Source organism: Caretta caretta, chromosome 3 (genome assembly GCF_965140235.1).
Source record: "Caretta caretta isolate rCarCar2 chromosome 3, rCarCar1.hap1, whole genome shotgun sequence".
Taxonomy (NCBI): Eukaryota; Metazoa; Chordata; order Testudines; family Cheloniidae; genus Caretta; species Caretta caretta.
Genome location: NC_134208.1, coordinates 1,026,042 through 1,094,625, shown reverse-complemented (window position 1 = coordinate 1,094,625; position 68,584 = coordinate 1,026,042). Strand labels below are relative to the sequence as shown.

At 61.1% G+C, this 68,584-nt stretch overlaps 2 protein-coding genes and 1 long non-coding RNA gene across 4 annotated transcripts; all 3 read right to left on the bottom strand.

Annotated features, from left to right (window-relative positions):
- Positions 1-36,685: 36,685 nt before the first annotated feature.
- DNAJC5G (DnaJ heat shock protein family (Hsp40) member C5 gamma) lies at positions 36,686-46,342 on the bottom strand. Of its 2 annotated transcripts, none has more exons than XM_075126252.1 (5): positions 46,157-46,342; positions 42,270-42,388; positions 41,709-41,922; positions 39,501-39,654; positions 36,686-37,697 (listed from the first exon to the last, which is right to left on the bottom strand). In XM_075126252.1, exons 2-5 carry the CDS (start codon positions 42,380-42,382, stop codon positions 37,609-37,611), a joined length of 570 nt encoding a protein of 189 aa, XP_074982353.1. In that variant the 5' UTR covers positions 42,383-42,388; positions 46,157-46,342; the 3' UTR covers positions 36,686-37,608. The 2 variants fall into 2 exon arrangements, with proteins under 2 accessions (XP_074982353.1, XP_074982354.1); XM_075126253.1 differs by lacking the exon at positions 46,157-46,342 and adding an exon at positions 43,385-43,758.
- Positions 46,343-49,475: 3,133 nt separating this feature from the next.
- On the bottom strand, positions 49,476-68,016 carry LOC142071488 (uridine-cytidine kinase-like 1). The gene is made up of 15 exons (XM_075126247.1): positions 67,875-68,016; positions 66,994-67,193; positions 64,890-64,996; positions 64,268-64,438; positions 63,918-63,989; positions 63,410-63,599; positions 62,991-63,052; positions 62,337-62,353; positions 58,116-58,214; positions 55,733-55,826; positions 53,792-53,854; positions 53,187-53,309; positions 51,812-51,919; positions 51,058-51,214; positions 49,476-50,667 (listed from the first exon to the last, which is right to left on the bottom strand). Exons 1-15 carry the CDS (start codon positions 67,925-67,927, stop codon positions 50,594-50,596), a joined length of 1,590 nt encoding a protein of 529 aa, XP_074982348.1. The 5' UTR covers positions 67,928-68,016; the 3' UTR covers positions 49,476-50,593.
- On the bottom strand, positions 59,276-60,738 carry LOC142071490 (uncharacterized). Its single transcript, XR_012667511.1, has 2 exons — positions 60,666-60,738; positions 59,276-59,809 (listed from the first exon to the last, which is right to left on the bottom strand). It is a non-coding gene; the product is annotated as an uncharacterized LOC142071490 (long non-coding RNA).
- Positions 68,017-68,584: the final 568 nt, after the last annotated feature.

Sequence of the window (68,584 nt, the reverse complement as noted above, 5' to 3'; positions counted from 1 at the left end):
CCCAGCTGTTCCACCCCTTCCCCGCCTCGACTGCCAGCGCAGCGTGCCCGCCCACCCAGGGGCATTAGCTCCTCCAGGGTGAGGGCAGAGCCTCTCACGCTGCTGGGCTGATTCCAGCCCGGCCTCAGCCCCGTCCGGGGGAGAAAGAAATCCCTTCACGCCGGGGCAGCAAAACACAGAGAATGGGGAAACTAAGTCATGCAACTTGTTCATTAAACTAGTACAAACATTCCCACAGCCTGCCCCCGGCAGCCCCTCCACCCCCAGCTGGCCCCGCTCCCTAGCAGGAAGCTCACCCTGATACCAGGCTATATTTAGACTGCCAGGCAGAGCCTGGGTCCTGCAGCGGGTACAGTGTGTGCTCCACACAGAGAACCCTCCGGCTCCCACCCAGGCACCCTGGAGCTGCTGTGTCGCCCACACCCCCAGTGCTGAGCAGAGCTGTCCTGGTCTAGCCCCCTACTCCCCCGCTGGCCTGTGGTGCCCAGCCTGTGCCCTGCAGACATGCTCCTGCCCCATGCTGAGTGCCAGGAGGGCGCCCAGGGCACAGTCCCAGCTGGCCTGTGGGGCAGGCTGCAGTCGGGGGCTGGCTGCCCTGTACTGTGCATGGCCCCCACTCACTGAGAGCAGCCCCCGCCCATGGAGCCTGGGAGCAGCAGGGGACACACCGGGTAGGGGGCACCCCTAGAGCATGGCGCCATGGTCCAGAGAGGCTGAGCGGGGGACCCCAGCAAAAAGTGACAGAGCTCAGTCCCAGCCATGCGCTAGGGCCAACAGCCAGCCGGACCGGTGAGCCAGGGCGCTGGCCTCCTGCCCCCAGACTCCTGCCCCCCAGGGAGAACAGCCTGCCAGGGTGCCTGTTCCCTGCCCCCAGCCCCGAAGGGGGCAGTGACATGCCAGGGCATCTGTCCCCTGCCCCCAGACTCACCACCACCACCGCAGGGGAGAATGGCCTGCCAGTCCCTGCTGTATTAATTGAGGTGGAATAAAGGGGCCAGACGTGTTAACAAAGTGCAAGCTGGTCTCCATATTGGAAGAGAAGGTTCAAGGTCTGGAGCAACAGGTGTCAACCCTGCGTTGCATAAGAGAAACTGAAGATTTCCTGGACAGACGTCAGGATATGCTTCTACGGGCACAATGTTCTGAAGATTCAGAGCAGGCTGCGCCATGGGGACAGGAAGATGGTGAAGGAATTTGGCAGCATCTGACCTCCAGAAGAAGAAAGGGGAGCGTCCATGTACCAGCAGGGCAGATACAGGTAAGCAACCGTTTTCATGTTCTCTCCACAGGTACTAATGTGGAGAGTGGACTAGATGATACATCTGAGGGAAGGGAACAGAAGGAGACTCCGCCGATTGGAAGGCATGAGATGCACTGTCCTAGGGTTGGGGGTTCCACAACCACCGCTCCCAAGAGGAGGAGGCGGGTGGTGGTGGTCGGGGACTCTCTCCTCAGGGGGACTGAGTCATCTATCTGCCGCCCCGACCGGGAAAACCGAGAAGTCTGCTGCTTGCCAGGAGCTAGGATTCACAATGTGACGGTGTCACGGAGTCCCCGGGCGATGCTCTGGATCTGCTCCCCATGAAGCCAGGCAGGACTCTGGGGAAGTCTCCTTTCTGTGAGCAGCCTGTCTGCAGGACACACAGCTCACCTGGCTTCCACCTTCCTGGGTCTGACCCTGGAGCATTCAGCCTCCTCTGCCCCTCTGTGCGCTTCCCACAGTGAGTCCGCCCAGGCGGGGTCCTGGGGAAGCCAGAGGGTCCTGCCCCCCAACTCTGCAGTCAGACGTGACTCTCAGCCAGCCAGTAAAACAGAAGGTTTATTAGACGACAGGAACATGGTCTAACACAGAGCTTGTAGGTGCAGAGAACAGGACCCCTCAACTGGGTCCATTTTGGGGGCAGTGAGCCAGACCACCACGTCTGCACTTCACTCCATGTCCCCAGCCAGCCTGTCGCGGAGTGTGGGGGAGTCCAGGCCCTGCACCCCTCTTCCTGGGATCCACTGAGACTCTCAGCCAGCCAGTAAAACAGAAGGTTTATTGGACAACAGGAACACAGTCCACAACAGAGCTTGTGGGTACAACCAGGACCCCTCGATCACGTCCTTCTGGGGGAGCAGGGAGCTTAGACCCCAGCCCTGGGGTTCCCTGTGTTCCTCTCCCCAGCCTCCCAAACTGCCAACTAACCCCACCCAGCAGGTTCCCTGCTGCAGCCTCTGTTCACATTCCCGGGCAGAGGTGTTACCTCCCCCTCCCCCTCCTGGCTCAGGTGACAGGCTCTCAGGTCTCCCATCCCCAGGGCACATTCCCAGGTCAACACTCCCCCCTCCCTGCTGAGTCACTTCGTCACATCTCTCCCCCCTTCGAGACTGAACTGAGCGGGGTCACTGTGACCAGTGACCTGGGGAAGTTCGGGGCCCCCTCTCCGGGACAGCGCATCCGCTATCAGGTTGGCACTTCCCTTCACGTGGACCACGTCCATGTCGTAATCCTGCAGGAGCAGGCTCCATCTCAGGAGCTTGGCGTTGGCTCCTTTCATCTGGTGCAGCCAGGTCAGGGGAGAGTGGTCGGTGTACACGGTGAAGTGCCGCCCGAAGAGATAGGGCTCTAGTTTCTTGAGGGCCCACACCATGGCCAGGCACTCCTTCTCGATGGCCGCGTAGTGTTGCTCCCGGGGTAGCAACTTCTTGCTCAGGTACACGATGGGGTGTCTCTCCCCCTTTTCATCCTCCTGCATTAACACCGCCCCCAGTCCCGTGTCGGAGGCGTCGGTGAACACCACAAAGGGCTTGTCAAAGTCTGGGTTCGCCAGAACTGGGCCACTGACCAGAGCCTCCTTCAGCGCCCGGAAAGCCACCTGGCACTGCTCGGTCCAGACCACCTTGTCTGGCTTCCCCTTCTTGCATAGCTCAGTGATGGGGGTGGCTATGGCGCTAAAGTGGGGCACAAATCTTCGGTAGTATCCTGTGTCACGGAGTGTGGGGGAGTCCAGGCCCTGCACCCCTCTTCCTGGGATCCACTGAGACTCTCAGCCAGCCAGTAAAACAGAAGGTTTATTGGACAACAGGAACACAGTCCACAACAGAGCTTGTGGGTACAACCAGGACCCCTCAATCACGTCCTTCTGGGGGAGCAGGGAGCTTAGACCCCAGCCCTGGGGTTCCCTGTGTTCCTCCCCCCAGCCTCCAAACTGCCAACTCAACTCACCCCGCAGGTTCCCTGCTGCAGCCTCTGTTCACATTCCTGGGCAGAGGTGTCACCTCCCCCTCCCCCTCCTGGCTCAGGTGACAGGCTCTCAGGTCTCCCATCCCCAGGGCACATTCCCAGGTCAACACTCCCCCCTCCCTGCTGAGTCACATCGTCACATCTCTCCCCCCTTCGAGACTGAACTGAGCGGGGTCACTGTGACCAGTGACCTGGGGAAGTTCGGGGCCCCCTCTCCGGGACAGCGCATCCGCTATCAGGTTGGCACTTCCCTTCACGTGGACCACGTCCATGTCGTAATCCTGCAGGAGCAGGCTCCATCTCAGGAGCTTGGCGTTGGCTCCTTTCATCTGGTGCAGCCAGGTCAGGGGCGAGTGGTCGGTGTACACGGTGAAGTGCCGCCCGAAGAGATAGGGCTCTAGTTTCTTGAGGGCCCACACCATGGCCAGGCACTCCTTCTCGATGGCCGCGTAGTGTTGCTCCCGGGGTAGCAACTTCTTGCTCAGGTACACGATGGGGTGTCTCTCCCCCTTTTCATCCTCCTGCATTAACACCGCCCCCAGTCCCGTGTCGGAGGCGTCGGTGAACACCACAAAGGGCTTGTCAAAGTCTGGGTTTGCCAGAACTGGGCCACTGACCAGAGCCTCCTTCAGCGCCCGGAAAGCCTCCTGGCACTGCTCGGTCCAGACCACCTTGTCTGGCTTCCCCTTCTTGCATAGCTCAGTGATGGGGGTGGCTATGGCGCTAAAGTGAGGCACAAATCTTCGGTAGTATTCTGCCATCCCAATAAAGGCTTGGACCTGCTTTTTGGTGTGGGGAGCGGGCCAGTCTCTGATCACCTCCACCTTGGCTGGTTCCGGCTTTAGGCGGCCGCTCCCCACCCGATGGCCCAGGTAAGACACTTCCGCCATCCCCACCTTGCACTTCTCCGCTTTTACAGTCAGCCCAGCCCCCTGGAGTCGGTCCAGCACTTGTCTAACCTGGGACACGTGGTCCTCCCAGGTCTGGCTAAAGACACAGATGTCATCAATATACGCCACGGCAAAACTCTCCATCCCCCTCAGGAGCTGGTCCACCAGGCGCTGGAAGGTGGCCGGCGCTCCCTTGAGGCCGAAAGGCAGGGTCAGGAACTCATAGAGCCCCAGAGGGGTGATAAAGGCCGATTTCAGCCGGGCATCTGCATCCAGCGGCACTTGCCAGTAGCCCTTTGTAAGGTCCATGGTGGTAAGGTACCGAGCTCCTCCCAGCTTGTCTAGGAGCTCGTCCGGCCTGGGCATGGGGTAGGCATCAGATACCGTGATGGCATTGAGCTTCCGATAGTCCACGCAGAACCGGACCGACCCGTCCTTTTTGGGGACCAGCACCACCGGCGAGGCCCAAGGGCTGGCAGATGGCTGGATCACCCCCAAAGCCAGCATGTCCCGGACCTGAGCAGTTTTCTCTGTGACTCGGAAGGGGGAGCATCTTATCGGCGGGTGCGACCCTGTCTGCACCCAGTGGACAGTCAGATTAGTGCGTCCAGGCTGGTTGGAAAACAGCTGTCGGTACGGATGCAGCACCTCCCTGACCTCATCTTGCTGGGCAGGGGTTAGCTGATCCGAGAGGGGAATTGTTTCCAGGGGGGAACCAGCTCTAGTCCCAGGGAATAGATCCACTAAAGGGTCATCTCCCTGCTCTTCCCACTGTCCACACACGGCCAACACCACATTCCCCCTGGCATAATATGGCTTCATCATATTCACATGGTGTGACGAAGTGGGACTGTTCTTAATGTTTCCTCTGAATAGTGTGGGGGTGCCTCAGTTTCCCCTAGGCAGTTCTTAAGTATCTAGGTGGTGGGGTAAGGGTGTATGATCATTGCAGTGCCCTAGAGGGCATGTGTGTGCAGGAGTCTGGACACAGAGAATGGCCGACACCCTGTTTCCTGGCAACTGATGGCCTGGGCCCTTCCCCCCCTGCAAGGTGAGAGCTGAAGGGTTGGAGAACAAAGGAATCAGGTGACCTACTGGCCCGGGAAAGGAACAAAGCCCAGAGGAGGAGGGGCTGGAGGGTTTTTCAGTTTGGGGCTGGCTGGGACATGGAGTGAAGTGCAGACGTGGTTGTCTGGCTCACTGCCCCCCAAAATGGACCCAGCTGAGGGGTCCCGTTCTCTGCGCCTGCAAGCTCTGTTTTAGACCATGTTCCTGTCGTCTAATAAACCTTCTGTTTTACTGGCTGGCTGAGAGTCACGTCTGACTGCGGAGTTGGGGTGCAGGACCCTCTGGCTTCCCCAGGAGCCCCGCCTGAGCGGACTCGCTGTGGGAAGCGCACGGAGGGGCAGAGGATGCTGAATGCTCCGAGGTCAGACCCAGGAAGGTGGAAGCTGTGTGAGCTGTGTGTCCTGCAGACAGGCTGCTCACAGAAAGGCGACTGCCCCAGAGTCCTGACTGGCTTCATGGGGAGCAGTTCCAGAGCATCGCCCAGGGACTCCGTGACAACTGGTGGCAGCGGTGGGATGTACTGCACCCCGTGGATGGTGCTTCCTGCAGTAAGTGACTGGGGAGCAGTAACACGAAGGGGGATTGCCGAGGACCAGGCCTGCTGAAGGCTCAGAGAGGAGCGGTTTCGGGGGGCGGTTAACCCCTGGGAGTGTGTGACCAGCGAGAAGTACTGTGCAGTAATGGGGTCCCCCTGGGGACTGCAGTGAGCAGTCTCAGGGGCGGAGGAGTCGGCAGCTCGACCCTGGCAAAGAGGTGGTGACCTTGAGAAGGGCTGGCACACTAGGGGTTCTCCCTGGAAACCGTGGGGAGCTGAGAACACACGGGCCTGTGAGTCCACAACAACTTGGGAGGAGCGGAGTGATGGCCTGTCACCGTCTCCTTAAGAAGGACATTGTAACCCTGTGCAGAAAGAGAGGGTTGAGCATTGGAAAGTTCACCAAAGCAGAGTTAATCGTGCAGCTGGAGGAGGATGACCGCTCTAAGGAACAGATTCCTGACCCCAACTGGGGCTATAGCAGGATCTGGGAGCAGCTGAAGTGGGAGCCAGGCATCGCCAAGACTCCTGTCCCCGACCAGACGAGGGTCTTCATGATCGGGTTCCCCATCGGGGGATCAAGACGGACGGGATTGCAGCTGAGTCTGAGAGAGCAAGAGGACCGTGGGAGACAGCGAGAGCCCGAGAAAGAGCTGCAGAAGCAGCAGCAGCATGAACTGGCGGTGGTGGGGCGGAGAGGCCTAGGGGACCTCCCCGGGGTGAGTGGGGATAGATCCCGGGGGGCCAGTTCCGCAGGGAACCTCGAGACTAAATTGCTGCCCCTGGTTAAGGAGGGGGGGGGGTGTGGATGCCCACCTCACTGCCTTTGAGCAGGCTGGCGATTTGAACCAAGGGGACCCTGCGGAAAAGCCCCGGTGTCTAGCTCCCTTGCTGGGTCCCAAGGCCATAGACTCCGTCAGCCAGGTGGTTGGGGATGTGGACAGGCTCCCACTCCTGACCCCAACCTATATGTCTGTGTGGAGTTTCCTGGGGCCAGGCCCCCCGGACCTCCAGTGGGAGTAGAAGGTGATGGTCAATGGGGAGACATTCTTGGGGTGGCCAAAGGGCATGGGCTGCATAAACCTTCCCACATGCGGCCTGCGAGTGCTATCGACCACCCCTGATCTAAGGGAGGGCGTGAAACTGGAAGGGCCTGGTGTAACTCCTACCAAGGAATGGGAGAGATGCTGGGGCATCCATGGGAACGTTGGTGGCTTCGAACTTCCCCAGGTCACCGGCTAAAGTGACCCCGCTCAGTTCGATCTCGAAGGGGGGAGAGATGTGACGAAGTGGGACTGTTCTTAATGTTTCCTCTGAATAGTGTGGGGGTGCCTCAGTTTCCCCTAGGCAGTTCTTAAGTATCTAGGTGGTGGGGTAAGGGTGTATGATCATTGCAGTGCCCTAGAGGGCATGTGTGTGCAGGAGTCTGGACACAGAGAATGGCCGACACCCTGTTTCCTGGCAACTGATGGCCTGGGCCCTTCCCCCCCTGCAAGGTGAGAGCTGAAGGGTTGGAGAACAAAGGAATCAGGTGACCTACTGGCCCGGGAAAGGAACAAAGCCCAGAGGAGGAGGGGCTGGAGGGTTTTTCAGTTTGGGGCTGGCTGGGACATGGAGTGAAGTGCAGACGTGGTTGTCTGGCTCACTGCCCCCCAAAATGGACCCAGCTGAGGGGTCCCGTTCTCTGCGCCTGCAAGCTCTGTTTTAGACCATGTTCCTGTCGTCTAATAAACCTTCTGTTTTACTGGCTGGCTGAGAGTCACGTCTGACTGCGGAGTTGGGGTGCAGGACCCTCTGGCTTCCCCAGGAGCCCCGCCTGAGCGGACTCGCTGTGGGAAGCGCACGGAGGGGCAGAGGATGCTGAATGCTCCGAGGTCAGACCCAGGAAGGTGGAAGCTGTGTGAGCTGTGTGTCCTGCAGACAGGCTGCTCACAGAAAGGCGACTGCCCCAGAGTCCTGACTGGCTTCATGGGGAGCAGTTCCAGAGCATCGCCCAGGGACTCCGTGACACATGGTACACCCGGCGGTGGTGCGCCCGGTTCGACAGCTCCACCACATAGTTTACCTCATTGAGCTGCTTGACGACCTTGAAAGGGCCCTCCCAGGCGGCCTGTAGTTTGTTCTTTCTCACTGGGATGAGAACCATCACCGGATCCCCGGTGGCGTAGGCACGGGCCCTTGCCGTGCGGTCATACCAGACCTTCTGCTTCTTCTGGGCTCTGGCCAGATTCTCCCTGGCCAGGCCCATGAGTTCAGCAAGTCTCTCTCGGAAGATCAGGACATACTCCACCACTGACTCTCCATCGGGAGTGGCCTTCCCCTCCCACTCCAGCCGCCTCCGCTCCAGGGATGGGGAGCTCCGCCGGGAGGATCCCCTGCTGGGTGCTGGGGTCAGGGTGCCCTCGGTATTCGCTGGGCTTCCCCCAACCCCTCCCCCAGACATAGGTAGGAAGGGTCTCGGGATGTCCTCGGCAGCAGTCTGACCCCTCCCAGCCCGGTCAGGCCCCAGGGCCCACGCTGCGTCTGCCGGGCGGCTCCCCTCAGGGACAGGGATCGGGTCATCCAAGCGATCCCTCTCCTCCAACTGGGCAATCAGTTGTTCCTTGGTGGACCTCCCGATGCGCAGCCCCCTCTGCCTGCACAGCTCCACCAGGTCACTCTTAAGGCGTTTAGCGTACATCTCCCTGCTGGCCACTCGCAGGCCGGGCAGCTTCCCACGGTTTCCAGGAAAAGCCCTTAGTGTGCCAGTCCTTCTTGAGGTCACCACCTCTTTGCCAGGGTCGAGCTGCAGACTCCTCCGCCCCTGGGACTGCTCGCTGCAATCCCCCGGGGGACCCTGTTACTGCAAAAGTCTTTCTCTCTGGTCACACATTCCCAGGGGTTAACTGCCCCCCCGAAACCGTCTCTGAATCTTCAGCACGCCTGGTCCCCGTCAATTCCCCTTCGTTTTACTGTTCCCCAGTCACTTACTGCAGGAAGCGCCGTTCACGGGGTGCAGTAGATCCCACCGCTGCCACCAGTTGTCACGGAGTCCCTGGGCGATGCTCTGGAACTGCTCCCCATGAAGCCAGTCAGGACTCTGGGGTAGTCGCCTTTCTGTGAGCAGCCTGTCTTCAGGACACACAGCTCACACAGCTTCCACCTTCCTGGGTCTGACCTCGGAGCATTCAGCATCCTCTGCCCCTCCGTGCGCTTCCCCCCAGCGAGTCCGCTCAGGCGGGGCTCCTAGGGAAGCCAGAGGGTGTGACGATGTGACTCAGCAGGGAGGGGGGAGTGTTGACCTGGGAATGTGCCCTGGGGATGGGAGACCTGAGAGCCTGTCACCTGAGCCAGGAGGGGGAGGGGGAGGTGACACCTCTGCCCAGGAATGTGAACAGAGGCTGCAGCAGGGAACCTGCGGGGTGAGTTTAGTTGGCAGTTTGGAGGCTGGGGGGAGGAACACAGGGAACCCCAGGGCTGGGGTCTAAGCTCCCTGCTCCCCCAGAAGGACGTGATTGAGGGGTCCTGGTTGTACCCACAAGCTCTGTTGTGGACTGTGTTCCTGTTGTCCAATAAACCTTCTGTTTTACTGGCTGGCTGAGAGTCTCAGTGGATCCCAGGAAGAGGGGTGCAGGGCCTGGACTCCCCCACACTATTCAGAGGAAACATTAAGAACAGTCCCACTTCGTCACATCCTGCCATCCCAATAAAGGCTTGGACCTGCTTTTTGGTGTGGGGAGCGGGCCAGTCTCTGATCACCTCCACCTTGGCTGGTTCCGGCTTTAGGCGGCCGCTCCCCACCCGATGGCCCAGGTAAGACACTTCCGCCATCCCCACCTTGCACTTCTCCGCTTTTACAGTCAGCCCAGCCCCCTGGAGTCGGTCCAGCACTTGTCTAACCTGGGACACGTGGTCCTCCCAGGTCTGGCTAAAGACACAGATGTCATCAATATACGCCACGGCAAAACTCTCCATCCCCCTCAGGAGCTGGTCCACCAGGCGTTGGAAGGTGGCCGGCGCTCCCTTGAGGCCGAAAGGCAGGGTCAGGAACTCATAGAGCCCCAGAGGGGTGATAAAGGCCGATTTCAGTCGGGCATCTGCATCCAGCGGCACTTGCCAGTAGCCCTTTGTAAGGTCCATGGTGGTAAGGTACCGAGCTCCTCCCAGTTTGTCTAGGAGCTCGTCCGGCCTGGGCATGGGGTAGGCATCAGATACAGTGATGGCATTGAGCTTCCGATAGTCCACGCAGAACCGGACCGACCCGTCCTTTTTGGGGACCAGCACCACCGGCGAGGCCCAAGGGCTGGCAGATGGCTGGATCACCCCCAAAGCCAGCATGTCCCGGACCTCTCTTTCCAGGTCCTGAGCAGTTTTCCCTGTGACTCGGAAGGGGGAGCATCTTATCGGCGGGTGCGACCCTGTCTGCACCCGGTGGACAGTCAGATTAGTGCGTCCAGGCTGGTTGGAAAACAGCTGTCGGTACGGATGCAGCACCCCCCTGACCTCAGCTTGCTGGGCAGGGGTTAGCTGATCCGAGAGGGGGATTGTTTCCAGGGGGGAACCAGCTCTGGTCCCAGGGAATAGATCTACTAAAGGGTCATCTCCCTGCTCTTCCCACTGTCCACACACGGCCAACACCACATTCCCCCTGGCATAATATGGCTTCATCATATTCACATGGTACACCCGGCGGTGGTGCGCCCGGTTCGACAGCTCCACCACATAGTTTACCTCATTGAGCTGCTTGACGACCTTGAAAGGGCCCTCCCAGGCGGCCTGTAGTTTGTTCTTTCTCACAGGGATGAGAACCATCACCGGATCCCCGGTGGCGTAGGCACGGGCCCGCGCCGTGCGGTCATACCAGACCTTCTGCCTCTTCTGGGCTCTGGCCAGATTCTCCCTGGCCAGGCCCATGAGTTCAGCCAGTCTCTCTCGGAAGATCAGGACATACTCCACCACTGACTCTCCATCGGGAGTGGCCTTCCCCTCCCACTCGTCTCTCATCAGGTCCAGGGGGCCCCTCACCCTCCTGCCATATAACAGTTCGAAAGGCGAAAATCCGGTAGACTCCTGGGGCACCTCCCTGTACGCGAACAGCAGGTGAGGTAAGTACTTGTCCCAATCCTGCGGGTGCTGGTTCATAAAGGTTTTCAGCATCATCTTTAGCGTCCCGTTAAACCTCTCCACCAGCCCGTTGGACTGGGGGTGATAAGCTGAGGCCCAGTCGTGCCGGACCCCACATTTCTCCCACAAGCACCGGAGCAGGGCCGACATGAAGTTGGAGCCTTGGTCTGTCAAGACTTCCTTGGGGAACCCCACTCGGCTGAAAATGGTCAGGAGCGCATCGGCCACGGTGTCTGCTTCAATGGAAGCTAAGGGCACTGCCTCGGGGTAGCGGGTGGCAAAATCTACCACCACCAGAATGTATTTCTTCCCCGACCGGGTCGTCCTGCTGAGAGGCCCCACGATGTCCATGGCCACCTTCTGGAAAGGCTCCTCTATGATGGGCAAAGGTCTCAAAGCCGCTTTCCCCTTGTCCCGGGCCTTCCCCACCCTCTGACAGGGGTCACAGGATCGGCAATACTGCCGGACCGTGGTAAAGACCCCGGGCCAGTAAAAGTTCTGTAGCAACCTCTGCCGGGTGCGCCGGATTCCCTGGTGCCCTGCGAGGGGGATGTCATGGGCCAGGTACAGGAGCTTGCGGCGATACTTCTGGGGGACCACCAGCTGCCTCCTGACCCCACAGGACTCTACTTCCCTTGTGGGAGCCCATTCTCGGTATAGGAACCCCTTCTCCCACAGGAACCTCTCCTGGCAGCCTCTCCTCATGGTCCGTACCACCCTGAGGTCGGCCAGGTCCCTGAGCTTCCGCAAGGAGGGATCTTTCCTCAACTCGGCCTGGAACTCAGCGGCTGGGGAAGGGATGGGGACCGGTTCCCCCTCAGTGGCCAGGTCTGAGGCCTCAGCCTCTCTGAGCCGTGCCCCTCGGCCCTCCCTTCCCACCAGGGTAGGGTCCTGCGCCTCCGGTGCGGTACCCTCCCCGAGGTCAGGGAGCAGTGGCCCTCGCCGGCTCTGGCTACGGGTCACAACCAGGGCGGTCTGGGGCTTGCTTGGCCAGTCCTCTAGGTCTCCCCCCATCAAAACTTCAGTGGGCAAATGGTGGTGTACCCCCACATCCTTGGGGCCCTCCTTGGCCCCCCATTTCAGGTGTACCCTTGCCACGGGCACCTTAAATGGGGTCCCGCCCACCCCTGTCAGGGTCAGGTAGGTGTTGGGCACCACCCGATCTGGGGCCACCACCTCGGGCCGGGCCAGCGTCACCTCCGCGCCCGTATCCCAGTATCCATTGACCTTCCTCCCATCCACCTCCAGGGGAACAAGGCACTCTCTCCGGAGGGACAGCCCCGCGCCCACCCTGTAAACTGAGCGCCCTGAGTCCAGAGCCTCCAGCCCTCTGGTGGAGCTGGCCTGGGGTACTCTTCCCTCCTGAGCAGGTGGTAAACTGGTAGGCCCCCTTTCCTGGGTCGTCTGCCCCTCGTCCAGCTGGGTCCCTACCCAATTAACCCTGGGTAGGTTGGGTCTGCTCAGTTTGTCCCTGAGCCCAGGGCACTGGGACCGTATGTGGCCTCTCTGGCCACAGTGATAGCAGCTCAGGTCACGTTGGTCCCCTCGAGCGGGTCGGAGGGGCCCGACGCCAGGCGTTCCCCTTGGGAGGGGGTTCTCCCTATTTCCCCGCTGGGAGGCCCCCTGGTGACTCTCTCTCTGCATCGGGGGGGGCCTGTTCTTTTGGGACTCCTCCCGGCTACCCCCTGACCGACTGTTCACAAACTCGTCGGCCAGCTGCCCTGCGTGCTGGGGGTTCTCGAGCTTTTTGTCCACCAACCACAGCCTCAGGTCGGAAGGGCACTGTTCATACAGCTGCTCCAGTACAATTAGGTCAAGCAGGTCCTCTTTAGCTCGGGCCCCAGCTGTCCACTTGCGGGCATATCCCTGCATCCGGTTGGCCAGTTGTAGGTAGGTGACCTCAGGCGTTTTACGCTGACTCCGGAACCTTCTCCGGTACATCTCGGGGGTCAGCCCAAACTCACGGAGCAGGGCCTGTTTGAACAGTTCATAGTCCCCTGCCTCCGGCCCTGTCATCCGGCTGTACACCTCCACGGCTTTGGGGTCCAGTAAGGGGGTGAGAAACTGGAGCCTGTCTGCAGGGTCAACCCTGTGCAGCTCACAGGCATTCTCAAAGGCCGTCAGGAAGCTATCTATGTCCTCCCCCTCCTTCCGCTGGGCCAGGAAGCACTTATCAAAGTTCCTTGCAGTCTTGGGTCCCCCCTCATTCACCACAGCCGGGGCCCCACTGCTCTTCAGCCTGGCCAGCTCCAGTTCATGCTGTCTTTGTTTCTCCTTCTCCTGACGTTCCCTCTCCTTCTCCTGACGCTCCCTCTCCTTCTCCTGACGCTCCCTCTCCTTCTCCTCCTGCTCATGTTGACGCTGTTTCTCCTTCTCCTCCTGCTCATGTTGACGTTGTTTCTCCTCATGTTGACGTTGTTTTTCATGATCCTCCAGCTCCCTCATTTTCATCTCCCTCTCCTTTTTCAGCCGCCTCCGCTCCAGGGATGGGGAGCTCCGCCGGGAGGATCCCCTGCTGGGTGCTGGGGTCAGGGTGCCCTCGGTATTCGCTGGGCTTCCCCCAACCCCTCCCCCAGGCATAGGTAGGAAGGGTCTCGGGATGTCCTCGGCAGCAGTCTGACCCCTCCCAGCCCGGTCAGGCCCCGGGGCCCACGCTGCGTCTGCCGGGCGGCTCCCCTCAGGGACAGGGATCGGGTCATCCAAGCGATCCCTCTCCTCCAACTGGGCAATCAGTTGTTCCTTGGTGGACCTCCCGATGCGCAGCCCCCTCTGCCTGCACAGCTCCACCAGGTCACTCTTAAGGCGTTTAGCGTACATCTCCCTGCTGGCCACTCGCAGGCCGGGCAGCTTCCCACGGTTTCCAGGAAAAGCCCTTAGTGTGCCAGTCCTTCTTGAGGTCACCACCTCTTTGCCAGGGTCGAGCTGCAGACTCCTCCGCCCCTGGGACCGCTCGCTGCAATCCCCCGGGGGACCCTGTTACTGCAAAAGTCTTTCTCTCTGGTCACACATTCCCAGGGGTTAGCCGCCCCCCGAAACCGTCTCTCTCTGAATCTTCAGCACGCCTGGTCCCCGTCAATTCCCCTTCGTTTTACTGTTCCCCAGTCACTTACTGCAGGAAGCGCCGTTCACGGGGTGCAGTAGATCCCACCGCTGCCACCAGTTGTCGCGGAGTGTGGGGGAGTCCAGGCCCTGCACCCCTCTTCCTGGGATCCACTGAGACTCTCAGCCAGCCAGTAAAACAGAAGGTTTATTGGACAACAGGAACACAGTCCACAACAGAGCTTGTGGGTACAACCAGGACCCCTCGATCACGTCCTTCTGGGGGAGCAGGGAGCTTAGACCCCAGCCCTGGGGTTCCCTGCGTTCCTCCCCCCAGCCTCCAAACTGCCAACTAAACTCACCCCGCAGGTTCCCTGCTGCAGCCTCTGTTCACATTCCCGGGCAGAGGTGTTACCTCCCCCTCCCCCTCCTGGCTCAGGTGACAGGCTCTCAGGTCTCCCATCCCCAGGGCACATTCCCAGGTCAACACTCCCCCCTCCCTGCTGAGTCACTTTGTCACACAGCCCCAAACTTAAACCATCTCCAGCCCCTCCTCCTCAGGGCTTTGTCCCTTTCCCGGCCAGGAGGGCACCTGATTCCTTTGTTCTCCAACCCCTTTAGCTCTCACCTTGCAGGGGGGAAGGGCCCAGGCCATCAGTGGCCAGGAAACAGGGTGTCGGCCATTCTCTGTGTCCAGACCCCTGCACACACCTGCCCTCTAGGGCTCTGCAATGATCATACACCCTTACCCCACCCCCTAGATACTTTAGAACTGCATAGGGGAAACTGAGGCACCCCCACATTATTCAGAGGAAACATTAAGAACAGTCCCACTTCGTCACAGACGGAGAGACTGCCGAGACTCATCAAGCCCTCGGATCGCTGCCCCTTCCTGCTTCTCCACGTGGGCACCAATGACACTGCCAAGAATGACCTTGAGCGGATCACTGCGGACTACGTGGCTCTGGGAAGAAGGATAAAGGAGTTTGAGGCGCAAGTGGTGTTCTCGTCCATCCTCCCTGTGGAAGGAAAAGGCCGGGGTAGAGACCGTCGAATGGTGGTAGTCAACAAATTGCTACGCAGGTGGTGTCGGAGAGAAGGCTTTGGGTTCTTTGACCATGGGATGGTGTTCCAAGAAGGAGTGCTAGGCAGAGACGGGCTCCACCTAACGAAGAGAGGGAAGAGCATCTTCGCGAGCAGGCTGGCTAACCTAGTGAGGAGGGCTTTAAACTAGGTTCACCGGGGGAAGGAGACCAAAGCCCTGAGGTAAGTGGGATACCGGAAGGAAACACGAGCAGGAGCGCGCGAGAGGGCAGGGCTCCTGCCTCATACTGAGAAAGAGGGGCGATCAGCAAGTTATCTCAAGTGCCTATACACAAATGCAAGAAGCCTGGGAAACAAGCAGGGAGAACTGGAAGTCCTGGCAAAGTCAAGGAATTATGATGTGATTGGAATAACAGAGACTTGGTGGGAGAACTCACATGACTGGAGTACTGTCATGGATGGATATAAATGGTCAGGAAGGACAGGCAGGGCAGAAAAGGTGGGGGAGTTGCACTGTATGTAAGGGAGCAGTATGACTGCTCACAGCTCCGGTATGAAACTGCAGAAAAACCTGAGAGTCTCTGGATTAAGTTTAGAAGCGTGAGCAACAAGGGCGATGTCATGGTGGGAGTCTGCTATAGAGCACCGGACCAGGGGGATGAGGTGGACGAGGCTTTCTTACGGCAACTCGCAGAAGCTACTAGATCGCAGGCCCTGGTTCTCATGGGAGACTTCAATCACCCTGATATCTGCTGGGAGAGCAATACAGAGGTGCACAGACAATCCAGGAAGTTTTTGGAAAGTGTAGGGGACAATTTCCTGTTGCAAGAACTAGGGGCAAGCTCTTCTTGACCTGCTGCTCACAAACCGGGAAGAATTAGTAGGGGAAGCAAAAGTGGATGGGAACCTGGGAAGCAGTGACCATGAGATGGTCGAGTTCAGGATCCTGACACAGGGAAGAAAGGAGAGCAGCAGAATACGGACCCTGGACTTCAGAAAAGCAGACTTTGACTCCCTCAGGGAACTGATGGGCAGGATCCCTTGGGAGAATAACATGAGGGGGAAAGGAGTCCAGGAGAGCTGGCTGTATTTTATAGAATCCTTATTATCGTTACAGGGACAAACCATCCCGATGTGTAGAAAGAATAGTAAATATGGCAGGCGACCAGCTCGGCTTCACAGTGAAATCCTTGCTGATCTTGAACACAAAAAAGAAGCTTACAAGAAGTGGAAGATTGGACAAATGACCAGGGAAGAGTATAAAAATATTGCACAGGCATGCAGGAGTGAAATCAGGAAGCCCAAATCCCACCTGGAGTTGCAGCTAGCAAGAGATGTTAAGAGTAACAAGAAGGGTTTCTTCAGGTATGTTAGCAACAAGAAGAAAGTCAAGGAAAGTGTGGGCCCCTTACTGAATAAGGGAGGCAAGCTAGTGACAGAGGATGTGGAAAAAGCTAATGTACTCAATGCTTTTTTTGCCTCTCTTCACGAACAAGGTCAGCTCCCAGACTGCTGCACTGGGCATCACAGCATGGGGAGGAGGTGCCCAGCCCTCTGTGAAGGAAGAAGTGGTTCGGGACTATTTAGAAAAGCTGGACGAGCACAAGTCCATGGGGCTGGATGCGCTGCATCCGAGAGTGCTAAAGGAGTTGGCAGATGCGATTGCAGAGCCATTGGCCATTATCTTTGAAAACTCATGGCGATCGGGGGAAGTCCCGGACGACTGGAAAAAGGCTAATGTAGTGCCCATCTTTAAAAAAGGGAAGGAGGATCCGGGGAACTACAGGCCAGACAGCCTCACCTCAGTCCCTGGAAAAATCATGGAGCAGGTCCTCAAGGAATCAATTCTGAAGTGCTTAGAGGAGAGGAAAGTGATCAGGAACAGTCAGCATGGATTCACCAAGGGCAAGTCATGCCTGACTAACCTGATTGCCTTCTATGACAGGATAACTGGCTCTGTGGATGAGGAGAAAGCTGTGGATGTGTTATTCCTTGACTTTAGCAAAGCTTTTGACACAGTCTCCCACAGTATTCTTGCCAGCAAGTTAAAGAAGTATGGGCTGGATGAATGGACTATAAGGTGGAGAGAAAGCTGGCTAGATTGTCGGGCTCAACGGCTAGTGATCAATGGCTCCATGTCTAGTTGGCAGCCAGTATCAAGTGGAGTGCCCCAAGGGTCGGTCCTGGGGCCAGTTTTGTTCAATATCTTCATTAATGATCTGGAAGATGGGGTGGATTGCACCCTCAGCAAGTTTGCAGATGACACTAAACTGGGAGGAGAGGTAGATACGCTGGAGGGTAGGGATAGGATACAGAGGGCCCTAGACAAATTAGAGGATTGGGCCAAAAGAAATCTGATGAGGTTCAACAAGGACAAGTGCAGAGTCCTGCACTTAGGATGGAAGAACCCAATGCACAGCTACAGATTAAATGGCTAGGCAGCAGTTCTGCGGAAAAGGACCTAGGGGTGACAGTGCACGAGAAGCTGGATATGAGTCAACAGTGTGCCCTTGTTGCCAAGAAGGCCAATGGCATTTTGGGATGTATAAGTAGGGGCATTGCCAGCAGATCGAGGGACGTGATTGTTCCCCTCTATTCGACATTGGTGAGGCCTCATCTGGAGTACTGTGTCCAGTTTTGGGCTCCACACTACAAGAAGGGCGTGGAAAAATTGGAAAGAGTCCAGCGGAGGCCAACAAAAATGATGAGGGGGCTGGAACACATGAGTTATGAGGAGAGGCTGAGGGAACTGGCATTATTCAGTCTGCGGAAGAGAAGAATGAGGGGGGATTTGATAGCTGCTTTCAACTACCTGAAAGGGGGTTCCAGAGAGGATGGATCTAGATAGCTCAGTGGTTTGAGCATTGGCCTGCTAAACCCAGGGTTGTGAGCTCAATCCTTGAGGGGGCCATTTAGGGATTGGGGGCAAAAATTGGGGATTGGTCCTGCTTTGAGCAGGGGGTTGGACTAGATGACCTCCTGAGGTCCCTTCCAACCCTGATATTCTATGATTCTATGATATTGCAGAGACTGTTCTCAGTGGTAGCAGATGACAGAACGAGGAGTAGTGGTCTCAAGTTGCAGTGGGGGAGGTTTAGGTTGGATATTAGGAAAAACTTTTTCACTAGGAGGGTGGTGAAACACTGGAATGCGTTACCTAGGGAGGTGGTGGAATCTCCTTCCTTAGAAGTTTTTAAGGTCAGGCTTGACAAAGCCCTGGCTGGGATGATTTAGTTGGGGATTGGTCCTGCTTTGAGCAGGGGGTTGGATTAGATAACCTCCTGAGGTCCCTTCTGTCACGGAGTGTGGGGGAGTCCAGGCCCTGCACCCCCCTTCCTGGGATTCACTGAGACTCTCAGCCAGCCAGTAAAACGGAAGGTTTATTGGACAACAGGAACACAGCCCAAAACAGAGCTTGTGGGTACACCCAGGACCCCTCAGTCAAGTCCTTCTGGGGGAGCAGGGAGCTTAGACCCCAGCCCTGGGGTTCCCTGCGTTCCTCCACCCAGCCCCAAACTGAAACTAACCCCCCTCCCCACAGCAGGCTCTCTCCTGCAGCCTCTGTCCACATTCTCGGGCAGAGGTGTTACCTCCCCCTCCCCATCCTGGCTCAGGTGACAGGCTCTCAGGTCTCCCATCCCCAGGGCACATTCCCAGGTCAACACTCCCCCCTCCCTGCTGCGTCACATCGCCACACCTTCCAACCCTGATAGTCTATGATTCTATGACAGGTTTCAGAGGAACAGCCGTGTTAGTCTGTATTCGCAAAAAGAAAAGGAGGACTCGTGGCACCTTAGAGACTAACCAATTTATTTGAGCATGAGCTTTCGTGAGCTCACGAAAGCTCATGCTCAAATAAATTGGTTAGTCTCTAAGGTGCCACAAGTACTCCTTTTCTTTTTATGATTCTATGATTCAGTCCTTCAAGATTGCCCTGGCTGGGATGATTTAGTTGGGGTTGGTCCTGCTTTGAGCAGGGGGTTGGACTAGATGACCTCCAGAGGTCCCTCCAACCCTGATATTCTATGATTCTATGACCCGGCCCCCATCCAGGCCTGACCTCGGGGGAACAAGGCCCAGGGCTCGGTAGCTAGAGGGGTCTGTGACCCCGCCCGTAACGACCTCTGATTAACGAACAGCCGGTGGGCCCCAGCGACAGGCTTTGCACTGTCTGAAGTGAGCCTTTCAGTGCCCCCTTGGCCCTGCCCTTGGCCAGGGGCAGTTGTACAAGGCCCCCGATGGTCTGGGAGCCGCTCATGCCCACTCCTGGGCACAGAGAAGGCGGCAGCCACGCTGGGCTCGAGCCGGCTGGGGCTGGGGTTACAGCCCTGACCCCGTCTCCTCGCACACACAGGCCAAAGCTGCCCGGGCCGAGCAGAGCCCAGCGACGGGGGATGCGGCGTCTGGCTCTGCCAGGGACTCGCCCTGGCAGCCTTGCTGCAGGACAAACCCTGGCCCAGCCGAGAGCCGCAACTCACCCAGTGCCAGGCTGGCCAGAGCCCCGCCTGAACCTGCCTCCCGCTGCCCAGGGGCTCCAGCCCTGCGGCAGGCAACGGCCGGCTACGCCCCACGCCCAGTAGCCGGGGAAACGCCAGAGCTGGGCCAGTGAGACGAGAGGCGGGGCAGGACAGGACACCCGCGGCGGGGCAGGAGACGAGGCCTCAAGGCCCCGGAGCTGGGGCTGACGCCAGGGGAGGTGGTGATGGTGCCGGGGACAGGACGAGGACCCAGCAGGCCCAGGAGCGGTTTTGCTGGTCCCAGGGGCGATGGCAAAGCCCCGGGGGCCGGTTCTTCCGGTCGGGACGTGGCTCAGGAGCGGGACGTGTCCCGGGGGCGCCAGCCGCGGTGGGAACTTTGCTTCCTTCGGTCAGACGCCGTCGCCAGCCTCCTCCTGATTCTGCCCCAAAGCCTTTTCCTGCTCGGCCCCATGGGGCAGCCCATCCCCCCTTGCTGTGCTCCCCACCCCCCCTTTCTGACACACCGACTGGGGCCCATTGGTTCCCGCGCCACCCCCCGGCTCGTCACTCTGGTCCGCAGCCAAGCTCCCCGCCGGGGGGCGTCTGTCAGCCCAGTTACCACAGCACGCGGGGGGCGGGGGGCCCAGCCCCGCCCCAGTGACTGCACTGGGAGCTGCCTGTCCTCACGGGTGCTGCAGCGCCCCTGGTGGCCAGGACGAGTCACTGCAGGGGCCTGGCGGGGGCTGGCGGGAGGTTTGTGGGGTGGGGGTCCTTGGCCCAGCGCAGGGCGCGGGCACAAGGCAATGAGTTAACACCGCAGCTGGGTGTGGGGCCGACAGAGCCTGGGGGCCGGATTTGGGGTGTCAGCACAAGGGGCTCAGGGGTGGCGTGGTGCTGCCATGGGGGGGTCACAGGTCCACAGGGTTGGTGCTACCAACTGGCTTTTAAACAGTCCCAAGGGTCCCACTCTTCTGCAAGAATCAGCCACACAGCCTCCATGGCTGCACCCCTGGGCTCCAGCCTCAGCCCGTAGCTCTGCCCCGCCGAGCCAGACGCCCGGGAGAGACGCGGCCGCTCTGCAGGGCCCCCTGCGCCCGCCAGTGCTGCAGAGACGCCAGGCAGCCTTTCCCCCAGAGCAGGTCTCGGCCCCCTGGGCGCGGCGTGGGGGGCCCTCGGCTTGCCCAGAGAAGTCGGGGTTCAGACACAGTCTGGCCAGTCCCAGGGCTCCCGGGACCCTGGCTGTGTGGAACCATCTCAGTTTCCTTTCTCTGTCCCTTTGTCCATGCATCCTGGGTAAGCCCCGAGTCTCTCCAAAGACCTCTCGGCCAAGCCTCCTGCCACCTCTGGGCCATTGTCCTCCGGCCGCCCCACGCCGACTTCCACGTTCTGCCTGCCGGAGCTTCCCATCCTCAGATGTCATTTGTTCAGTCCTGTCCTGTCCTTCTGGCTCCTCCATTGGCATGGATCATGTCCGCTTGTCCTTTAACACCTGTCCCCCCGCCAATACGGCTTCACTCCCGCTCTGCCCAGGAGCCTTTAATCCTCCTGCAGCCACGGGGAAGCAAGCGCCAGCCCGGTAAGTCTCTGCCATGCATCTCATTCATAAAAATATTGCAGGTTTCAGAGTAACAGCCGTGTTAGTCTGTCTTTGCAAAAAGAACAGGAGGACTTGTGGCACCTTAGAGACTAACCAATTTATTTGAGCATAAGCTTTCATGAGCTACAGCTCACTTCATCGCGAAAGCTCATGCTCAAATAAATTGGTTAGTCTCTACGGTGCCACAAGTCCTCCTTTTCTTTTTGCAAAAATATTGCAGAAATTCCCACTTGGTCACACTCCTTCCCCTTGAAGACAGACCTGAGCAGGGTCACCTTAACCAGTGATCTGAGGGAGTTAGAACCCACAAGTGTTCCCCATTGATCCCTGTGACACAGGCAGACCAGCCAACCTGTGCACGTCCCATAACAACCTAAAAGGGGCATTGCAACCGTAAGCAAGACAATCTACTTATGAGTCAGCAGTGTGCCCTTGTTGGCAAGAAGGCCAATGGCATTTTGGGATGTATAAGTAGGGGCATAGCGAGCAGATCGAGGGATGTGATCGTCCCCCTCTATTCGACATTGGTGAGGCCTCATCTGGAGTATTGTGTCCAGTTTTGGGCCCCACACTACAAGAAGGATGTGGAAAAATTGGAAAGAGTCCAGCGGAGGGCAACAAAAATGATTAGGGGTCTGGAGCACATGACTTGCGGGGAGGGAAAGCTCAGTGGTTTGAGCATTGGCCTGCTAAACCCAGGGTTGTGAGTTCAATCCTTGAGGGGGCCATTTAGGGATCGGGGCAAAAATAGGGGATTAGTCCTGCTTTGAGCAGGGGGTTGGACTAGATGACCTCCTGAGGTGCCTTCCAACCCTGATATTCTATAACATGTGAACTTTGAAGAGATGTACCAGACTAGCAATCATCAACTCCTTCATTTGTAGCGACAGAAACCAAGGGGAGATGCTAAGTGCATTTGGCTGTGTTTACCTGCACCCTCAGACATCTAACAATGGGATCTAATGAGCTTGTAGATGCTAAATCCTGTTCCTGTCCCATAATGCTTCATTTCTGTGCTGTATTGACTCAGAGACCAAAGGGGATATTGTCATTTAGACGGGACCTGTGGTGTAATAATATTATGTGTCCTCAACTCTCTTTGAAGCCCGGAATTCTACAGAGCAGCAACCTGGGAATGGTCTTGCTCGTTTGAATGGCTGCTGCCGAAGGTATTGTCTGAGCAAGGACCCACTGAATAGCGAGTGCAGCCCATGGACTTGCTGCCATCAAAGCCCACGTGGGGAGCTGCCTGTCAGCGCCTAGAAAGGAAGCTTCAGGCCTGATCCGGCCGTCTCAGGTCTGCTCAGACTTTGAACAGGGAAAGGGTAAGTCGTAGGCCGGAGTCTTCCAAGACTGATTTGGAACGGAGGGACTCGCAGACTCTGCCCCCAGATGGCCTATAGGACTATAACCCTTTACATGGATTCCAGAGAGACTTTTACAAGTCAGCAGCCTCGTCATCTCTGCCACGAACCTGACCTAGGACTCCACACACTGTGTGTGTGTCTTGATTGTTTAACCACAGCAACACTCTTCTTTCTTTTCCCCATTTAGTTTTAGTGACTAAAGGACTGACAACAGCCTGCTTATTGGGTAAGATCTGAGACGCACACTGACCTGGGGATCAGTGTTCAGGCCTTTGGGATTGGTGAACCCAGAGGCAGATTACAGCTTTGTGGGGCCCTGGGCCAGAGCTGCCCCTTCCTGGGAGGAGTGGTAGATACGCTGTACTCCTGGGAGGAGTGGTAGATACGCTGGAGGGGAGGGATAGGATACAGAAAGACCTAGACAAATTGGAGGATTGGGCCAAAAGAAATCTGATGAGGTTCAATAAGGATAAGTGCAGGGTCCTGCACTTAGGACGGAAGAACCCAATGCACAGCTACAGACTAGGGACCGAATGGCTAGGCAGCAGTTCTGCGGAAAAGGACCTAGGGGTGACACTGGACGAGAAGCTGGATATGAGTCAGCAGTGTGCCCTTGTTGCCAAGAAGGCCAATGGCATTTTGGGATGTATAAGTAGGGGCATAGCGAGCAGATCGAGGGACGTGATCGTTCCCCTCTATTCGACATTGGTGAGGCCTCATCTGGAGTACTGTGTCCAGTTTTGGGCCCCACACTTCAAGAAGGATGTGGATAAATTGGAGAGAGTCCAGCGAAGGGCAACAAAAATGATTAGGGGTCTAGAACACATGAGTTATGAGGAGAGGCTGAGGGAGCTGGGATTGTTTAGCCTGCAGAAGAGAAGAATGAGGGGGGATTTGATAGCTGCTTTCAACTACCTGAAAGGGGGTTCCAAAGAGGATGGCTCTAGACTGTTCTCAATGGTAGCAGATGACAGAACGAGGAGTAATGGTCTCAAGTTGCAGTGGGGGAGGTTTAGATTGGATATTAGGAAAAACTTTTTCACTAAGAGGGTGGTGAAGCACTGGAATGCGTTACCTAGGGAGGTGGTAGAATCTCCTTCCTTAGAGGTTTTTAAGGTCAGGCTTGACAAAACCCTGGCTGGGATGATTTAACTGGGATTTGGTCCTGCTTCGAGCAGGGGGTTGGACTAGATGACCTTCTGGGGTCCCTTCCAACCCTGATATTCTATGATTCTATGATTCTTCCACCTGCAGTATGGAGTCAGGGCACGGGGGCTTCCCCCACTCCTTGGCAGGAGCACCAGGCAGGCAGGTGGAGTGAGTCAGGGATACCCATTTTTCTGGGCCCCCCAGTTGGCCATGGCCCTTGGGCACAGTCCCTGTTGGCCCACAGCTAATCCACCACTGGGGGAACCTCACATATGGTGAACCAGGTTTCCAGTAACCCCCCAATATATTACACTTGGCTGTCAGCCTGGGAGCCAGGGGCTGGAATGCCTCCAGGGGATGGAGCTTGGCTGCTGGTTCACCAGGGGGGTGCTGCAGAAGCTGTTTTGTTACTGGCCTGGTGACTCTAGTTATAGACTAAACCACCAGCTTTGGGGACTGCGTGCAGTCTGCTCTGCGTGTGGCATCCCCAGTGTGACCCACCCAGGCACCCGGTCACAATCTCAAACCCGATTTCCCACGCCTACCAGGCACCTGCAGGACCCTTACAGTTCACTGTTCATAACACCGCCTCAGGTCCTCCCAGAGGACCCGTCTGTTAGAGGGCCCTAGCAGGGGGTTTTCAGGCAGCCCCATGCCCCTTTGCCACCCAAAACCTTTGGGCTTGAAACTGGGCTGGGGTACTGCCATTCCCTTCGCCCCTTGTCTGCCAGACAGTGACCCACCTGCCTCCATGTGCTGGTGTGACATTGTGAGTGTAATATAATATCTCATGGAAAGGTGACAGGACCAGAAAGAGTTAATGAACTCCCAGACTGACCTGACCCAGGGCCGGACTGTAAAGACTGGTTAGGAGGATCTGTAGATGAACAGAGCTGTGAAATGCAGCTGGCATTGTGAGAGAGAGAAGGGGAGCTGTGTGCTCAGGTCTTGTGATGTCAGCAAACAAGTCTTGTCTATGGCTCTGGCTTTGATTCAAAGATCAAAAGGGGAATATTAACATTTAGGAAGACACTGGAGTGACATAGTATTATTGTCTATATGGCTCTTTGAAGGTTGTGGTAACCGGTATCTGAACTGTTAATGGATAAATGACCCTGGGCTAATTGCCAGGATGTTTGGGAGAAGGAAAGTGAAGCCGATTGTTTTCTCAGGCCAAGAGGCTGCTGGAAATGTATAAATACCCTGGGACATGATCCTTCTTCATCTCAGATCTGCTTTGAATTTCAAGAAGGGGAAACCCTGAGCCTTAAGGATTGAGATCCCCAGTCACTGACTGGAGTCACCCTGAACATGGACATTGGACTGTAACCCGTGGACTATTTCTAAAAGGACTTTTGGCAACTACAGACTCACCATCTCTGCTCTGTATCTGAACCTCAAGAACTGAACTCAAGCCTGTCTGTATATTGATCTTTTAACCAGCACGCTCTCTCTTTTTTCTTTAATACATTTTAGTTTAGTTAATAAGAATTGACTGTAAGCATGTATTTGGGGTAAGATCTAAGTTTTATATTGACCTGGGTCTGGGGCTTGGTCCTTTGGGGTCAGGAGAACCTTTTCTTTTCTGTGATGAAATAAGATTTTCAGAATTTAGCATCCTATGTTTGACGTGTGTGTCTGGATGGAGGCCTGCGGCTGGGCACTTTAAGGGCACTGCGTTGTTTGGATGTCTAAGTACCCAGGGAGGTGCTGGAGAAGCTGGTTTGGGCTGGCTGGGTAACTCTAAGGAGTGGAATATCCACCAGTGGTTGGGGTTTGTGAACTCAGCTGGCTCCTATGGGCAGAATCGTCACTGTTGGCTGTCATGGCTGCAGCCTGGGGGGGGGGGTCCTAACCCCTAGGTGGGGGTAGGAAGCATTTGGGGTGGGATCTGGGTAGATTTGTCCCACTGCACAGTGGAGCCCAAACCCAGCCCTGTCTCTTAGGGCTCTGGTGTCACAGGGGCTTGTGAGGCTGGGACTGAGGGTGCTCCCCAGCATGGGTAGGGCCCCTGGAGTCATGACTCCACCCCAGAGCCATGTGCCTGCACAGCCCCCATTTTCCATTTGGGGGTAACCTGTTCCCCCCCAGGGCACAGGCCTCTCTTGGCACCCCATCCTGATGGGCTGTGATTCTGGGTCTCTTGCTGAGAACCTGCCATGGCCAGGGCCACCCTCTGACCAGGGGTCTCTGTTACCAGCATCAGCCCCCCCAGCTGCTTTACCTTTCATAGGGGCCTCTCTTACCCCTGGACAGGGCAAACCCGTCTGGCCCTCGCCCTGCCCAGGGCTCCCCACACTCAGCCGGGGTCTCAGTCCCCACAGGGCTCAGCTCTGCAGGGCGGGAGCTGGCTCTGTGGGGCACAGCATCCAGCTGAGGTTACACCTGAACCCATGGGACCCACAGCTCCCCTGTGGATCTGGGTGGGGCTGTTCCTCTGCCCCTCAGGCCCAGGGGCTGGTTACAGACAGGAAGGTGCCCTGAGCCTAGCAGCCCTTCCTTTGCGTCACAAGCCGGGGGAAGGACTCTCCCGCTCCCTGCCAGACAGCTACCTGCGTGTGCCTTGGCACCTCCACGCCCAGCCTTCTGGCTCGGGGGTTCAACCCCATGGCTGGTGCAGGAACCGGGCTGGAGTTTTGTCCTCAGGTGACCCAGGCATTCCCCACAAGGACGTCAGAGCTGGTGACCTGGAGAACCCCGATTACCAGCCCCCCGCCCTGCCTGTGGCTGCCCAGGGCTCTGAGCCATAGGTGGGGCGAATGGCTCCCCACCTGGGCCCATCGCCCCGGTCACAGCCCTGCAGCGTTCGATGGGGTGGCACCACACAGGGTGTGACAAGGGGCCTCTGCCCCAGAATCTCCCCACCCCAGGAGGGTCTCCCCATTGGCCACCTCCCTTCGTTCCCCTGGGGGTCCGATGAGTCCGAGCCCTGGAGAGTCCAATGCGACACGGGCCTGGGGCGGGAGCTCATCCACCAGCATTGTGACAAAGTGGGAATTTTCTGTAATATTTTTAAAACCCTATCTGTGCCTCAGTTTCCCCTATATTTTGCATAGCTACCCAGTGGGGAGGAAAAGGTCTGTTTGCTCTCAGGGAGGCTAAGAGGCCTAGGTGTGAATGGTGCCCATTTGTCTCAGCCGGGACGGGTTGTTGAAGAGAACTGGCGGAGGCCAACCCCGTATCAGTGGAGAACCTGAGAAGATGATGGGAAATTGAAGCACCAGGACACGGACACCTGCCAGCCAGCAGCCCAGAGGGATACAGCTTTCCCCACCTCCCAGCAGTAAAGCTGAGCAGAGACCCAAGTTCCCTCTAAGCTGCACAGCCATGCAGCAGCCTATTAAGGGCCACACAGGTGGCTCTCCTGCAGCCCCAGAGCTGCTGCAGCTGTGGAGAGGTGCTCCCCCCAGCCCCGCCTAGGGCAGCCTGCACCCCAAACCCCTCATCCCTGGCCCCACCCCAGAGTCCACATCCCCAGTGGGAGCCTGCACCCCAACGCTCTGCCCCAGCCCCTCTGACACACCAAACCCCTCGGCCCCACTCCTGCCACGCATCCCCTCCATATTGGCGCACATAACTGTCACGGAGTCCCTGGGCGATGCTCTGGAACTGCTCCCCATGAAGTCAGTCAGGACTCTGGGGCAGTCGCCTTTCTGTGAGCAGCCTGTTTGCAGGACACACAGCTCACACCTTCCTGGGTCTGACCTCGGAGCATTCAGCATCCTCTGCTCCTCCCTGCGCTTCCCACAGCGAGTCCGCTCAGGCGGGGCTCCTGGGGAAGCCAGAGGGTCCTGCCCCCCAACCCCACAGTCAGACGTGACTCTCAGCCAGCCAGTAAAACAGAAGGTTTATTAGACGACAGGAACATGGTCTAAAACAGAGCTTGCAGGTGCAGAGAACGGGACCCCTCAGCTGGGTCCATTTTGGGGGGCAGTGAGCCAGACAACCACGTCTGCACTTCACTCCATGTCCCAGGCAGCCCCAAACTGAAAACCCCCTCCAGCCCCCCCTCCTCTGGGCTTTGTTCCTTTCCCGGGCCAGGTGGTCACCTGATTCCTTTGTTCTCCAACCCTTTAGCTCTCACCTTGCAGGGGGGGAAGGGCCCAGGCCATCAGTTGTCAGGAAACAGGGTGTCGGCCATTCTCTGTGTCCAGACTCCTGCACACACCTGCCCTCTAGGGCTCTGCAATGATCATACACCCTTACCCCACCCCCTAGATACTTAAGAACTGCCTAGGGGAAACTGAGGCACCCCCACACTATTCAGAGGAAACATTAAGAACAGTCCCACTTCGTCACAATAACACAACTCATTCCGCACACGGATGGGAAGAGTTAGAGGGAACATTGGCAGAGACCCCAGCTGAGAACAATGGACTGGGAGGTGCGGGGGGAGAAGATAAGAGCTGGCGGTTGGAAAGAGTCGGGCTCTCAATGCCCTGTCTGACCTCCTTGGTCAGACTCCAGACAGAGCATGAACCAAGTGGGGGTCACTGCAGCTGGGCTGGGCTGTAACCCTCAGTTCTCTGGGCCAGTCGAGGGGCTGCCTGGTCCATGTGCCAGGTGACTAAAACCCGCCTGGTTTCACAGCACTAGGTGAGTTTCCCTGAAGATGCTAGGTGAGGGTCACGGATCCCTGAGGAGAGGACACGTCAGGAGGTGGTGAGAGCGTTTGGCCGACCCTCAAGGAAGAGTGGGATCCGCTGGGGGTCTGGGTCACTGAAGGGCTCCTCCCAGAGACTGTTCCCAAGCTGGGGGCTTAGCACTGGCCCTGTGGGTCCATGACCCTCACACCCTGTGCCAGCAGAACTGGCTGTGTGACTACTTCCCAGTGAAAGGTCAGACACATACTTCACTCCACGAGGGCAGCCTGTAGCTGAACATCTTAGCTTGGCAGAGGATGGTGAACCCCTCGGTCCCAGATTAACCTCATGTTCTCAAGCCTCAGGCACTTCACCCACTTACGCCTTGTCCTCATCTCTTACTCCTGGGGGGAATTCTACACCACTGCATGTGTGCATAATTCATGAGCCATGCATATTTTTAATTTTTTGCACAGAAAAAAGCTTCTGCTGGAAAGTTGCTGCGATTCCACCTTTTGCCCACGAGAGGGCATGGTGGTGACAGAACAGAGCAGCAGCTCCCAGCCAGCTACAGAAGAGAAAGAGCCTGTAGTGCCTTCTTCACAGTGCCTGTCAGGCCAGGCAAGGAGACAGGGACTGTGGGGAGACAGACAGTGTGGGGCAGAGGCTGAATGGGAGTGGAGGTACAAGGCCACAGTGGGGAGGGAGTGCAGGGCCACAGACGGACAGGGAGTGGCTGAATGGGGGCACAGACACATGGACAAGATGCAGGGCCACATGAGGATGAGGGAGGCTGAGTGGGGGTGGGGGCACACATGTGGACAGGGGGTGCAAGGACACATGGGGACAGGGGCAGATGTGCCTGACTGAATGGGAGAGGCTAGGGGTCAGCCAGGGTCTGCATGGGGGAAGCTCCCTAACAATCCTTCCCTGCCCACCCCCAAAATTCAGTTCTATTCTTCCACCCACACCCAACAACCCTCCAGGTTTGCTCCTGTCACAAAGTTTACAGGAGTAAGGGCCCTACACCCCCAACTTCCTGCGATTCACCATGACTCTCAGCCAGCAAAACAGAAGGTTTAACAGATGACAGGAACACAGTCCCAATCAGCTTGTAGGTACAGACAACAGGACCCCCCCTCAGTCAGGTCCATCTGGGGGGCAGGGAGCTTAGACCCCAGCCCTGGGGCTCCCTCTGTTTCCCCATGGGGAGCAGGGAGGCCAGAGCCCATCTGGGCATCTCTCCATTTCCCCAGCCAGCTCAAAACTACCTTTCTCCAGCCCCTCCTCTCACCTTTGTCTCTTTCCTGGGCCAGGAGGCCACTTTGTTCTCCAACACCTTCAGTTGGCACCTTGCAGAGGAGGAAGGGCCCAGGCCATCAGATGCCAGGAGACAGGGTGTTGGCCATTTTCTGTGTAGACAGCATCACACAGGCCCTCTAGGGTGCTGCAAAAATCACACCCCCCAACCCATCACCTAGATACTTAAAAAAGGCATTGGGGTGCCTCAGTTTCCCCCTCAGTATTTGGAGAAAACCTTAACATTCCCACTTCGTCACAGCTCCCAGGCTTATTTCCAGCAGTTACTTCCCTCTCCCTCAGCTCCTCCGTTACTCCTGACTCGCCCCAGCCTTTGCACTGCTTTTGAGGGGGTGTGGAAAATACAGAAGTCTGAGTAATAATTTACACTACAATACAGAACTGTATTAATATGCCTAGTAATAAATCTATTTGACAAAAATCATTTCCTGAATCTTTTTGTTATCTGTATTGTTACAGGCAGACTTGCTGACAGGTTATTTTGAAATAAATACCAAAAATAATTTAAACTGGTGTGATTATATTGTGTTATTTTGACAAAATATGTAGAATTTAAATATATGATGTACAAAATTCTCAATTTTTTTGGCATAGAATTCCCTCAGGACTAATAGACTCATTGATTCCCAGGCCAGAAGGGACCACTGCAACCATCTCGTCTGACCTCCTGCATAACACAGGCCAGAGCCTTTCCCCACTAGAATTCCCAGAGCAGAGCTTTGAGGAAACATCCCATTGTGACTGAAAAATGGCCAGCAATGGAAAATCCACAACTCCTGGTAAATTGTCCCAATGGCTAATTAATTACTCACCATTAAAAATGTACATGTTATTTCCAGTCTGAATTCATCTAGCTTCAACTTCCAGCCTCAGGCATTAGATCTTCCTCTGCTAGACTGAAGCACCTATTATAAAATATTTGTTCCCCATTTAGGTACTTACAGACTGGGCTCAAGTCACCAGAACACCAAGATGCTCCCGCTTGGTGGCCAACAACCCCTTAATGTTCAGCTGGAGGACCATAAGTGCCAGACCTACGACTAGAAAAATCATCATCCAAAACCTGTTTGACCGAGGTTCGTGGTAATCCTCAAATTCAGTCTGCTTGTTGGATCATCTGTTTCTTCAGACTGCAGACAAGCTGCCGGTGGATACTTACAGGGGACACATCGTGAACACTAATCCATTGCCCCTGTAACAGGACTGGCACCCACCTCTCATGAGCACCCCCTTTCTCTGGCTGACATGCCTGCAAACAGTTCTTTTCACAGCACCCACCTCTCGTGGACAGCCCCCTTTCTCTCGGTTGGGTGTGAGCCTGCTTTACTTTCCGTTCTTACACTGGGGCGGCACCCACCCCTCACGATCACCCTCTGGTCAATGGTTCTCTCAGCAGGTCTTCAGCCGCTCAGCCCTCCAGCCAAGCCGCATATGCTGCTCCCCTTCCAGGGTATACAGTCCAGAGTTCTTATCTCAGCCCTGGTATGGGGCCGTAGGTCTAAGGCTTCTGCCAGAGGCACAGCCTTCTTCAACCACCCAGCCGGGCCCCATCTCAGTACCCCCAGCTGGTGGTGTTTCAGCAGGCCCCCCTAGGCTCAGTCTGCAACCAGACCAGCAGGCCACATCTCAGTATCCTCACTGGCCTGGCCAGGTTCTGTGCTCAGCCCCCCGGGCTCAGGCTGCCTGCACTGACCTCCTGCAGCTCTTCCTGCCAGCCAGGCACCCGGTCTTCAGCAGCCTTCCCTAGGCTTCAGTCCTGGCTGCAGGGAGCTGCTCATGCTGGTCTAGCCAGCCAGGCACCTAGACCTCTCTTCTCAAGCTCCACCCAGAAATGAAGGCTCTGCTCTGCTGATAGCCTTTTATCCGACTCTTCTGGCCCCTTATTGGTCGGTCCAGCAGCTCCTCTGATTGGCCCCGCCTGTGCAGCCGCTCTAGGCTGCCTGGAGGACTCCTCGCTGCTCTATTCTGGGACACAGGGCCTCCAGCAGGGGGCCCCAGACCAAAGTCCACCCTGCCACAGTCCCCCTCTCACATATTGTGACCATCTTACAAACAAACACACAACCACCTGCTCAGAAACCTGGCGAGACGCCATGGGGTGCTGGTGCCCCAACATTACACACGTTAGCCTTGGCACTCATTGGCGGAGCCCTGCGCTCCAGTCGGGGCTCGCTCGGCTCACACAAGGATCATCAACGTACAACTTAATTCCACCATGCGTATTATTTTGGGGACACCCAAATCTACTCCTCAGTCATGGTTACCGGTTCTCGGCAATATTGCTCCACCCAGTGTTCGCAGAGAGAAAAGCACAGCAGAGCTTGTGATAAAAAGTGCGATATGCCACATCTACCGTTAACTAAAAACTTGTTTAATCCACCACATGGTTGTCTGCTCTCACAGCACCTGCTGTGGGTAAGTTTACCGGGCGAGGGATTTACGGTATAGGACACGTGGAAAGCTTCATGGTTCGCAGAGAAAGTGACAAATAATTAGCTTGTCTCTGACCCCACTCAACGTCAGCCTGGGTTTGATTTACCACAAAGGCAATGGAGCCGTCTCAACTGCTTTCGTACCAGATGTGGAATTTGTGCTGCAATGGAATTTCGGTGGTATTTTAGAGACAGTCACTATGTCAGTGAGGGCAGCCACAAACCCTGACACACATTGTTGAGGACTTCAAAATGACTCAACTTCCTGGAGTCTTCATGCTTCTAACATTGTCGATAAGGACACTGGTTTAGCTTGACCAGATTGCATATGCCAAATAAATAAATAAGTAAATAAATCAAGCTACTCCTTAGCTTTCCCTTAAGGTAAACAGATTGAGCTCTTGGAGTCTATTGCTATAAGTTTTGTAATCCTTTAATCATTCTTGTGACTCTTCTCGGACTCCTCTCCAATTTATCAACATCCTTCCTGAACTGTGGGCACCAGACCTGGACACAGGATCCCAGCAGCAGTCGCCCCAGTGCCAAACAGAAGTACAATAACCTCTCTGCTCCGACTCGAGATTCCCGTTTACGCTCCCAGGTTGGTATTAGCCCTTTTGGACACAGTGTTACACTGGGAGTTCATGTCCTGCTGATCATCCACCATGACACCCATGGTAGAGTCCCTCAGCCTGTAAGTCTGGCCTGCAGCCTTTGTTCCTAGTTGTACATTTACATTTAGCCATACTAAAATGTACACTGCTTGCTTGTGCCCCGTGTCCCCAGGGATCCAGATTGCTCTGTGTCACTAACTTGTCCTCTTCATTATTCTCCACTCCCCCAATCTTTGGGTCATCTGAAAACTTTATCAGTGTTTGGGTTTGTTTTCTTCCAGGTCATTGATAAAACTGTTAAATAGCATAGGGCCAAGACCCCATCCCTATAGGACCCCACTGTAAACAAACCCACTTGATAACGAGAACCCCCATTTACAATTACCTTTTGAGACCTACCAGTTAACCAGTTTTTAATCCATTTTATGTGGGACAGGTTCATTTTATATCATTCTAGCTTTTTAATCAAAATGTCGGGTGTACCAAGTCAAATGTAGACACTAAGTGAGGTGTCTACACTGATGCCGCTCTAACTACGGTGACAAAAGTTCTATGCCTCTCGTCACGGTGGTTTTATGATGTCAGCCTAGCAGGGGAGTTCCATGGGCGGGAGATGCAGTACAGCGTATACTCCTCCAGTGTTTTGTCTATGAAACTGTGTAGCGTAGACAAGGCCTTAGAGAAGTCTGAGTATGTTATGTCAACACTATTACCTTGCCATCTCATCAAGAAACAGATCCTGTCAAACTAACTTGATATGTTTCCCATAAACCTGTGAGGATTGTCATTAATTATACCAACTTCCTTTAATTCTTTATTAACCAAGTTCCGTATCAGCTGCTCTATTTGTCACGCCTCCCCCGGCTTCGTGCTACACCCCCAGCTTTGGAACAGTCTCTTGGAGGAACTCTTCAGTGGGCCAGACCCCCCAGCAGGTCCCACTCTTCCTTCAGGGCAGGCCATGCAGCCTCACCGCCTGCTGCGACTGGACTTCCCTAGCTCGTCCTACTTTTGGGTCCAAAGGCACTGGCCAGTAGCCTTTGGTGAGATTCGTGGTAGTGAGGTACTAGGTCCCCCCCGCAACTTGTCTAGGGTCTCATCGGTCCTAGGAATGGGGTAGGCATCAGACACCGTGATGGCACTAAGAAAAGGAGGACTTGTGGCACCTTCGAGACTAACCAATTTATTTGAGCATGAGCTTTCGTGAGCTACAGCTCACTTCATCGGATGCATACCGTGGAAACTGCAGCAGACTTTATATATGGCACTGAACTTCCGATAGTCCACACAGAACCGGATCGACCCATCCTTCTTGGGGAGCAGCACCACGGGCGAGGCCCAGGGGCTGGAGGATGGCTGGGTCACCCCTAAAGCCAGCCTGTCCTTGCCCTCTCTCTGCAGGCCTGGGCCGGTTTCCTGTCTGCAGCAGACACCAAGTAATGCCCAGCATGTGCTGTATCTGTTCACCCTTGGCGCCCAAGGCATTCAAGAGACCTTTCCTTTGCATTGTCAGTGACTCACAAACAGGCAACAGAGTGCCCCTCCCCCTCCTCTTTCGCCCACTCTTCTCACAAATGTTACACGGCCCCGACATTTTGCCTTTCCCCAAGTCCCACGTCTGGGACACCCCCGCTGGTTCATTTCCCAGGACCCAGGCTTAGCCTCGTCCCCTTTGGGTTTCTTTTCATACCCAGACTCACTGGCCACAAACTCATCTGCAAACCAGCCTGCATGGCGCAGCTCCTTCGGCTTCCCATTAGCCCCGGGCTCAGCTCACAGGACAGATCCTGGCATTGCTCAAACCCAAGCAGCTTGTAAAAACGTGTGTGGAGAGATTCTCCCATCGGGATGGTAGCTTCCATGTACATCAATCCCTTGGGCATTGCACATGCCAAAACCTTGTCCTGTGAGCATCCAGACCATCCATCTGGCAGTGCACCTCTATCACCCAGGGATTGGGCGAGGGGGTGAGAGGGTTGGACCGGTCCACAGGGTGGACCAGGCTCAAAGCGCAGCCTTCTCAAAGGCCAAGGTCTGTACCACCCTCCCTTAAAACTGGGCACTTTGTACACTGTAGGTTCCCGTGGACTCTCCCCACTCGCCCCGCAAGGGGACCTCAGGCTCCTCCACATCCTGGGGCTGCTTTTCCTGGTACATCCAGTGTCTCAGTCAGCTCCCTGCCCTGTGTGCTCCCTCCCTCCCTCCCTCCGCTGCAGCTCCAGAGACGGGAATTGGGCATGAGCTGCCTGCCTTCATTGCCCTTGGGTCTGACCAGCCTTCTCCAGCCGCACAACCAGCTGCATCTTGCTTCACTTCCCCTGCTCCCTGCACAGCTCCACCATGCTCTTCCTAGGGAGGGGGTGTCACAGACCCACAGGGTTGGGGCTCAGGCCCCAACCCAGGAACAGTCTCAGAGAGGAACCCTTCAATGGGCCAGACCCCCCGGGGTCTCACTGTTCCCCGCGGGTGAGCCTCAGTCTGTAGCTCTGCCCAGCGAGTCCCACCAAGCCAGACACCTGGGAGAGACTCAGCCACGCTACAGGGACCCCTGCGCCCGCCAGTGCCTGCAGAGACACCAGGCAGTCTTTCCCCCAGAGCAGGTCTCGGTCCCCTGGGCGCGGCATGGGGAGCCCTCGGGTTACGACACAATCCAGACGGCCAAGCCATCACAATCAGCCAGCCAAGCTGCTGTGGGCTCCACTTTCGCTCCCTCCCTCCCTCGTCTGTCTGTCCATCCCAGGCAGCCCAGGTCTCACCAAAGGCCAGCTCCTGTCCCAGCCTCAGGTTCCCTCCCACCGTCCCCAGCCCCACCTGCTGGAGCTTGTTCAGTCCTGGAGGCTCCCACTGTCTGGCTGGATCCTCCCTTGAGCTGAGGCAGGGTCAGCCTGGCCTTAACACCCCAACAGGCCTGTGACACCCCTCCTGCTCTGCCCTAGGAGCATTTAACCCCTCGGCCCCTGCGGGGCAGCAGCCCCCCCCCCCCCGCCTCACCCGGGAAGTCTCGCCAGGCTTGGCCTTCAGGAAAGCATTGCAAGAAATTCCCACTTTGTTGCAGGGGGCTGGCCTGGTGCCGTTGAGGGAGTGGGGACCCGAGGCTGGCGTGGCACTGCTGGGGGCTGGCCTGACGGGAGAGCACCGGGGCTGATGCGGTACCATTGAATGGGGCCCAGCTGCGTGGGGGGAGGATGGCTGTAGGGGGAGGTTGAGCCACCTGGCAGAGAGAAAGGCCAACCAGCCTGCCCTATGGGTCAGGGGAGGGGCTCCCTCCTGTGTGACACAGAGCCGCCCTGGTTAAAGGGCTGGGCCACCACCTGGCCCCAGACCTGGGTAGTCCCTGCCTGGTCTCTGCTACCAGCATGTGAAACAGGCTGGCCCCTCCCCCAGAGCACAGCCCCATAGCCTCTCTGCCCCATGCGATGGGAGGCGTAGCAGCAGCCGTGGCACTGGAGAACAGGCGGGATGCGATGCCCCTGCCAGCCGCGACCTGGCACCCCCACCCACCCAGCTGACTCCAGCCCACAGGACAGGGCAGCCTACACAGACAATTAACCCTTGACACACCAAGCGGGCTCTGTTTACACTGCAGCCCCTGAAGCTTTCTGTGGTCTGTGGCCCAGCAGCCTAGACCCACTGCCCCTCCCCCCGCAGCACCCCCGAGGGAGGGCAGCTGGGAGGCAAGCATTGGTGGCTCCAGCTCACAGAGACTCCCTTGGGAGCAGAGGCCTCCATGCAGGGGAGGAAGCTGGACATGGGGGCGGGGGTGCACCAACCTCCAGGGCAGGTGCAGTGCAGGGAGCAGCTGCCGGCTGCCAGGCTAGAGGGGGGAGGTGTTATTCCAATGGCCTGTTACCCTCCCCTGGGCACATTCAGCCTCTAGGCCAAGGCACAGGACCCTGCCCCTACTCCGCCTGGCTCCCAGGGAAGTGGCTTCAGGCAACAGGTGCTGAGGCCCAGCCGTGTCCCTTCCCCGCTATGGTCCCTCACTGTCTAGCTGACAGCCCCTGTAGGGAAGCAGGAAAGGCCCCCGCCCAGCTGTGCAGACCCAGCTGTGGCCACGCACCCTTTGCTGGCGCTGGGCACACAGCAACGCGACAGCGCTAGGCCCACTGGGGTCCCCCGGGGGCTGGGGCCAGTCCTGCAGCACAGGCGAGAGGAGCCGCGCACAGCCTGGCTCTGGACACGCTTCTGAGAAGAGAACCTGGAGCAAGGCTGGGCAGGGAGCTGGCTGCGCGGGTACAAGTCACGGACTCAGAGCAGTGCCGGCAGGGCAAAGACCACGGCGAGAGACAAGCCCGCAGCCGCCTTTAATGGTGCCATCAAAGCCAGACAACAGGTTCCTTTACTCCCCTGACACACCGCCCCGGTGGGCCCCAGGGTGCCAGCAGGGACACCAGTGAGGCTCAGACACAGTGACTGAGGCTCTGCCTGGAGGCCAGGACAGGAGCACTGAGGGAGGGGGTCCTACCCCCAGAGGGGCAGCAGGCCACAGAGCAAGCAGGCAGAGAGTGTGCTACCTGCCAGGACCACGGCCTGCCTAGAGAGCTGTGTTTGGCACCCGACACAGGGAAGGGACAGGTCCCTGGAAGCAGCAGGGTGCCCGGCAGGCTCAGCCTGCAGCTGCTCCATCTCCATGGGCTAGTTACAGTGGGGTTGGTCTCATTTGCCTCCAAGCTGCGCGGCTGGGGCACAGGCGTGTGCTTCTCAGGCCAGGACCCAGAGGGCAGCACCCAGCCCAGGGCCCTGCGAGCTCGGCGTCCGCGCAGCTGTAAACACTGGGTTCGGAGGAGAGGGGCCCGGCTGGGGAGAAGCCAGGCGGGTGCTGGTGCTGCTGGTGAGTGACTGGCCGAGGGAGGGATGGGGGCTGTGCGGCAAGGCAGGGGGTGTGCCCAGGGGTTTCCAGTCTCGGGTTCCTGGTGCAGCACAGGGAGCCTGGCCCATCAGCAGGCTACAGCAGCTGGAGAAGTCACAGCACAAGGAGCCTTGGGCAGGCGCCAGTCCTTACAGGGCCCGGGCAGAGGCCCGAACAGCCTCCCCACAGGCGTTGGCCAGTTTACCTGAGATTCGAGCCGCAGCCAGCTGGCCTGGCTGCGCCCAGCGCAGGGACCCCGGGCAGCAGCAGTTCCAGTGGGGTTCCCACCCAGAGTCCAGGCAAGGGGACAGGCAGTCGGCAGGTCGAGGCTGGCCTCATGCGTCAGTCCTCAGGCTGGCGTCTGGCAGTGGCTCCTCTCCGGCTGCTGCAGGCAGGGGCTGCACCACAATGGGTGTCTGGGTGTCTGAGAAGCAACAGGCTCAGTGAGGGGCAGGGCATGCAGGGGTCTCAGAGCACCCCCACTGCCACCCAGGATCCCCCCAGCCCCAAACCAGGCTGCCTGCTTGGCACAGAACCCGGCAGCCAGAGGGATGGGAGCTCAGGGCTCAGGCCAGCTGCTCCAGGCCCCAAGAACAAACCCAAGCAAAGGGTGCAGGCCCCAGGGAGGTGAAAGCCATGGAGCAGGGTGTGGACCTGGCCAGCCCAAATGGCTATTACTGGCCCACCACTGTGGGCAAAGATGATGGGGCACTGGTAGCCAGGGCTGGGCTGGCCAGGGGGAGCTGGCGAGGGGAGCCCAGGCTGGGAGGGCCGGGGGAGGAGGGGGTTAGGGGGAGCCTAGGCTGGGAGGGCCGGGGGAACAGTGGGAGCCCGGGCTGGGCATGGCGGAAGGAAAGAGGGGGCTGGAGCCCAGGCTGGGCCGGCCAGGGGGAGCCCAGGCTGGGTGTGTGAGGGGGGCAGACCAGGCTGGGGAGCTGGGAGCAGAGGGTGGGTTGGGGGTGACAAGTGCTCCTCTGGCTCACTGGAAGGCTCCTCCAGGGGGCTGGTGAAAGCCAGGATGTATCACAAATCCTGTGGGTCTGTGACAAAGGGCCAGCAATAACAGGCACCAGAGGGGCAGGGCCGCAAGTGTGGGGATGCCAGGAGCACCCCATCACCCGACAGGCATAGCAGCCATGCCCAACTCCTTGCTGTCTCCCTCCACGCCTGCCTGGGGCCCCGGGGACACGCAGGTGGGGCGGCTGTGACAGTGCAAGGCCTGGGGGATGCAAGGCTGGTGAGTGCTGGGGTGAGTCCCAGGGAGGCCTTGCCCCAAGCGTGGTAAGACAATTGCCTTGTGCTGGGCCCCCTCTCCTGGCCACTCAAAGCACTGTCACCAGGCCTCCTGGACATCAGCTCAGTGACTGGAGGGACAGCCTCCCCCCCGCATGCTGGGGCCGACAACAGGGAGGGCTCAGCCCCATCCCAGAGGGCAGGCCCCCCCGATTGCAATGAGCACGACTGGGCCTGTCAGGCAGAGCAGCAGGGCAGGCCCCAGGGCTGCTCAGCTCCCTCCGGGCGCCTGGATCCAGGCTGTCTCCTGCTCTGCCCTGCACCCTGCCCACACGGTCCCGCACCGTGGGAGGGACTGACCTCAGGCTCAGCCAAGCCCTTGCTCCCACGTGGGCTGCTGTGTCCCTCCCTGCAGGGGGCAGGACAGCACAACCCCCACCCCCCCAAGCACTAGGGCCCAGCCCTGCCTGCCCCAGCCCCTTCCGCAGGCACCTGGCACAGACTGCTCCAGCCCAGAGAGGACCCCAGGATGTCAGGCTGACCCCACTTTCCTCCATTCACAGCACCGGCACTGGGGGTCCCCCCTCCCTGGTGGCAGCTGCCAGGGCTGGGCTGAGCCAAGCCAGCCACAGGCTCGTGTAGACAGCACGGCACGGGGCAGGGCAGATGAGAGACTTGCCCAGAGTACACAGCAAGCCGCGGCAGAGCTGGGACCCTGGGCCGGAGCCCAGTACTGCCCCCTCCTCTAGCTCCTGCTGCCATCTGCCCCGCCGGCCCCTTCAAAACCCACAGCCTGCCACGTGCTGCCCACCCCCGGTGCTGGCCATGCCCCAACCCCCCATTACCCTTGCTGCCTCGGGCTCCACCGCCCACCTCCCCGGCGGATTCCCCACCCCGCTGAGAGCGTGGCCCAGACCAGGGCAGGCCAGGGGCTGTGCGGTCTCCCCCGAGAGCAGGAGCACAGCGCAGGGCAACTCCTCCTGCTCCTCCTCACCTTCGGCCTCAGCTTGGATCTGGGCCTCCAGGTCCTCGGGGTTGACGTACTTGTAGGCGTCCTCGTCCTCAGGCGGGCGGCACTTCCCGCAGCAGAAGCAGCAGCAGCAGCAGCAGCAGCAGCAGGAGAAGAGGCCGCAGCACACGGCCAAGGCCTGCGTGGGAGGGAGCAGCCAGGTCAGAGAATCCGCGGGGCTGCGAGGGGTCTCCCAGCCCAGCGCCCCGCAGCGAGCCAGGACCACGGACTGTCTGAGCAGCCCTGACGGGGAGGTGTCCAGCCGGCTCTGGGGAACCTCCAGTGGGGACGGGGACTCCACGGCCTCCCTGGGCAATCCGTTCCACTGCATCACCCCCCGGGCGGGACGCTTTTCCCAGGGTCCAACCGAAACCGCCCTGGCTGCAATTGAACCCATGGCTTCTTGGGGGGTTCAGAAAAATAATTTACCTCCCTCCTCTTTATAACAACCGTTTCTGTAGCTGAAGACTTCTCTCTTCTCCCCCCACTCCAGTCTTCTCCTCGCCAAACTAAACAAACCCTTTTTCAATTCTTCCTGGAAGGTCGTGTTTTCTCGATCTTTAATCATTTTTTGTTGATCTTCTCTGGACTCTCTCCAATTTGTCTGCATCTTTCCTGAATTGTGGCACCCAGAACTGGACACAATACTCCAGTTGAGGCTAATCAGCGTGGAGTAGAGCAGAAGAATTACTTCTTGTGCCCTGCTTACAACACTCCTGCTAATACAGCCCAGAATGATGTTTGCTTTTTTTGCAACAGCGTTACACTGTTCACTCATTTAGTTTGTGTCCACTATGACCCCCAGATCCCTTCCCGCAGTGCTCCGTCCTAGGCCGTCATTTCCCATTTTGTATGTATGCAATTGAGAGTTCCCTCCGAAGTGGAGTACTTTGCATTTGCCCTTGTTGAATTTTATCCTATTTACTGCAGACCATTTCTCCAGTTTGTCCAGATCAGTTTGAATTTTAATCCTGTCCTCCAAAGCACTTGCAACCCCTCCCAGCTTGGTACTGTCTGCAAATGTTATAAGTGTACTCCCTATGCCATTATCTAAACCACTGATGAAGATATTGAATAGAAGTAGCCCCATGATAGATCCCTGCAGGACCCCACTTGTTATGCCCTCTAGCTTGACTGTGAACCACTAATAACTACACTCTGGGAATGGTTTTGCACCCACCTTACAGTAGGTTCATCTAGGTTACATTTCCCTAGTTTGTTTATGAGACAGTCACTTAAGACAGGTTTCAGAGCAGCAGCCGTGTTAGTCTGTATCCGCAAAAAGAACAGGAGGACTTGTGGCACCTTAGAGACTAACCAATTTATTTGAGCATAAGCTTTCGTGAGCTACAGCTCACTTCATCGGATGCAACTCCGATGAAGTGAGCTGTAGCTCACGAAAGCTTATGCTCAAATAAATGTGTTAGTCTCTAAGGTGCCACAAGTCCTCCTGTTCTTTTCACTTGAGACAGTATCATATCTCAACATCAGTAAGGCTTTTATCACGTCCTCCACTTCCCCCTATCCACAAGGCTTGTTACTCACTCTGTCAAAGGAGGAGATTAGGTTGGTTTGACAAGATTTGCTCTTGACACTGTTCACTGTTACTTATCACCTTCTCATCTTGTAAGTCTTTATAACTAGGTTGTTTGAGTATTTGCTCCATTATCTTTCCAGATACCAAAGTTAAACTGACTGGGGGTCTGTAATTTCCTGGTTTGTCTTTATCCCCTTTAGTGATAAGGACTATATTTGCCCTTTGCCAGTCCTCTGGGATCTCTCCCGGCCTCCAGGAGTTCTCAAAAATAATCACGAATGGCCCAGAGATCTCTTCAGCCAGTTCCTTAAGTATTCTAGGATGTATTTCATCAGGCCCTGCCGACTTGGAGAAACCTAACTTGTCTATGTAATTCTTGTTCTTTCCTTAGTTTAGCTTCAGACCCTGCCCCATCCTGCCCCGACGTTCAGACTGACTGAAATCCCACCTCTGCCACAATGGGTGGCTCAGGACCTGGGCACCGCACCCACCTCCGGTTGGGACACCCAGAGCCCAGGAGACCTCTCCATGTCACCCCACCTGGCAGCCTGAGCCATGTGGCTGGGGCAGCCAGCGCTGGGAGTGCCCCGGAGGAGCCCGACAGGTGCAGAGAATGGGTGGGTGGGGGCTGTGCCCAGCAGGCAGGGGGCACTCACCTTGAACCACCACTTGGACATGAGGAAGTAGTACTTGACGCTCTCCTCGCCGAACTGCTCAGCCACGTAGAGCCCCATAGAGCCATATTCATCGTAGATCTTCCGCTTGTTCTCATCATTCAGCGTCGCATTCGCATTGTTGATCTCCTTGAATTTCTCCACTGCCTCGGGATTCTCGGGGTTCTTGTCTGGGTGGTACTTCAGGGCTAATTTCCTGCACGGTGCAGGGAAGCGGCAGGGCTGAGGAGACGTCCCAAGTCGCCCCCAAGATCTCAGGGGGGCACCAGAGAATCCTCCCTCCCTTTCCCCTGGGGCTGGGAGACCCTAAGCTACTTGGTATGACCCTACCCCATGCTGGGGACAGGAGGACCCTTGGGGAGCACGGTGCGACCTCTCCCACACAGGAGTTCCAGGGTGTGCATTCTTCTCCAGGGCCAGGGCCAGAGCCAAGCCGTGGCTGGCTGGGCTCTCCCTGCCCCAGCACATCCGGCAGCAGAGGTGCAGCCAGAAGGGGCCCGTGGGAGAGGCGGGGTGGCTAGGCCCAGCAGGTGGGCTCCCTACCTGTACGCCTTCTTGATCTCCTCTGAAGAAGCCCCCTTCTCCAGGCCCAGGACTCTGTACAAACTCTCCCCAGCCCGGGACATTTTCCGCTGGGGTCGGCCGGGTTCCGCCATGTTGCTCTGTATTGGAGGGGAAATGGGGGGTGTGAGTCACCGTGCCCACGCCCTGCAGGCTGCAGCCACCCCTTTGTGGGGCAGGACCGGTGAGGACAAGGGGAGCTGGGTGCAGGGGCTGGCACAACAGCTATTCCAGCTCCCCAGAGCGTGCAGAGGGGCCTGTGCTGGCCAGGATCCTGTCACCCACTGCAGGGCCATCTCCGCATGGCAATCCAGGCAGGCAGCTGTGTGTGCTGGGCAGCGGGGCACAGCTGCCCAGGGGATCCCCTCCCATCCAAGGGCCCACTCAGCAGAGCCCCCGGGGGGATTAGGGAACCAGGCAGACACCAGCTCTCCAGCAGAGGGCCAAGCCCAGGGCTCCCACGCTACAGCCAGCGCTCACAGTACCAGCGAGGAAGCAGGGAACAGCAGGTTTCCAGCAGGGCCTGCACCCCCACCTGGCCTGGGGCTCCCACCCACAAGGAGGGAAGGCCAGGCCAGCAGTGCCTACAGCTCCCTCCATACCAAACCTCCCCTCCTCCATACCACACGCAGCCCTGGACACCCGAGACAAGGCCACACCAGCACCACAGGCCCCCAGCAGCCTGGGGCGAGCCTGCCAGCTGCGCAGAGCCTTGGCCTGGGGCAGTGATGCCCTCGGGGCAGGCCCAACACACTGCGGGCATACCGCTCGCTCGCAGCAGCTGTCACCCTCACGAGTCAGGGCTGCCAATGGCCGCACTGCCCCCTCGTGGCCACAGGGCCCACAGCCCAGGGACCAGAGTACTCCCAGATACATGCCAGTGCAGCACGCCCCATTCCCAGCCATGCACCCACAAGGAGGGGGGCTAACTGCAGAGACATTGAAGGCGTGCACCTCCCCACACAGACACCCCCAAACCCTCTCTCTGCAGCTTGTCAGAGCTCTGGGTTTCTCTCACCCTGCAAGATCCCCTGCCCCACCCCCAAAAAGGGCCCGAGAGCTAAGCAGAAGGACAGGGACCAGGACACAGCACTTACCAAGCCAGTAGTGTGAATCCAGGCTCACCCGGCAGCAGGAATGAGGAAGTGAAACAAGGCAGGGCAAGAACTGGCCAGACAAGGAGGAGAGACAGAGAGACAGCCCAACAACCAGCCCCCACCTGGCCATGACCCAAGGAGGAGGGCACAGACAGCCCAGCAACCAGCCTGCCCACGGCCAGCACCCACCTGGCTGTGACCCAAGGGTGGTGGGGGGGGGTCACAGACAGCCCAGCGCCCACCTGGCCGTGACCCAAGGGGGGGGACACAGACAGCCCAGCAACCAGCCTGCCCACGGCCAGGACCCACCTGGCCGTGACCCAAGGGGGGGGGACACAGACAGCCCAGCAACCAGCCTGCCCACGGCCAGGACCCACCTGGCTGTGACCCAAGGGTGGTGGGGGGTGGTCACAGACAGCCCAGCAACCAGCCTGCCCACAGCCAGGGCCCACCTGGCCGTGACCCAAGGGGGGGGACACAGACAGCCCAGCAACCAGCCTGCCCACGGCCAGCGCCCACCTGGCCGTGACCCAAGGGGGGGGGGACGGGGACACAGACAGCTCAGCAACCAGCCTGCCCACAGCCAGGGCCCACCGGGCCATGACCCAAGGGAGGGTACAGACAACCCAGCGCCCACCTGGCCGTGACCCAAGGGGGGTGGGAGGGGACAGCCCAGCAACCAGCCTGCCCACGGCCAGGACCCACCTGGCTGTGACCCAAGGGTGATGGGGGGTGGTCACAGACAGCCCAGCAACCAGCCTGCCCACAGCCAGGGCCCACCTGGCCGTGACCCAAGGGGGGGGTGGGGGGGACAGCCCAGCAACCAGCCTGCCCATGGCCAGCGCCCACCTGGCCGTGACCCAAGGGGGGGTACAGACAACCCAGCGCCCACCTGGCCGTGACCCAAGGGGGGGGACACAAACAGCCCAGCAACCAGCCTGCCCACGGCCAGGACCCACCTGGCTGTGACCCAAGGGTGGTGGGGGGTGGTCACAGACAGCCCAGCAACCAGCCTGCCCACGGCCAGCACCCACCTGGCCGTGACCCAAGGGGGGGGGACACAGACAGCCCAGCAACCAGCCTGCCCACGGCCAGCGCCCACCTGGCTGTGACACAAGGAGGGTGGGGGGTGGTCACAGACAGCCCAGCAACCAGCCTGCCCACAGCCAGGGCCCACCTGGCCGTGACCCAAGGGGGGGGACACAGACAGCCCAGCAACCAGCATGCCCATGGCCAGGGCCCACCTGGCCGTGACCCAAGGCGGGGTACAGACAGCCCAGCAACCAGCCTGCCCACGGCCAGCGCCCACCTGGCCGTGACCCAAGGGGGGGACACAGACAGCCCAGCAACCAGCCTGCCCACGGCCAGCGCCCACCTGGCCGTGACCCAAGGGGGGGACACAGACAGCCCAGCAACCAGCCTGCCCACGGCCAGGGCCCACCTGGCCGTGACCCAAGGGGGGGACACAGACAGCCCAGCAACCAGCCTGCCCATGGCCAGGGCCCACCTGGCCGTGACCCAAGGGGGGGACACAGACAGCCCAGCAACCAGCCTGCCCACGGCCAGTGCCCGTGCCCGGTGGACCTGACCGAGCTCCTGGGCGGTCGAATCGCGTCCTGCACCGAGCCCACCCCCCGCAGCCCGGCCCGGCCGGCTCCCCGCCAGCCCCACTGACCCTCACGCCACCAGCAGGCCCCGAGCACGGAGCGGGTCTGGCCCCGGGGCCGGGCTGGGCGGGGCTTGGCCCGGTGACAGCCCAGCTCCGGGCCCGGCCGAAGACCCCGAGCCCGGCCCCTTCCGCCAGCCCCGCGGGGTCGGGCCTCGCACCAGCCGCGGGAGGGTCTGGGGCGCCCCAGGTCCCCGGCCCGGGGGGGGGGGCAGGGCTGGGGCCCCGAGCCCGTCCCCTGGCAGCTCCCGGCGCCGCGCTCTGCCCAGGCGCCAGCGACTCCCGGCCCCGAGCGGCAGCAGAGCCCGGGCGCACCAGCCGGCGGCCCTCGGGGGGCGGGACCGAGCCCGGCGCCGGGGCAGCGCGCCCGCTCCGCTCCGCTCCCGGGGGCTCGGCTCCGGCCGGCCCGGCCCCGGCCCGCCCGCCGCGGGGAGTTCCGCCGCTCCCCCGGCCCCGGCCCCGGCCCGCCCCGCCCGCCCGCCGCGGGGAGTTCCGCCGCTCCCCCGGCCCCGGCCCCGGCCCGCCCCGCCCGCCGCGGGGAGTTCCGCCGCTCCCCCGGCCCCGGCCCCGCCCGCCCCGCCCGCCGCGGGGAGTTCCGCCGCTCCCCCGGCCCCGGCCCCGGCCCGCCCCGCCCGCCGCGGGGAGTTCCGCCGCTCCCCCGGCCCCGGCCCGCCCCGCCCGCCGCGGGGAGTTCCGCCGCTCCCCCGGCCCCGGCCCCGGCCCGCCCCGCCCGCCGCGGGGAGTTCCGCCGCTCCCCCGGCCCCGGCCCCGCCCGCCCCGCCCGCCGCGGGGAGTTCCGCCGCTCCCCCGGCCCCGGCCCCGGCCCGCCCCGCCCGCCGCGGGGAGTTCCGCCGCTCCCCCGGCCCCGGCCCCGGCCCCGGCCCGCCCCGCCCGCCGCGGGGAGTTCCGCCGCTCCCCCGGCCCCGGCCCCGGCCCCGGCCCGCCCCGCCCGCCGCGGGGAGTTCCGCCGCTCCCCCGGCCCCGGCCCCGCCCCGCCCGCCCGCCGCGGGGAGTTCCGCCGCTCCCCCGGCCCCGGCCCCGGCCCGCCCCGCCCGCCCGCCGCGGGGAGTTCCGCCGCTCCCCCGGCCCCAGCCCCGGCCCCTCACCGGCGGCTCCGCTCGGCTTCCGCCACCGACCCGGCGGAACCGGACCCTCCTCACGCCTGCGCAGGCGCCTTCACCCCGAGCGGCCCCGCGCAGGCGCAGATCCCTGCACGGCGACGACAGGGCAGAGCCCCGAGGGCCACCGGACCTGGAAATGCCCCGAGACACAACTCCCAGCGTGCCCCGCGCCCCGCCCCTCCGACTCCCAGCGTGCCCCGCGCCCCGCCCCTCCGACTCCCAGCGTGCCCCGCGCCTCCAACTCCCAGCGTGCCCCGCGCCCCGCCAACTCCCAGCGTGCCCCGCGCCCCGCCAACTCCCAGCGTGCCCCGCGCCCCGCCCCTCCGACTCCCAGCGTGCCCCGCGCCTCCGACTCCCAGCGTGCCCCGCGCCCCGCCCCTCCGACTCCCAGCGTGCCCCGCGCCTCCAACTCCCAGTGTGCCCCGCGCCCCGCCCCTCCGACTCCCAGTGTGCCCCGCGCCCCCAACTCCCAGCGTGCCCTGCGCCCCGCCCCTCCGACTCCCAGCGTGCCCCGCGCCTCCAACTCCCAGTGTGCCCTGCGCCCCGCCCCTCCGACTCCCAACAACCCCGCGCCTCCAACTCCCAGCACACCCCGCGCCCCGCCCCTCCGACTCCCAGCGTGCCCCGCGCCTCCAAATCCCAGCGTGCCCTGCGCCCAGCCCCTCCGACTCCCAGCGTGCCCCACGCCACGGCAACTCCCAGTGTGCCCAACGCGCCTCCAACTCCCAGCGTACCCCGCGCTCCGCCCCTCCGACTCCCAGCACACCCCGCGCCCACCCCCTCCGACTCCCAGCACACCCCGCGCCTCCAACTCCCAGCGTGCCCCGCGCCCCGCGCCTCCAACTCCCAGCACACCCCGCGCCTCCAACTCCCAGCGTGCCCTGCGCCCCGCCCCTCCGACTCCCAGCGTGCCCCGCGCCTCCAACTCCCAGCGTGCCCTGCGCCCAGCCCCTCCGACTCCCAGCGTGCCCCACGCCACGGCAACTCCCAGTGTGCCCAACGCGCCTCCAACTCCCAGCGTACCCCGCGCTCCGCCCCTCCGACTCCCAGCACACCCCGCGCCTCCAACTCCCAGTGTGCCCCACGCGCCGACTCCCAGCGTGCCCTGCGCCTCCAACTCCCAGCGTGCCCCGCGCCTCCAACTCCCAGCACACCCCGCGCCTCCAACTCCCAGCGTGCCCCACGCGCCGACTCCCAGCGTGCCCTGCGCCTCCAACTCCCAGCGTGCCCCGCGCCTCCAACTCCCAGCACACCCCGCGCCTCCAACTCCCAGCGTGCCCCGCGCCCCGCGCCTCCAACTCCCAGCACACCCCGCGCCTCCAACTCCCAGCGTGCCCTGCGCCCCGCCCCTCCGACTCCCAGCGTGCCCCGCGCCTCCGACTCCCAGTGTGCCCCGCGCCTCCGACTCCCAGCGTCCCCTGCGCCCCGCCCCTCCGACTCCCAGCGTGCCCTGCGCCCCGCGCCTCCAACTCCCAGCACACCCCGCGCCTCCAACTCCCAGCGTGCCCCGCGCCCCGCGCCTCCAACTCCCAGCACACCCCGCGCCTCCAACTCCCAGCGTGCCCCGCGCCCCACGCCTCCAACTCCCAGCGTGCCCTGCGCCCCGCCCCTCCGACTCCCAGCGTGCCCCGCGCCTCCGACTCCCAGTGTGCCCCGCGCCTCCAACTCCCAGCGTGCCCTGCGCCCCGCCCCTCCGACTCCCAGCGTGCCCCGCGCCCCGGCAACTCCCAGTGTGCCCAACGCGCCTCCAACTCCCAGCGTACCCCGCGCTCCGCCCCTCCGACTCCCAGCGTGCCCCGCGCCTCCAACTCCCAGTGTGCCCTGCGCCCCACCCCTCCAACTCCCAGCACACCCCGCGCCCCGCCCCTCCGACTCCCAACACACCCCGCGCCTCCAAATCCCAGCGTGCCCCACGCCCCGGCAACTCCCAGCGTGCCCCACGCCCCGGCAACTCCCAGTGTGCCCAACGCGCCTCCAACTCCCAGCGTACCCCGCGCTCCGCCCCTCCGACTCCCAGCACACCCCGCGCCTCCAACTCCCAGCACACCCCGCGCCTCCAACTCCCAGCGTGCCCTGCGCCCCGCCCCTCCAACTCCCAGCGTGCCCCGCGCCTCCAACTCCCAGTGTGCCCAACGCGCCTCCAACTCCCAGCGTGCCCCGCGCCCCGCCAACTCCCAGTGTGCCCCACGCGCCTCCAACTCCCAGCGTGCCCTGCGCCCCGCCCCTCCGACTCCCAGCACACCCCACGCCCACCCCCTCCGACTCCCAGCGTGCCCTGCGCCCCGCCCCTCCGACTCCCAGCGTGCCCCGCGCCCCGGCAACTCCCAGTGTGCCCAACGCGCCTCCAACTCCCAGCGTGCCCTGCGCCCCGCCCCTCCGACTCCCAGCGTGCCCCGCGACTCCAACTCCCAGTGTGCCCCACGCGCCTCCAACTCCCAGCGTACCCCGCGCCCACCCCCTCCGACTCCCAGCACACCCCGCGCCTCCAACTCCCAGTGTGCCCCACGCGCCGACTCCCAGCGTGCCCTGCGCCTCCAACTCCCAGCGTGCCCCACGCGCCTCCGACTCCCAGCGTGCCCCACGCGCCTCCGACTCCCAGCGTGCCCTGCGCCTCCGACTCCCAGCGTGCCCTGCGCCTCCAACTCCCAGCACGCCCCGCGCCTCCAACTCCCAGCACACCCCGCGCCTCCAACTCCCAGCGTGCCCTGCGCCCCGCCCCTCCGACTCCCAGCGTGCCCTGCGCCCCGGCAACTCCCAGTGTGCCCAACGCGCCTCCAACTCCCAGCGTACCCCGCGCTCCGCCCCTCCGACTCCCAGCGTGCCCCGCGCCCCGCCAACTCCCAGTGTGCCCCGCGCGCCTCCAACTCCCAGCGTGCCCCGCGCGCCGCGCCTCCGACTCCCAGCACACCCCACACCTCCAACTCCCAGTGTGCCCCACGCGCCTCCAACTCCCAGCATGCCCCGCGCCCCGCCTCCCAGCGTGCCCCCGCCCCGCCCCTCCGCGTGCCCCCGCCCCGCCCCTCCGACTCCCCGCGCGCCCGGCAGGGAGGGGCGGGGCTGTCCTGTCCCGGCCCGGCCCGGCGCGCACAGAGGCGCAGGCGCGATCCTGGCAGACCCTTTATTGACGCGTACACAGCGGAGCCGCCCCCAGGGCAGCCGGAGCCGCCCGCGGGAACCAGGCATCGGGCAGCTGCCGCCCGCTGGGGCCAGGGCGCCTGCAGACGCCTTGGCGGCCCGGTCTCAGTGGAGGGCCCAGAGAAGCGGGGCCCAGAGAAGCGGGACCCCCAGCGCGCCCCCCGGCCCAGTCCCGGCGCCCCGCGAGGCAGCCCCGGGCTCCTAGCCCTGGGCGTGGCAGCGGGAGGCCCCCGCGGCACCGGGAGGCCCCCGCGGCACCGGCTCTCCGCAGAGAGGGAACTCCTCTTGTCCCAGTCCATGGTCCTCGCTTCCCGGGCACTGGCGTAAGGGACGGGCTGGAGCAGGCGCGGCCCCCGTCTCCCCGTGCCCCAGGCGCTGGGGGGGGGCTCGGATGGGGGGTTGCCGAAACACGCAGAGGCCTCCTTGCCGCGCTCCCCCTCACAGCAGCTTCTGCCGCACGCTGCTGGCCTGCCCTCAGCACGAGCCAGGCGTCAAGGAAGGAGCTCCGGTTAGACGGGTCTCCTCCAAGCCCACACCCGCAGGAGGGATGAGCTGCAATCCCCCACCTGCCTCCCGGACAGGCTGGGCGTCTCCGCTACGCCAGCAGAGCAGCCCAGAGACGGGGGAGCTGCCAGACTCATGAATCTGGCCCGTGGGTGGAAGGCCTGCTGGGGAAGGTGAGGCGCACCTCCTATTCTGCACAAGCCCTAGGTTGCTGCCAGCACCAGACTGCTCCTGACTAAACAGCCCCAGGGCCCTGCCCCACATTCAGGGCTATCAGGGCACTGGAGGAGAGCTGCTGGCTGAGGACGACAGGGCTGTTCCCTTCCATTTGATCCTGTGTCCCTGACACTTTTTCAAGTAGCTGGCCCCTGAGCCGGAACATGGGGGGAGTAACTGCTCAGAGCAAACACACACACAGAACCTGCTCCAGCCTGTGCATGGGCCTCACCTCACCCCTTCCAGGCCATAGGGAGAGTCTCTTACCACCTCCACACCCACCACATCTCTGTGGGGCCAAAGGGAGAATCTGACCCCCCTCCTCCCACCCACCAGAGCGGGGCACCAGGAGTGTGTGCCCAGTGTGCGCACACTGCAAGCCACAGGCAGTCTCTGCCCTGCACGCACAATGGAGGGTGGGTGGGCAGTTTCCAAATGGCTGCCCGCCTAACAGCGTGTGGTCCGGAGGCCAGCAGGGAGGGGCGATCCTGGGGCAGCAGAAGAGCAAGGCTGGAAAGAGGGAGGGAGGAGGCAGCGACGGCAAGGCTGGCAGGCAGGCCATCACACTCAGTAGTCCGTGCTCTCATTCTCACACCAGGTGGAGGAGGCATCAGTACCAAAGTACCTGTCTCCAAAGTTACCTAGACACAAAAGCAACACTGTAAGACAAGCTGCAGCAGCATGACACCCCACCATAGAAGATCAGGGTTGGAAGGGACCTCAGGAGGTCATCTAGTCCAACCCCCTGCTCCAGGCAGGACCAATCCCCAATCTTTGCCCCAGAGCCCTAAATGGTCCCCTCAAGGATTGAACTCACAACCTTGGGTTTAGCAGGCCAATGCTCAAACCACCGAGCCATCCTTCCCCTCCCTCATGCCAGCCCCTCTCCCCTGAGGCAGCCCCAGGAGAATGAAACCAAGGCCCGGCCCTACCGGGAGCACACCATCTAGCACAGCTGGGTCCAGGCCGAGGAAGGGCACAGGAGGGCCTGGTCAGTCGCCCAAGCCAGGCTGTGCTCCCCGTCCCCTTACCGATTCCAGGGATGATGTGGAATTCCTCGTTGACCTTCTTGTCCACGGCTGTAGTGATGATGCGGACACGGGGGAAGGCGTAGGCCACGGAGTGAACCCCCATCTCCGCCATCAGCAGGGACAGCAGGAAGATCTTCTCCTCATGGACATCGTGATCCTGCAGCATAGACAGTGCTGAGCCGTTTGGCCCCAGAGTGAAGTGCCATGCCTCTTCCGCCCAAGCACCCCCAGAGACCTGCCAACCCCTCTGTGGCCGGAGGAGCACCGGGCCACCCAAAGCCCACTCCGCCGCCCTCCTCCCACAGCTGGAGGAGTCCTGGGCCGCCGGGAGTCCTGAGCCCCAGGCCGGCCCCAGCCATGCCGCCGACACCCCTCCATCTCCCCTCCTGAGACGCCCCGCTAGAAAAACAAAAGCTCCCCTGAAGACCCTGAGATTTTTCTAAGCTCCATGCCGGGGCGGCTGAGGAGGTGGTATCTGCTACTCCGGGAGATTATGGATGAACTGGGGACGCTGAGTAGCACACACCACCTCCTCAACCACCTCAGCACCTGCCTGGTGCATAATAAGCAAAAAAACTTCCCCCGTGCAACCCACCCAAACTCGCAACCCGGTGGCAGCAGCTCTGCCATGGGAGGCTTAGCCTATTATACCGCCACCTATGGCAAAGTGCCCCATGCTCAGAGCAGTAGCTTCCATGCTGGAAAGCCCAGCCGCCAGCCTGCACTCCCCAGGCAGCTTGCCCTGCAGGCTCACCAGAAGGACACGCACAGCCATCATGGCTGCAGCCCCTGTGGACACGGTGCTGTCCATCAGGATGACATAGTCTTCGCTGATCTCCTTGGGGAGCCGCAGATAGTGAAGCTGAGGAGAGACGGGGGACAGAGCTTATGAAGGAGTCAAGTGTGATGCCCTGGGCCCACTCCCCGCAGCTCCTTGGGCAGCCCCCCAGGCGGAGCAGGGTGGCTGCTGAGAGCACAAGCACTCTGGGGATGCCGGGGGTGTGACATTAGGAGTGTAATATAATAGCTCATTGAAAGGTGACAGGGCCAGAAAGAGTTAATGAACTCCCAGACTGACCTGACCCATGGCTGAACTTTAAAGTCTGGTTAGGAGATCTGTAAATGAATAGAGCTTTGAAATGCAGCCGGCATTGTTAGAGATAGAAGGGTAGATGTTCGCTCAAGTCTTGTCTGTTGCTATAGCTTTGATTCAAAGATCAAAAGGGGAATATTAACATTTAGGAAGACACTTGAGTGACATAGTATTATTGTCTATATGGCTCTTTGAAGGTTGTGGTAACCGGTATCTGAACTGTTAATGGGTAAATTACCCTGGGCTAATTGCCAGGATGTTTGGGAGAAGGAAAGTGAAGCCGATTGTTTTCTCAGGCCAAGAGGCTGCTGGAAATGTATAAATACCCTGGGACATGATCCTTCTTCATCTCAGATCTGCTTTGAATTTCAAGAAGGGGAAACCCTGAGCCTTAAGGATTGAGATCCCCAGTCACTGACTGGAGTCACCCTGAACATGGACATTGGACTGTAAGCCGTGGACTATTTCTAAAAGGACTTTTGGCAACTACAAGCTCAACTCTGCTCTGTAACTGAACCTCAAGAACTGAACTCAAGTCTGTCTGTATATCGATCTTTTAACCAGCATGCGCTCTCTCTCCTTTTTGTAATAAATTTTAGTTTGGTTAATAAGAATTGACTGTAAGCGTGTATTTGGGGTAAGATCTAAGTTATCATTTGACCGGGGTCTGGGGCTTGGTCCTTTGGGGTCAGGAGAACCTTTTCTTTTCTATGATGAAATAAGATTTTCAGAATTTATTATCCTATGTTTGACGTGTGTGTCTGGATGGAGCCCTGCGGCTGGGCACTTTAAGGGAACTGCATTATTTGGACATCTGAGTACCCAGGGAGGTACTACAGAAGCTGGTTTGGGCTGGTTGGGTAAATCGAAGGAGTGGACTATCCACCAGTGTTTGGGGTTTGCAGTTCACGCTGATTAAGTGACCTCAGCTGGCTCCCACGGGCAGCATCGTCACAGGGGGGAAGGGTTGGTGGGATGGGAGCCGATGCTCCCCAAGAGCTGGGGGCAGAGAGGGGACGCACAGGGCAACGCTCACCTCAGGCTCCCCTGTGTCATGGTTGGTCTGGATCAGAATCTTGCCCAGTCGAATGTCTTTGCAGACAGCAGTGAGAGCCTGCTCCATGGTCTCCCCCGCCCGCAGGATGGACACACCTGTGATCTGGACAACAGCCACCTTAGATTGGACTGGGCAGCAACCGCCTCCCGCATCTCAGACCCCACGCCAGGGCAGCACTTCTCTCCCCCCCCCCCCCCCCCGCCTCCCACACTGGGGCAGCACCCCCCCAACAGTCCCCCAGCCCTCACACTGGGGCAAGGACCCCCAGCCACCCTTCCTATTCCCCAAAGCACTCTGGGAAGCCTCGCATCTCCCCTCTAGAGCCCAAGGGGGTGTTGTCTATCCACCTATCTAGGACATATCTCTGGCCCCCATTGGCCCAGGACCTGAGAGCCTCACCATCTTCTCCCAGTCCTGCCTCACTGCAGAGGACAGGGGGAACTGACCTCAAGAAGCTAAGTGACTGGCCCAGGGTCACACAGGCAGTCTGTGCGGAGCAGGGAATGGAACCAGCTCTCCCAGGCCTGGGCCGCGGAATGGCCACCCTTCCTCCCAGAGTCCTGGGGGGACCTGGCCAGTCTCACCCGCTGCCTGTGAAACCGCTTCCCTTCATACACAGTCCCCTGAGGCGTCTCCACCGTCACTGGCTGCAGAAGGAGAGCAGGTCGTTAACATGGGGCAGACCCTGAGCCAGGCTGCAGCATGACACAGCTGGACAGGTAGCAAAGGGCAGGGTGGGCCTTACGTGGCAGGTTGGGGGCAGGTCACCCCGGAATGGGCGGGGCCTGTAGCATGAGTGACAGGCAGGAAGGATGGGTCAGTGGGGAAGGGGCAGGGCCTTTACCTTGATTGGCAGGTAGCAGAGGCAGGTCACCCAGGAAGGGGCAGGACCTGTATTGTAAGCAGGAGGAAGAGGGGCAGGACCTGTAGCGTGAGTGGCAGGCAGGAAGGGGGGGGTCCACTGGGGGAAGGGGCGGGGTCTGTAGCATGAGTGGCAGGCAGGAAGGGTGGGTCACCGGGGGGAACGGGCAGGGCCTGTAGCGTGAGTGGCAGGCAGGAAGGGTGGGTCACCGGGGGGAACAGGCAGGGCCTGTAGCGTGAGTGGCAGGCAGGAAGGGTGGGTCACCGGGGGGAACGGGCAGGGCCTGTAGCGTGAGTGGCAGGCAGGAAGGGTGGGTCAGTGGGGAAGGGGCGGGGTCTGTAGCGTGAGTGGCAGGTAGGAAGGGTGGGTCAGTGGGGAAGGGGCGGGGCCTGTAGCGTGAGTGGCAGGCAGGAAGGGTGGGTCAGTGGGGAAGGGACGGGGTCTGTAGCGTGAGTGGCAGGCAGGAAGGGTGGGTCACTGGGGGAAGGGGCGGGGTCTGTAGCCTGAGTGGCAGGCAGGAAGGGTGGGTCACTGGGGAAGGGGCGGGGCCTGTAGCATGAGTAGCAGGCAGGAAGGGTGGGTCACTGGGGAAGGGGCGGGGCCTGTAGCGTGAGTGGCAGGCAGGAAGGGTGGGTCACCAGGGGAAGGGGCGGGGCCTGTAGCATGAGTGGCAGGCAGGAAGGGTGGGTCACCGGGGAAGGGGCAGGGTCTGTAGCATGAGTGGCAGGCAGGAAGGGTGGGTCACTGGGGCAGGGGCGGGGCCTGTAGCATGAGCAGCAGGCAGGAAGGGTGGGTCACTGGGGAAGGGGCGGGGTCTGTAGAGTGAGTGGCAGGCAGGAAGGGTGGGTCACCAGGGGGAACGGGCAGGGCCTGTAGCGTGAGTGGCAGGCAGGAAGGGTGGGTCAGTGGGGAAGGGGCGGGGTCTGTAGCGTGAGTGGCAGGCAGGAAGGGTGGGTCACTGGGGAAGGGGCGGGGCCTGTAGCATGAGTGGCAGGCAGGAAGGGTGGGTCAGTGGGGAAGGGGCGGGGCCTGTAGCATGAGTGGCAGGCAGGAAGGGTGGGTCACCAGGGGGAACGGGCAGGGCCTGTAGCATGAGTGGCAGGCAGGAAGGGTGGGTCACTGGGGAAGGGGCGGGGCCTGTAGCGTGAGTGGCAGGCAGGAAGGGTGGGTCACTGGGGAAGGGGCAGGGTCTGTAGCGTGAGTGGCAGGCAGGAAGGGTGGGTCACCAGGGGGAACGGGCAGGGCCTGTAGCATGAGTGGCAGGCAGGAAGAGTGGGTCAGCGGGGGGAATGGGCAGGACCTGTAGCGTGAGTGGCAGGCAGGAAGGGTGGGTCAGTGGGGAAGGGGCGGGGCCTGTAGCGTGAGTGGCAGGCAGGAAGGGTGGGTCACCAGGGGGAACGGGCAGGGCCTGTAGCGTGAGTGGCAGGCAGGATGGGGAGGGTCCACTGGGGGAATGGGCAGGGCCTGTAGCGTGAGTGGCAGGCAGGAAGGGTGGGTCACTGGGGAAGGGGCGGGGCCTGTAGCATGAGTGGCAGGCAGGAAGGGTGGGTCACTGGGGAAGGGGCGGGGCCTGTAGCGTGAGTGGCAGGCAGGAAGGGTGGGTCACTGGGGAAGGGGCGGGGCCTGTAGCCTGAGTGGCAGGCAGGAGGGGCAGGTCACATACTTTGAGTGGCAGGAAGGAGAGGGCATGTTCAATCAGCAGCCTCATCAGGCGCTTGGAATAGAAGATGAACTCGTCCCTGGTTGTGTCCTTGTTCCTGTTGGACCAGTGACACAAAGGTAAGAGCAGACTCCAGGCTCTGGGGCCCCTGCGTCCCCCCACCCCAACGGCACCCCAATTCCAGCCCCATCTCCTGGGGGGAGAGAATGCAGCGCAGGTAAGTGGGTTGGGGGCAGAGAGCAGGCATGTTGGGGAAAATATCTTGTCACTCCCCCTAATGAGCCAGGTTCTCCCAGATGGCTGCCAGGGTAGATCCATGCACCCCCAGCACCAGGGCCCTGTCACCTCTCCTACGTGGGGGTCCCAGGGCATAGAGGGGACCTAGCCATCACCCCCCTCCAGGGAAAATAAGGGAATAACCGATATGGGAGTCACTGAATAAAGAATGGCCTTAATTATATTACTCTCCTTTTCAATCCATGTGGATTTATGGAAATAGTTTGACAGGATCTCTCTGTCTGACGAGGTTACAAGTTTGGTTGATAAAGGTAATAGTGGTGATGTGATCATTTGACTTGGTACCACAGGATACTAACTAAAATAATACAAATTCAAAATGGCACACAGTAAGTGGATTAAAAGCTGGCTAACTGACAGGTCTCAAAATGTAACTAAACAGTGAACCATCCTCAAGTGGGTGTTTCTAGTGAGCTCCCACAGGGATCTGTTCTTGGACCCTCTGAAAGAAAAAAACAGCCCTCAAAGATTGGGGGAGTGGCCTGATGGAGGGTGTCTCCCGCTCCTTCGTCCTCCATTGCGGGGCGGGGACATGCTGACGGGGCAGGGATGGAGGAGCTCTGGTTACACCAGACTAGCCCGACCAATATACCATTTGCCCACGGCCCCCAGCAGCAGGGCCAGCTCACCAAGTCTCACCGGGGCAGGACAGCGGGAGGATGCTCCATCTCCCCCCAGTAAGGGCAGCAGCACCTCAGGCCAGCCAGGCCTGCTCCAAGGTGGCACTCCCTTTAAGAGCAGTTCTAGGAAGGATCAGCAGACTAGCCTGGGAACTGGGCCACGTACAGTTAGGCGACTTCCTCCCGCTGAGCTCCGGACAGACCCTGCCAACCTTGCTGCCCAGCCTGAGGCCTGGGACCAGAAAAGGCTCTGCAGAGAGGCCAGGGACCAATGTGGGAATTTTCTGTAATATTTTCTATGAAGCCTATGTGTGCCTCAGTTTCCCCTGTATTTTGTATGCCTACCCAGGGCAGAAAAGGACTAAGGCCGCTCTCCGGGCAGGCTGGGAGACATGGGTAGGAATGGTGCCTAGCTGCCTGAGCCAGGCCGGGCCACGGGAAAGGACTGGCCAAGGCCGACCATAGCAACGGAAAATCCAAGAAGGAATGGCAAGGCAATCACCAGGACCTTGACACCGGGGGAGGCGTGGGTGCAGGGACACCAATTTCCACACTTCTCAGCAGGGAAGCTGAGCAACACCAGCTCAAGAACAAAAGGAGCTGGGAGGGGGGTAAGAGCTGGCTGCTGGGAGGAGTTGGGGCGCTCACCTGGGATGTGAACGAGGAGAGAGAACTTCAAGAATGGGGTTCCCCACAGCTGGGCTGGGCTCTGGGCTGACCAGAATGACTTGCGCCATGCTTTACCCTTCATCTCTCTGTGCTGACCAAGGGCTGCTGTGAGAGGTCACTCCTGGCAGCATAGGGCAGCTACACGGGAGACCTTCCAGCACACTGCTGGAACCTTGCTAGTGTACACGTAGCCTGAAAAACCCACTGGTCTGAAAACTCTGCCCGAGTGTCACTGGAAATACCGGGTTGGGAGTGGGCAAGGATCTGTCAGGTGTCTAGTGCAGCTTGACTCACTGATGGGAGCTCAGGGGGTGGGGCAGGGGGGCTGGAGCCCCAGAAGTCCAGTCTCAGGAGGCGGTGAAGCCGCATGGCCTACCCTGAAGGAAGAATGAGACCCCTGGGGTTCTGACCCATCTCAGGGGCACCTCCCAGAGACTGTTTCCAAGCAGGGGACATGATCCCCGATGCCGGGGATCAGTGACAGACCAGCAGCCCTGCCCCACTTAATCGACTGGGGCAGAGAGGGAATCAGGGTAGACTGGACACCCTGCAGCGAAGGGAACCAGGGCCAAACAAAGCCCATGTTTGAGAGACTTCGTCAACCACATCTCAGGAGTGGGGGGCCTGATTTGAAATATGCCTGGCTGAGAGTGAGTTCCTGGAAAAGTCAGAAGAGAAACTGAGGCAGGGGGACTGCAGTGCTCCAGGACTCCAACTAGGCCAGCCCCCCCACAGGGAGAGGGCGAGGGGTGGGAAAGGATAGGCTGCCCCACCCACAGAGAGGGTGGGGGACTCAGTACCTGATGATGGTGTGCATGCCACGCACCTGCGGCGTGCCCTCGAGGACACTCAGCGACTTGGGCAGCGGCTGCCCTTGGTGGGCAGAGGCCAGGGCCGCTCTGCAGAAAGACACAAGTGAGTCTGTCCCAGCAGCCCTCTGCCAGGCATTTGCATAGGCATGCACGCGCCAGCCCCACCCACATGCAGGGAAATGCCGGTGGCCCCGCCAGCCCTCTGCCGCATTCACTACCCCGCAGGAGACTCCTTTGGGCGTGCGTGTGTCTGACGCCTGCACGGCAGCTCCACCCACCAGGAGTCTGCCAGGCAGCCCCATGCCCTGCTCCCGGGGCTCCCTCCAAACACAGGGCACAGAACCAGCTGCACGGGGGAGACATGTGGACACTTGCTCTGGCATGCCAGGGACGGCCCCACCTCCCAGTGGCAGTGAAGCTGCAGTAACATGAGCGGGGGCACAGGCTAGCCCCACTCGCCGGGGCCCCTGGTGTGCGCCTGTCACTAGAGCAAGTTTTCATCTAGCTAGACGGAGACCAGTTTAGATGGAAGCTAACACAGGTGCAGCACACATGCTGCAGTCCGGCCTCCCAGCCACAGCAGACAGCCCCATAGGGCCTGCTGTGACAAGGGAATTATAAGAGTTGCTCTGAAGCCTATCCGTGCCTCAGTTTCCCCTACACACACATTACTCGCTGGGGAAAAGGGATGACGTTGGCTCTCAGGGCAGGCTAAGAGACTTACGTGGGTGTCATCTCCCTATCTGGGTGGAATGAACAGTCATTAGGGAACCAGCTGACACCCACCCAGATCAAGAAGGGGCCCAGAGAGACAAGACCAGATCCAATGACTCCTGGATCCACGCTCTCAACAGGGAAGCTGAGCAGAGAACAAATGACTGGCTGGTGAGAGGTGGGGGATGAGTGCTGGCTTCTGGAGGAAACTCTCTCACCTAGGAGCTAGGCAGGTCTACACTACCGCTTCTGTCAATCTAACTTCTGTCATTCAGGGGTGTGAAAAGCCCCCCCGCACGTGACGCACATTACAGCCACCTAAGGACTGTCCACAGCAGTGCGGTCAGCAGGAGGTGCTCTCCCACCATCGCTTCCACCTCTCGCCGAGGCGCAGTCATAATGCCGACAGGAGAGCGCTCGCCCGCTGGCTAGTGTAGACTAGCCGTGACTGAGGTCAGACTTAGGGCTTGTCGATGCTCAGAACACTACAGCTGCCTTGCTGTAGCAGTTCAGGGTAGACACGAACCACGCCGACAGGAGCATCCAGCTCCCCGAGAGGCAGTAGCTAGGTCGATGGAAGAATTCTTCTGTCAACCTACTGCTGTCTAGACGGGGACTTAGGTCAGCTTAACTATGCCACTCCTGCGGGGGGGTGGGGGGATTTTTTCACGCCCCTGTGCAATGTAGTAAAACTGACCTAATTTAAACCAGGTGTGTGAGTGAGTGAGAGCAAGAGAGAAAAAATGGAGTTACTGCAGTCTGGCTGGGCTCTGGACTGACCAGAATGGACCATGCTTCAGCCGTCTCCTCTCTGGGCTCACCCTGTTTAAAGAAGCTGTGAGAGTGTCACTGCAAAGGCGCCTGGATTGCTGCAGAATGGACAAGTCTCTACTAGGATCAGTCTCAGCGGGACTCGCTCACCAGAGTCCTCGGTGTGAAGCAGGAGTGCTGGAGCCCGGCGGTTCAGACTTGGGAAGGAAGAGTGGGACCCGTTGGGGAGGGGCTGGCCCACTGAAGGGCTCCTCCAAGACACTGTTCCAAAGCAGGGGGTGTAGCACCAATCCTGCGGATCCGTGACACCCGCGCAGCCTGAACTCAGCAGCTCTCACGGCTGCGGTGCAGTTTGAGGCCAATGAAGCCTCACTAGCAGGGTGGTGAAGCACAGGAATGGGTTCCCTAGGGAGGTGGTGGAATCTCCATCCTTAGAGGTTTTTAAGGCCCGGCTTGACAATGCCCTGGCTGGGATGATTTAGTTGGGGTTGGTCCTGCTTTGAGCAGGGGGTTGGACTAGATGACCTCCAGAGGTCCCTTCCAGCCCTGATCTTCTATGATTCTAAGCGTGTCTCTCGCTGGAGGAAATGCAGGAGCAGCCTCCCCAGTGCTCCCCGGACGAAGCCCATATCCTGACTGTGGAGGCCGCAAAGCTCATGCAGCGTGGGGCGCTCGGCTTCACTGCCTCCCAGCTCGTCCAGGGGCAGGGCTAGCAGCTACTGAGCTGGGAAGCAGGTATTGCCCCCCGGGCCTGTCTGCCGCTCCCCCCTGGTGACAAGAGCCCTCCTCCCACAGCAGGGAGCCCAGCATGGACCAGGGCCCTGCCTGGCAGAGGGTTAGTGCCAAGAGACTGTGGAGAGGCCTGGGCAACAGCACCAGCCCTGCAGGTCACACACACACACACACAGCATCGTGGGAAGGGTCTGCTCCGCTCCGGGGGGCTCAGGGACAAACAAAGCAAGTCACCCGCCAAGGAGACATCCCCCCAAGCCAAGCAACACACACAGGAACGGCCAGCGCAGCAGGGAAGGAACGGAGACAAACTGTCCTCACATATGCCAGCGCAGCTTCCTCTGGTGCAGACACCGCGGGCCAACAGGGACAGGGGAGGGCACGACAAGGGCACAAGAGAGAGACAAACGGGCGTTAGAGGGCGGCAGGCGGCAGCAGCTTCCTGCTATGGACACAGGGTGCTGGGGGAGAGGGGGGCAGCCCAACAGAGCCCGAAGGGAGAAGCATCTGGCCCCAGCCCTAGCGAGAGCAGGGAGCTGCTGGAAGCACCTGGAGGAGGGAAGCAGCCTTGTCCCACCTAGCTGCAGGGACAGGGAGGGGGGTGGAGCTGCCTGGCCCCAGCAGGTGGTCATGGAGGCCCACCTCCCGTTTTGGCTTTGCCCTGCTACACCCCAGCAGCAGCTGGGCAGTGTCTGAGCAGAGCACGCCCAGCAGCGCTGTGTTAAGCTGGCAGTCTCGAGTGAGAGTGTGGGCTGGGGCTGAGGCTGCTGCCCCTTTCCAGACCCCCTCTGGAGGAGCCGAGCAAACCCCAACCCCCCCCCGCCCCGAACAGCAGCTGAGCCCCACAACTCAGCAGCACAGCCTGGCCCAGTGCCCTGTGAGAGCAAGCAAGGAGAGCATCCAGAGTCGTCCCAAGGGGTCAGACCGACCCCCCCCCCCCCCCCAAACACATATTCTAGGTGGCTGCCCGGGAGGTGGCCAGCAGAAGAGGCAAGGCACAGGTCCCGGTGTGCCAGCAAGCTGCCAGCAAGCCGCAGCAGCTCTCCCTGCTCGGGGAGCCCCTCTGGCTCCAGAGGGGACATGATTGGCAGCTCCCGTGCTGCCCCACGAGGCAAGCCGCCCAGCTGCGGGCTCAGCCGCACCAAGCAGAGGCCCCCTGGCAGACCCCGGCACACGCTGCAGAGGGGCTGGAGCCTCCCCGGTGGACAGGTGGAGGGGCTCCCAGGGCACCGGCTACAGGAGCAGCACTAGGGAGTCTACGCATGCCATGCACCACAGGAATCAAGTGGCCATTAGCACTGCCAGCCCTTCTGTGGCCTCGGTGCTAACCACGCCTCGTCTGAGTGGCTGGGGCCCTGGAACTGCCATGGGCCGTGAGCCCCTCCCCGCACTGCTCCCGGGGACAGGTCCGGGCTGCCCGCATCCCGCTCCCCGCACTGCTCCCGGGGACAGGTCCGGGCTGCCCTCATCCCGCTCCCCGCACTGCGCCCGGGGACAGGTCCGGGCTGCCCGCATCCCGCTCCCCGCACTGCGCCCGGGGACAGGTCCGGGCTGCCCGCATCCCGCTCCCCGCACTGCGCCCGGGGACAGGTCCGGGCTGCCCGCATCCCGCTCCCCGCACTGCGCCCGGGGACAGGTCCGGGCTGCCCGCATCCCGCTCCCCGCACTGCGCCCGGGGACAGGTCCGGGCTGCCCGCATCCCGCTCCCCGCACTGCGCCCGGGGACAGGTCCGGGCTGCCCGCATCCCGCTCCCCGCACTGCGCCCGGGGACAGGTCCGGGCTGCCCGCATCCCGCTCCCCGCACTGCGCCCGGGGACAGGTCCGGGCTGCCCGCATCCCGCTCCCCGCACTGCGCCCGGGGACAGGTCCGGGCTGCCCGCATCCCGCTCCCCGCACTGCGCCCGGGGACAGGTCCGGGCTGGTCCCATCCCCGCACTGCACCCTGGGCTGAGGTGTGAGAGGAGAGAGGGGCCACACTGCGCCCATCGTACCTGACCGTGATTTCACGCTGCAATGGTGAGAGCCCACGTCGAGATTGCAGGGCGGGGGATAGGGAGAGAAATACAGAACATCTGTCACTGCTCGCAAGCCCCCTCGCCCCACCCAGCACCTCCAGCTGTTGCTAACCCTGGGAGCAGGCAAAGCCACAGCAGTGGGTGCGTGAATATCCATGGAGGGGCAGGGCTGGGCTGGCCGGGGCCTGTAGGGCAAGATTGGGGGCAGTGGCAGGGCTGTGTGTGGGGAGCCCAGGGCTGGGGTAGCCGGGGGCTGTGGGGATGGATTGGGGGTACCGGCAGAGCTGTGTGTGAGGCACCCAGGGCTGGTCGGGGGCTGCAGGTCAGGACTGAGGGACCAGGAGAGCAGGGGCCAGCTACCAGTCAGCTGTGCCAGACTGGAGAACGAGGAGGTGCGGGAGACGTGCAATGTGGTGCCCTGGACCAGCCAGCTCGGCCCCTGCTTTAGGGGCACTCGCTCTCACCCTTCCCCTCTCAGCCTGACCAGGGACACCACATGGGGCCCAGGGGCCCTGAATCGGGGGCAATCCTGCATCAGCCGGAGCCACCATACAACAGCTGAGGGGTCCGCGTCGCCCGTAGCGCGCGGGACCAAGGAGCCAGAGACAGCAGCCGCCCCACCCTCCTCACCTTCTCCAGCTGGCTGTGCACATGCTGCACAATGAGATCCAGGGCCACGAAGTTCTCCCCACCTGACAGGAGCAAGAACAGGAGATGAATCCCAGCCCTGCCTACCCCACGCCCCCCCCTGCCAGAGCCCAGCCCTGCCCACCCCACACCCCTGCCCACCTGGAGCCCAACCCCCAAGCCCTGCCCACCCAACACCCTGACCCCTCAGCCCAGTTCTCCACCCACTCACCCTGACACCTCCACCCACCTGGAGCCCAGCCCCTGACCTACCCACCCTGAGTGCCCAGCCCTGCCCACTCTGACACCCCTTCAGATACCCAGAGCACTGCCTCACCCACCCTCTCTCCCCCGCAGCCCCACCCACTCTGACACCCACTGCCCACCTGGAGCCTGACCCGGCTCCCCCAGCGCGGCCTCACCTCTGGGCACCACGATGTCGGCCACCTGCACGGTGGGTTCGATGTACTGCTCGAAGGCCGGCTTGACGAACTTGTTGTACTGCTTGATGACGCCCACAAGGTCGCGCCCGCGCTCCATGATGTCACGTTGCAGCCGCCGCACCAGCCGGATGTCGGAGTCCGTGTCCACAAACACCTTCATGTCCAGGAGCTGGGGGTCCAGGAGGGTGAACACCCGTCTGCCCCCCAACCAGGCCTGCCCCAGCTCTGAGACTCAGGGCAGGGCCCTCCCCCCGCACACCCAGCTCTGACCACACAGAGCACAAAGGGGTGGTTCTCGGGAGTGGTCAGCTGGCTGTTCCCCCAACCCCCATGTGCACCCCAGGCCAGTCTCTCCAACCCTCCCAGCGGTGCTCTGAGGACAGACCTGTCCTCCACACCGGTTCCCAGGCAGTGCCCAATGCCAGCAGGCACCCAGGACAGCCCTCCCTGCCCCAGGCAGTGCCCAGCGCCAGCAGGCAAGCCATACCTTCAGCAGCTCCTTGTTGGCAAAAGACAAAATCCCCTCAAACACTACCACATTGGCCCCGTAGATGGTTTTCTGCAGGGAGAGAAGGGCCACACCATGCTTCAGAGACTGGTAACCCTGCCCCTGTCCGCTCCCCCACTGCACCCCATTCCCTTGCCTTACCCCAAACTCTGTCCCCACACACCCCATCCTCCCCACACACACTGTGCACTGCCCCCAGCCCTCCCCATGGGAAGCCGTACATCTGGCAGGGCTCCCCGCCCTGCCCCCACATACCCACTGCCCCCAGCCCTCCCCTGCCCATGGGAAGCCGTACATCTGGCAGGGCTCCCCGCCCTGCCCCCACATACCCACTCCTTGCGGCGGCTGTGCGTGGTGAAGTCATACACAGGCACCTTGACGCTCTTGCCCTTCTTCAGCTTGCGCAGCACGCTGATCAGCAGGTCGAAGTCGAAGGCATCGGGGTGGTCGAAGTTGTACTCGTTGTGGGCAGCCAGCTCCTGCTGCTCCTTATTCAGCACCTGGGGAGGGGTGGGGGAGACGGGGCAGTGCATAGGTGGGGGGGGCGCACAGGGAAGAGGGCGGAGCAGCGTACAGGGGAGGGGCACAGGTGCAGTACGTGGAGGGGTGGAGGAGAGGCAAGGGAAAGAGTTGATAGGATGGAGGAAACACAGTCCATTCGATCTGCTGAAATTCAGACATGGAGCCCAGTACCCCGACTATAGACACCCCCTAAGCAGCCGCCCCACTGGTGGGGACCCAGGGCTGCCTCCCTGGCAGGAGATGTTCTGGGCAGAGCTCAGGGAGCCCAGCTCCCCAAGCCTTCAGCCTCAGCCAGGGCTCTGGCCCCCCACCCCCATCCACAGCAGCTGGTCAGCCTCAGGGCTGGGGCAGCTGACTGCCAGGGCCGGGGCAGCAGAGATGTCCAGCCCTGTCAGGGCTCCCCCTTCCCCCAGGGGCGCACTGGCTCACCTTATAGAAGCAGTCCATGGACAGCAGCACCACCCAGGGCACGTCCAGGGCCTCAATGATCTTATTGGCCACCGTGGTCTTGCCTGATGCGCTCCCTCCACACAGGCCTGGAGAGAGAAATCCGCCCCGGATGCTGGCTGCTGCTTCCCCAGCACCGCCTCCCCGTCCAGGAGATTCACAGGAAGGTCAGCATGGAGAAAACAGGGCCATATCCCGCCCACCCTCTGGGGAGGGGCACGGAGCCCTGTCGGCAGAGGGCTGGTCAGCAGTACGCCATAGCTCGGCCCCGCCCCCCACATACCCAGCAAGGCCCCACAGAGAACGCTCTGGGCCAGTTAGCGAGGGCTCCCCGACACTGACACCAAAGTACACAGCCCTCAGAGCCAGGCACAGCCCCTGCTAAGCCACATCCTCATCCACAACATTCACCCCCACACACACGGGGTATCAACATCCCACCATGCACGCTGCTGCCCCTGCAGGCACTGGGCACCCTCGGGGCCACGAAGGGACAACACCGGAGAAACGGCAGGCAACACATGCCTGTCCCCATGGCTTCAGGGCAGCTGGTCCCTGCTTGAGGAGCAGGACGGGACAGAGTTGGTCTGACCCACATCATCGCCCGCATATGCTGTCTGGTAGCATCGTTCCAAACTTCGCAGAGACTCTGCCGGGGCTAAGCTCAGGCTTGGAAGAGGCCAGGTGGGTCAGTGGAGGATGCTGGGCAAAGGGACAAGGCCTTTCATAGAGCAGCTCTGAGAACTGCCCAGACATGCCCTCCCCCACTCACTAGCACCTGCTAACCCCTCCTGCTCATTGTCACCCCTGAGCCTGGCCCCCCCCCGTTCCCCATCATCCCCTCCCTATCTGCCACTGTCCCCTCCCTCATGCACCAGCACCGGCTGACCTCTCCAGCTCACTGTCACCCCTAGACCCCCCCGTCCCCTCCCTGCCACTGCCCTCCCCACCCATGTCACCCCTCCCCCACTCACCAGCACCCACTGACCCCTCTGGCTCACTCTCACCCCTTGGCCCCACCCCCTCATCTCCTCCCTGCCCTCTCCCACTTGTGTCGCCCCCTCCCCTACTTACCAGCACCCTCTGATCCCTCCAGCTCACTGTCACCCCTTGACCCTGCCCCGCCCACTGCCCATCATCCCCTACCTACCAGCCACTGCTTCCCCCCATCTCATCCCCCCAGCTCCTCCTTCCATTTGCCATCACCCCACTGCCCCCTGAAGCTCACTGTAACCCCCACGCTCACTTGCCGTCACCCCACCCAAAGCATGATCCCCTCGGATCCCTGTGTCCACCCTGTCAGTTGCTGACTCAGAAAGCCCCATGGGGCAGCAGCGGTGCTTGGAGCAGGCAGCTCATCTACTCACAGCAAGGCCCGTTGAGGTGAAAGCAGAAAAGGGGAACAGCGCCAGGCTACGGGGTGAGGTGAGCAGCGCAGAGTCGGACCCAATCAGGGGGTGGTGGAGTGGCTGGGTGGGCAGGAGAGGCCTGGGGGTTGTGGGGTGCACAGCCCCTGGCGGCAGGTTCACATCCACAAACGGTCAGTGCGGTCCATAGTCTAGGAGACTGCTGGAGTCCTCGCTCAGCAACACCCACAGTTAACACTGCCTACCACCTCCAGCTGGCTAGAAGACCCCTCCCCATCCCGGCGGACAATGACCTGCCTCAGTTACTCGCTCCTCGCGCTTCAGCCCCCCCTCTGCATTACAGCAACGCGACACACCTGGGCAGGGGGCCTGCGGGGACTCCAGCTCACTCAGCCTCTGCAGCACGGCTCCTGCCAGCACGGCCCACCTGCCCGCCGCCCCCTAGGCTGGCTGCCCACAGGCATCAGGTCAGGTCCAAGGTCTCGGCCTACGCTGAACTTTTGCCAGCGAACGGCGAGTTTGAGCCGCGCTTCGACGCCAGCCCGAGCCCGACGCACCTACAGCGCAAGGGCAGGGGCGCGACAGGGGCAGCCCGGGCTGCCCGTGGGGCCAGGGGTTGGGCGGGGAGCCCGGCGGCGCTTGTCAGCGGGGGCAGGCCCCGCCCGGCGAGTCCAGCGCCTGGCACAGCTGCAGCCGGGCAGCCAGGTTGGGGGTCTCACCGATGACGAAGGCTTCCTTGAAGGGCGTGCCCGTCTCGGTGTACCAGGGCGGCCGCCCCGCCGTGTAAATGGTCCGTTTGCTGGTCCGCAGCAGCGGGGGCTCCGTCTTCGACTGGCTCATGGTCCGTTTCCGCGGGGACAGCGCGGGCGTCAGCGGCAGGCGGCTCAGCAGCGTGTCCAGGGAGTCCTCCCCACTGCCGCTGTGGGGCACGACGCCTCAGAGCCCGGCGCGGCGCGCCCCACAGAGCCCGCCCCCCGGGCCCCCCCCCGGCCGGGCGCGGCGCGCCCCACAGAGCCCGCCCCCCGGGCCCCCCCCCGGCCGGGCGCGGCGCGCCCCACAGAGCCCGCCCCCCGGGCCCCCCCCCGGCCGGGCGCGGCGCGCCCCACAGAGCCCGCCCCCCGGGCCCCCCCCCGGCCGGGCGCGGCGCGCCCCACAGAGCCCGCCCCCCGGGCCCCCCCCCGGCCGGGCGCGGCGCGCCCCACAGAGCCCGCCCCCCGGGCCCCCCCCCGGCCGGGCGCGGCGCGCCCCACAGAGCCCGCCCCCCGGGCCCCCCCGGCCGGGCGCGGCGCGCCCCACAGAGCCCGCCCCCCGGGCCCCCCCCCCGGCCGGGCGCGGCGCGCCCCACAGAGCCCGCCCCCCAGGTCCCCCCACGGCCGGGCGCGGCGCACCCCACAGAGCCCGCCCCCCGGGTCCCCCCACGGCCGGGCGCGGCGCGCCCCACAGAGCCCCCCCCCAGGTCCCCCCACGGCCGGGCGCGGCGCGCCCCACAGAGCCCCCCCCCGGACCCCCCCCCGGCCGGGCGCGGCGCCCCCCCCAGAGCCCGAGCCCCCCTTGCACCATCCGACCCCCGCAGCGCGCTCGGACCCGGCCCCGCCCGCACCTGTCCCGCCGCGACCCCGGCCGCTCCTCCGCGCCCGCCGCCGCCGCCGCCATCTTGCCGGTGGCCGCAGGGGCTGCCGGGAGCTGCGGTGCCCAGGGCCCTGTCTCGTGGCTCTGTCCGGCGCGGCGGCGGGAACTACAGGTCCCGGCAGCCCCCGCGTGCGGGCCGCGGGCCTCGGCCCCGCCCACCGCATGGCCCCGCCCACCGCCTGCCCCAAGCCCCGCCCACCGCATGGCCCCGCCCACCGCCTGCCCCGTGAACGGCCCCCCACCTACCCCATGGCCCCTGTGCACCATCCCTGGCCTGCCCCAAGACCCCGCCCACGGCCCCGCCCACTGCCTGCCCCAAACCCCGCCCACCGCATGGCCCCGCCCACCGCCTGCCCCGTGAACGGCCCCCCACCTACCCCATGGCCCCTGTGCACCATCCCTGGCCTGCCCCAAGACCCCGCCCACGGCCCCGCCCACTGCCTGCCCCAAACCCCGCCCACCTCATGGCCCCGCCCACCACCTGCCCCGTGAACGGCCCCCCACCTACCCCATGGCCCCTGTGCACCACCCCTGGCCTGCCCCAAGACCCCGCCCACGGCCCCGCCCACTGCCTGCCCAAACCCCGCCCACCGCATGGCCCCGCCCACTGCCTGCCCAACCATGGGAGGCTCTCTGGTGCGTTGCGAGAAGGGCCCGGCCTGGGGCTGTGGGGGGCAGCTG

Coding starts and splice junctions, on each gene's coding strand:
- DNAJC5G (XM_075126252.1), bottom strand. CDS start 42,382: ATGGCGGAACCCGGCCGACCCCAGCGGAAAATGTCCCGGGCTGGGGAG. Junction 41,923..42,269: donor GAGATCAAGAAGGCGTACAG/GTAGGGAGCCCA, acceptor TGCACCGTGCAG/GAAATTAGCCCTGAAGTACC. Junction 39,655..41,708: donor TGTCCAAGTGGTGGTTCAAG/GTGAGTGCCCCC, acceptor CCTCCCACGCAG/GCCTTGGCCGTGTGCTGCGG.
- LOC142071488 (XM_075126247.1), bottom strand. CDS start 67,927: ATGGCGGCGGCGGCGGCGGGCGCGGAGGAGCGGCCGGGGTCGCGGCGG. Junction 64,439..64,889: donor CCATGGACTGCTTCTATAAG/GTGAGCCAGTGC, acceptor ACCCCTCCCCAG/GTGCTGAATAAGGAGCAGCA. Junction 50,668..51,057: donor CCACATCATCCCTGGAATCG/GTAAGGGGACGG, acceptor TTTTGTGTCTAG/GTAACTTTGGAGACAGGTAC.